General features: G+C 56.5%; 1 long non-coding RNA gene across 3 annotated transcripts; it reads left to right on the top strand.

Moving 5' to 3' along the window:
• The first annotated feature begins 58,921 nt into the window (after nt 1–58,921).
• On the top strand, nt 58,922–61,241 carry LOC149123319 (uncharacterized). Of its 3 annotated transcripts, none has more exons than XR_016217087.1 (4): nt 58,922–59,817; nt 60,417–60,684; nt 60,859–60,982; nt 61,068–61,241. It is a non-coding gene; the product is annotated as an uncharacterized LOC149123319 (long non-coding RNA). The 3 variants fall into 3 exon arrangements; XR_016217086.1 differs by having other exon boundaries at nt 60,854–60,982; XR_016217088.1 differs by lacking the exon at nt 60,859–60,982 and having other exon boundaries at nt 58,924–59,817.
• The last annotated feature ends 8,402 nt before the right edge of the window (nt 61,242–69,643 follow it).

Genomic DNA, 69,643 nt, shown 5'->3' with positions numbered 1-69,643 from the left:
AAAAATTGGGGCCAGTGCTGTGGTGTAGCGGGTAAAGCCACCGCCTGCAGTGCCAGCATCCCATGTGGGCACCGGTTCAAGTCCTGACTGCTCCACTTCCCATCCAGCTCTCTGCTGTGGCCTGGGAAAGCAGTGGAAGATGGCCCAAGTCCTTGGGCCCCTGCACCCGCGTGGGAGACCCAGAAGAAGCTCCTGGCTTTGGATCAGCATAGCTCCCTCCCTGGCAGCCAAGTGGGGAGTGAACCAGCGCATGAAAGACCTCTCCCCCACCCCCGCCTCTGCCTCTCCCTCCCCCTCCCCCTCTACCTCTCTCTGCCTCTGCCTCTCTGTAACTCTGTCTTTCAGATAAATAAGTACATCTTTAAAAAAAAGAAAAATTATTTGGAATAACTTCCTAATTTTTTCTGTTTTCTTTTTTTAAATAGCAGCCTGATTGAAATTTCCTTGACACACATGAAATGCACCCTTTGAAGTGTGTGATTCCATTTTCAGAACCTTCGCCGAGTGGTGCGTGTACTAAAATCCTACTCAGACCCCTGGCCAATTCTGGAACATTTTCACCGTCCCCAGGGCAAACCCAGGTGCCCCTGTTCTCCGCACACCAACTCTGTGAAACGGGGCGTGGCTGTTGGCTGCCACGGCTCCGCCCTTGGTGCGAGTCCTGGCTCAGGTACAGCGCTCTGCTTGAGCTCACTGACGACTCCAAGCAGGACCCTAGAACCCCTCACCCCCACCCCGCGCTCTGTGCCGGGGAGCTGATGACCTCCGGGGCCACAGGCTGCCCTCCTCTGCTTCTCTTGGCTCCATCCCCTCCCCCCTTCATGGGGTTTGGGGGCATGGATGGCGCTGCTGCCTCGGTGCCTGGGATCTAAGACAGGGCCGCCTCCCCGCTTCCTCCCCTGCCTCCTCCCTGCTGCCCCCACCACTGAGCAGAATCTGCATTTGGGGGTGTGCATGAAGGAGCTGCCGGGGACAGGGACTCAGAAGTCAGGCTGTGTGTGACCATCAGGACGGGGCTTTGTGTGTTAATTGCAGCCTGATCCAGGTATGGTCTGAACAGACTTTTGCATGTGTCGCTGACATGTGGCAGGGCCATTTTTAGCTCATGGCCCCCTCCTGCTACACCTCTCACCATCCTCCCTGGCTCCTGTCATTTCCTGGGGTGGGGGGGGGGGCTGTTCAATATGTGAATCACACTCACCCGCACCTTCCAGACACTGGGGAGAGGGGTGAAGGCAAACTCAGTGTTTCGGCAGAACATTTCTCTGCAATTGTTTCTTGAGGCCTGATGCTCTTTTTCTTTCTTTCTTTCTTTTTTTTTTAAGATTTATTTAACATTTGAAAGGCAGAGTTAACAGAGAGGCAGAGGCAGAGAGAGAGAAACAGAGAGAGAGAGATCTTCCATCTGCTGGTTCACTCTCCAAATGGCTGAAACAACTGGAGCTGTGCCTATCTGAAGCCAGGAGCCAGGAGCTTCTTCTGGGTCTCCCACATGTGTGCAGGGGCCCAAGCACTTGGGCCATCTTCCACTGCTTTCCCAGGCCACAGCAGAGAGCTGGATTGGAAGTGGAGCAGCTGGGACTTGAACCAGTGCCCACATGGGATGCTGGCACTGCAGGTGGCGGCTTAACCCGCTACACCGCAGCGCTAGTTCTTGGATGTGTAAGCAGTGCCGTGTGGGTGGCTTTGCACTTCCTGGATGATTTTCTTTCTTGCAATGGTTCCTTTTGGCGTTGGGAAGGAGGAACTGTAACGACATTGCTGAGCCTTGTCCCTGAGGCTTGTGAGTGTTCTGGCCAGGGAGTGCATTCACTTACAGGCCACCGTGTCATGTTGGCCCCCCAACAGGACACGGCACTTCTTGTGGACCCCAGGCCTTTCCAGTGGGAGAGAGTCAGCAAACTCCATTTTTTTTTAAAGATTTATTTGTTTGTTTGAGAGAGTTACAGGAAGAGAGAGAGAGAGAGATCTTCCCCCTGCTGGTTCACTCCCCAGTTGGCCGCAACAGCCAGAGCTGGGCCACGCCAGAGCCAGGAGCCTCTTCTGAGTCACCCACATGGGTGCAGGAGCCCAAGCACTTGGGTCATCTTCTGCTGCTTTCCCAGGTGCGTTAGCAGGGAGCTGGATGGGAAGTGGAGCAGCTGGGACTCGAACCAGCGCCTACCTGGGATGCCAGCACTGCAGGTGGTGGTTTTCCCTGCTGCGCCACAGTGTAGCCTCCATGAACTCACTACTGGAATAAACTTCAGAGCCCAAACTCGCAAGGGCTCCGTGCACTTTCTCTTCTTCCTGTGAATAACTCGGGCTTCCTAACTGCAGTAATGCGCCAACAGCCGTGAAGATCTGCAGGCAGGGGCTGTGCAGCGCTGCCCGAGGATGGGGTCTCTCAGCTCCCGCACAGCTGCTACTGGCGGCCGCAGAGTCTCGGCTGCGCAGGGCTGCCCTGGAATCCTGGCGTTGAGCTGCGTCCTGGCCCCGACTCAGCACCCGCTACCTGTCTCTTCTTTGGACGTTTCCAGATGTGCTCTGGAGGAGATCAGCCCTGGCTGAGAGCCACTGGAGGGGCTTTTAAAAAAGAGAAAGCAGGAGAGAGGAGAGAGAGAGAGAGAGAGGAGGGAGAGAGAGAGAGAGAGGAGGGAGGGAGAGAGGAGAGAGGAGAGAGAGAGAGAGAGAGGTCTTCTACTGGGGCACTCTTCAAATGCCTGCAACAGCCAGGGCCGGGCCAGGCCAAAGCCAGGAGCCAGGAGCCTCTGTCCTGGTGTCCCACATGGGCGTCAGGGACTCAAGTACTTGGGCCATCATCTGCTGCCTCCCAATACGTCCTGGGAAGGGAGCTGGATCAGACGTGGAGCAGCCAGGCCTCAGACTGGCATCACTCGGATGTGGGACACAGGTGTCCCGAGGGGCAGCTTAACCTGCTCTCCCCAAACGCCCTCCCCTCCGATAAACTTCGAGTCGGATTGAGTGCTTCTGTCAGCGCCAGCAGCACCTGCAGGAGGAGGCGGCCTCTGAGTCCACGTGCACTCTGGGAGAAGCTGCCGTCACGCTGCTCTTCTGAATGTAAGCCCGCTCGCATGAGGTGTGGGCAGCGGGGCCAGTGGGGACAGTTTTGTGACAGAGAAAGCAGGCTTGGATTTCCAGGTCTGGAAGGCTCTGGGTCACCCCCCGCCTCCCTTTTTTCTTCAGCAGAATTCAGTGGCAGGGCCTTCTCACGTAGTTTGGGAAACACAGCATTGAACTTTTTTTTTTTTTTTTTTTTTTTTTTTTTTTTAACAGGCAGAGTGGACAGAGAGAGAGAGAGAGAAAGGTCTTCCTTTGCCGTTGGTTCACCCTCCAATGGCTGCCGCGGCCGGCGCACTGCAGCCAGTGCACTGTGCCGATCTGATGGCAGGAGCCAGGTACTTCTCCTGGTCTCCCATGGGGTGCAGGGCCCAAGGACTTGGCCCATCCTCCACTGCACTCCCTGGCCACAGCAGAGAGCTGGCCTGGAAGAGGGGCAACCGGGACAGAATCCGGCTCCCCGACCGGGACTAGAACCCGGTGTGCCAGTGCCGCAAGGCAGAGGATTAGCCTAGTGAGCCGTGGCTCTGGCAACATTGAACATTATACCATCTGCTGGTTCACTCCCCAGATGGCCACAACAGCCAGGCCTGGGCCAGGCTGAAGCCAGGGGCCCGGAACCCTATCCAAGTCTCCCTCATGGGTGGCAGGGACCCAAGCACTTGGGCCATCATTCACCTGTTTCCCAGGCCCACAAGCAGGGAGCTGGATTGGGAGCAGAGCAGCCGAGGTTTGAACTGGCTCTCCCGTGTGAGATGCCAGCGTCCCGAGGGGTGGACAGGCCACAACTCTGCCCTCCCCCCTCACCCAAGGTTCAGCTTTGTCCCTCCTGCAAACCCGCTCAGTCTCCTTTCTCCAGCCCAGGCTAGAGCGTGCAGAGCAGGGCTGCAGGCATGTGCACACACGGGGAGAGCTCCAGGCACCGACATTCCGAAACAGCCGGGACTCGGTGCACATCGGGGGTGAGGGAACCCGCGGCGCCACAGCCTCAGTGTTCTGCGCTCCCTGCCTTCACGTGGCAACCGGCCGGGGGTGAGCCACGATGGGGAGAGCTGGGGCTTGACGGTCCGCAGCGTCGCTCGAGCACTGAGTCTCGCTGGCCCTGCCCTCCTGCTCGGTACAAGTTGGGACGCCGCTCCGCCGGGCCCCAGGGCCCTTCCTTCTCCAGGAGCATCCTTGCTCTGACATTTCCCCACCTCCTCTGTCCCACTCCACCTTCCTGGTTGCCAAGGAAACAGTTTCCTGGGCAACCTGTTGACTTATTTGGCTGCCAAGTTTGCATTATCTAGAGTGGGGAGCTGTAGTGCAGGGTTGAAAAAAAATGTCACCAAGGTAACCGCCGGCAGTCGCTTAATTATAGTTTTAGGTAACGATGAATTCTCTTTTGCAAATGTTAGAGTATTTTTGGCTTGAGGGAGGGGGAGCCAGCCAGAGATGAACATTCTCTAATTACAGAGTTGTAGTTGTGGACGCTCCTGCTTCATTGGCAAGTCAGCTTGGTTTCATTCAGCACTGATACTTCTCCGCTAACAAAACAAGGGAAGCAAAATAATGCAACCAACGTGGGACAAGCATCGGTTTGCTCGGAAGCAGGCGATGAGGGCGGCAGGGGGAGGCGTCCTTGTGAGGCTCCGGTGGCTGCTTCCTGTGGGCCTGGAGCCGTGTGGTGAGGTGGCTGCGCACCTAGACTCTAGACTCCTGCAGTCCTTAGCTGTGTGACCTTTCACCTTGGGCAAGTGACCTAACCTGGCTGTGCTCCCTCAGCTCCTGCAGGTGCAGAATGGGGGAGGGGAGGAAAGAGAGGGACGCCTCCTTGCGGGGTGCTGCGAGGTGAGGATCTCCCTCTGAGGCCTTGGGAGAACGCGCAGGGGGCAGAGTTACTCTAGGTGCACAGCCAGGAGCTATGGCTCCACGTCTGCCTTCCCGGCCGCACCTGGCGATGCCGATGTGGGGAGGCGCTCCAGCCACACCCAGCACTCACCGGAGAGATGCACTGCCCTCAGCGCCTCCTGGTCTTTACTTCCTACCCACCCGAGAGGTGAGGACGGTCGTGGTCACCATTAGACTGGGGGGGACACTGACAGGGAACACAGGAAGTTTCCTGCTTTGCTTTTTAAAGATTTATTTATTTGAAAGAGTTAGAGAGGGAGAGACAAAGATTTTCCATCCACTGGTTCACTTCCCAGATGACCATAACAGCTGGGGCTGGGCCAGGCTGAAGCCAGGAGCCAGGAGCCAGGAGCTTCTTCCGGGTCTCCCACGTGGGTGCAGGGCCCAAGGACTTGGGCCATCCTCCAGTGCTTTCCCCAGGCCATTAGCAGAAGCTGGATCAGAAGTGGAGCAGCTGGGTCTTGAACCAGCGCCCTTATGGCATGCTGGCACTGCAGGCAGCGGCCTTACCAGCTACGTCACCGGCTGTGTCACAACACATCAGCTCCAGGAAGTTTCTTTTTTTAAGTTAAAAGATCAAACTTCGAAGAAGTTTCCCAGTAGCGTCGGCTGAGCTGTGTGGACTTTGTTGCAGGTTTCTAAGCTTGGCTTCTTTTTGATCAAACTGAGAATCAAACAGGAGCATCTGGAGGGGGCACGGGGTGGGCAGGGGGTGTGGGGATGGGTGAGTGCAGGAAGTCCTCCCGCACCTCTACCCCCTTCCCAGCTGTGAGGAGCAGGTTGCCCTGGGGTGGGGGTGGGGGTCCCCACTGGCCACACCGCAGACAGGCCAGCTGGAGTTGGTGGTGGCTCAGTCCAGAGCAGGACAACAAAGATGCAGCCGTGTGAGCCCAGGCAGGGGCTGCCCTTGTGCTCCCAGGCTTCTGCGCTACCCACGGAATGGAGGAGCTGAAATAGACCTGAGTTCTTCAAGCTTGGTCCCTTGTTTGTGGTTATTCTAGGGAGGCACACAGAGAAAGAGACAGATGAGAGAGTCCACTTCCGTTGGTTCTCTCCGCAGGTGGCTGCAGTGGCCAGAACGGGACTGGGCAGAAGCCTGGATTCAGGAGCGCCGTCCAGGCTGCCCCTGTGGGTGGCAGGGACCTGAGCTGTCACTCGCTGCCTCCCGGGGTCTGCATTAGCCGGAAGCCGGAGCCGGGACTCGGACCCAGGCACTCTCCCCAGGGACCCAGTGTCTTAACGCTAGGGCGATGCCTGCCCCTCTTCGGGCTGTGACCCCAGAGCCGCCAGGGACGCGGGTCAGCCAGGGTCCACCCGGCTGTTGCTGAGCCCGGGCGCCCGCAGCCGAGCCCTGGGTCAGGACGCGCTGCTCTCTACTCGGAGGCTGGGGCAAGGAGCGTGTTCTCTGCCTCCCTTCCTCGTCCGTCCGCAGGGACAGGGACAGTGCCCGCCTCTCGGGGTCGCTGCGGACTTGTGAGGAGCTCGGAGCCCGAGCCGGGCGTTCTTCCGGCCTGTCACGGTGACTCTGTGATAGGACGACATCAATGTCTCTCACCTAAACTGGCCGGGCGGCCCAGCCCGGGGATGCCGGTGAGGCGGTGGCCGCGGAGCCGGGCGCCCTGTGGGCTTCCTCACCTCGCCCTCCCCGCGGGTACCCCGCTGCTGCCCGGGGCGCGCCCAGCCCCTCGCCCCGGCGCCCTCGCTGCGTCTTCACACATCTCCCTCCGCGGCCCTTTCTCTCAAACCTCCTTCAATTGAGGTTCAGCTCCGCCGGGCGGGCGCCCCTGGGGAACCTTGGCGTTGTGTGCTTTCCTCCCTCCCGCGGATTTTGCAAACTTTCATCATTTTTGAGTAAAGACCTGAATAGCAATGAACGTTGCAGCTGAGAGTAGCGGCCCAGTGGGAGCTTGGCCTCGGGGCCCTGTTCTCATCGGGGTGGAGCAAGGAAGGGACCCCAGGGCGGCTGCCCAGCGGGGCCAGCGGCTCCAGGGGTGGCCACGAGCAAGCAGCAGCCCCGTTGTGCCCCTCGCCTCGCTCGGAGTTCTCCATTCGTTCCAGTCTTGCACCATAACCACGACCTCCATCTCCGCGCGCTCGCTGTCCTGGGACTCCGTGTCACCCATTTGCCACCCGGTTATAAAAAGACTCGGGGTTAGATGGAAAAACACAGGCTGTGCCAGGATGATTGAAGGAAGGTAATTATGGATTATTAAAAGCCAAAAAAAAAAAAGAAGAAAGAAAAATTACTCTTTGCATCACCCCCGGGGCTTGGCTGGACGCTTGTGCTCTTGACTGGAGGTCACTGTGGGGGGACTGAGCTCAGCCTGAGTGGTGACGGCGGCAGCAAGGGGGCAGTGCGTGGGACGCGGACTGCAGAGGGGGCGGAGGTGGAACACACAGAGGAGCCGCCCTTGCTCCGTTCCCCGGCCTCTGAGGCTTGCTGTCACGTGCACTGCCTGCATCGGGTGATGGGGACAATGACACTGGAACACCAGACTCACACCCCACGTGCTCCAGCATCTTCTAAGTCACAAAGTCCCGTTGGTGCAGCGTGGAAACGAACTCGGGCCGCAGGACCAGACTGGCGTGGGATCTTCACACTGCCGTTCATCAGCTGTGTGACCTTGGGCAAATCACCTAACCTCTCTGTGCCTCCATTTGTCCATCTGCGAGACGGGGTGATGGTAACACACACTGACCTCCGCGTTGTTGCAAAACGTGTTAGAATGTGGAAGGCAGTTGGGACAGTGCCCTGCGCACTCTCGAACGTGTTGGTTTTGGTGATTGTCTCTCTTCTCATCCTCGGTGTCCAGACACTGAAACTGGCTAAGTCTTGTTACAGAACCACTGAGTGGAAAAACCCAGGATTTAAACCCGGCCTTCGGTCTCCAAATCCTGTTGCATTTTCTTTATGCCGCTCGCACAGCCCCGTGAGATCTGCAGCGGCGTTGAGCTTGCTCCCTGCGTTACACAAACGTCCCTGGCAGCTGCCAGCTTCCGCCTACCCAGCAGCCTGCTCTTCTCCCTGCAAATGTGCGAGCTGACCCTGCTGGAGCAGTGTGGCAGCAGCGCCGTGGGAAGCAAGACCACAAGGCCGAGTTGCAGGAAGGGCAGAACCAACCGGGCCGTGGGGCCCTGGCCCTGGGCGGCCAGGGGTCTCCCGGCGGGCAGGGCCCACCCGAGCTGCTTCTGGTGGGAGGGCAGGCTGGGGCAGGTCGGCCTCACCTGGGGCTTTCTCCTCCTTTTTGTCCCGGGCGAAGGGAGCTGGTGCAAGGCTTGCCACAAAGGTGCTTCCTCTCCCAGGCTCAGTTCGCTCCTGGGGCCGACTGATGGCTACCTGCGCGTGCAGCTCCAGGAAGGCGGCTGCCTCTGCTTGGAACAGCCCTGAGCAGGGCCCAGAGTCTCAGGCTGGAGTTAGGGAGGCGGGAAGCTGGGCAGGTTGGGAAGCCTGAGCTACCAAGAAGGGGAGGCCAGCTAGCCCCTCCCCTGGGACTCCCCGCTTCGGCTGCAGAACCCCAGGGAGTTAGCGATTGCCTGGGGCAGACTCTGTCCCTGCGGCTCTGCTTGTCCCCAAGGCCAAGTCCTCAGGGAAACCTGGACATGGCAGCTCCACTCAGCTGTGCGGGGCTGTGTGAGGCTGTGTGAGGCTGTGTGAGGCTGTGGGGGGCTGTGCGGAGCTGTGCGGGGCTGTGTGAGGCTGTGGGGGGCTGTGTGAGGCTGTGGGGGGTTGTGTGGGTTGTGGGGGGCTGTGCGGGGCTGTGTGAGGCTGTGGGGGGTTGTGGGGGGCTGTGCGGGGCTGTGTGAGGCTGTGGGGGGTTGTGTGGGGTTGTGGGGGCTGTGTGAGGCTGTGGGGGGTTGTGTGGGGTTGTGGGGGGCTGTGCGGAGCTGTGTGGGGCTGTGCGGGGCTGTGGGGGGCTGTGCGGGGCTGTGCGGGGCTGTGCGGGGCTGTGCAGGGCTGTGTGGGCCATGGTTGGGGTTCCAGTGATGGGAGTGGAAGGCGACCTGTGCTCTGCGCTGCCAGCGCATATTCATGAGCTGCTGCAGATGGAGTTGGCTCCCTTGGCTGAGAGTTCACCCGTTTTAGCACTTCCTGCTCAGAGCCGTGGCGTGGTCCTGCTCAGGGTGTGGCGTGGGTCCTACTCAGGGCTGTGGTGTGGGTCCTGCTCAGGGCTGTGGCGTGGGTCCTTCCCAGGGTGTGGAGTGGGTCCTGCCCAGAGCCGTGGCATGGGTCCTGCTCAGAGCTGTGGTGTGGGTCCTGCTCAGGGTGTGGCGTGGGTCCTACTCAGGGCTGTGGTGTGGGTCCTGCCCAGGGTGTGGAGTGGGTCCTGCTCAGGGTGTGGCGTGGGTCCTGCTCAGAGCTGTGGCGTGGGTCCTGCTCAGGGTGTGGCGTGGGTCCTACTCAGGGCTGTGGTGTGGGTCCTGCCCAGGGTGTGGCGTGGGTCCTACTCAGGGCTGTGGTGTGGGTCCTGCCCAGGGTGTGGCGTGGGTCCTGCTCAGGGTGTGGCGTGGGTCCTGCTCAGGGTGTGGCGTGGGTCCTGCCCAGAGCCGTGGCGTAGGTCCTGCCCAGAGCCGTGGCGTGTGGCCGGAAGGCCGCTCTTTGCTCCCCATACTCATCCTTTTTCTTGCTGAATGGACTTGATTTTATGCTGGTGGCAGCGTGCTCAGCTCTGGGAGAATCATGACTGGCTTGCGACCGTCGTAACAATCCTGTTCCCACGTTGCCGTCTTCCTTTGTAGCTGTGGATGGCTGTGAGGCCCATGCTAGACCCGTGTGGCCGTGGATGGCTGTGAGGCCCGTGCTAGACACGTGTGGCCGTGGATGGCTGTGAGGCCCGTGCTAGACACGTGTGGCCGTGGATGGCTGTGAGGCCCGTGCTAGACCCGTGTGGCCGTGGATGGCTGTGAGGCCCGTGCTAGACCCGTGTAGCCGTGAGGATGTCTGCTCAGGTAGCTCATGAGATAAAAGAAGCAGATATGAGTGACGTAGTCCTCGATTGTGACCCTTTGTGTCTTGCCTGCCATTGGGATGGCTGGAGAGGGGCAGCTGTTTTGTAGCCATGAGGGAAAGGCCAATGTCTTGTTCCAAATATGGTCTGAGAGCCAGACTGTTAGACGTGTGGACCCCGCTCCAGACCTGAAGCAAAGCCTGGATGCTAACAGGATCTCCAGGTGACTGCGCCCGTCCGAGTTTGAGAACTGCAAAGGCCTCTGCCTCTGCATCGTTGAGCTGCTGCTTCTGGGATCTTTGTCGAGGTGCTCTGTTACTGCAGCCCAGAGCAGTCTTAACGGAGCGTTTACCACTGAACAAGCCGGGGGGCCCATCTCCCCCTCCTCCCAGGGCCTCTGTGAAGCCAGGGCCATCGTGGTCACTTTGCAGCTCAGAGAGTCGGCACTGCCTCTCGGCGTGAGACTGCGGACGCTCACCTGGCCGCTGGGGCAAGATGCTGCTCCGCCTTCCGGCAGCCGCCCTGCTGGGGCCACCCCCGCCGCTCACGCAGGCTGCTCCATCCTCCGCTTAGCCACGGTGTCCTGCTGGACCCCCGCTTCTCTCTCCTGATGCTTTCCTTCAGCCTGGCCGCCCCAGGGGTTTCAGAGCTCGGAGGGAGTGTGGCCCGCTCCGGTCCTCGCGCACGAGGCCTCGGCTTTTCTAAATTAGCACGGCCGGGTGCTCAGGCTGGAGACCACGCCTGCAAATAAAGTGCAGAAGGGTCACCTGGCGGGAAGGCGGACACACTAAAAATCCCGATTCCAGGGCTCGATGCCCACTGAGGTGCTGGAGCAGGTCTGGGGAGGGGGTGGCAGCAGCTCCCAGGAGCACACCTGGCCGTGTACACTTGGCAGCACACACCTGGCCATGCACTCCTGGCCATGCACACCTGGCCATGCACACCTGGCCATGCCCTCCTGGGGGAGCCCTCATCGCAGTCTGAGAAGGCGTGGCTGGGAGATGGGGTCATCCCCCCTTCACTCTCACAATGCGCACTGGATTTGCAGAATTGCAGCCCAACTGATGCTGGCTGTGCAGTGAGTGAGTGGTGGAGACTCCTGGGTAGAAAGCCATCAAACCCCGCCTTGCAGCCCAGTACAGCTGGCTGGAGTGGGCAGGTGTGGCCCAGCCTTGGAGATGGCCACAGCTGGGGCTCGGAGGCCCATTCTACTGGGGGCTGTGTGGTGATGGTGAGCTGAGGGCAGGCACTTTTGTTTTTTAAAAATTTATTTTTCATTTATTTCAAAGGCAGAGTTACACAGAGAGAGGGAGAGACAGAAAGAGATCTTCCATCTGCTGATTCGCTCCTCAAATGGCCACAGTGACCAGGGCTGGACCAGGTTGAAGCCAGGAACCAGGAGCTTCTTCCAGGTCTCCCACGTGGGTGGCAGGGGCCCAAGCACTTGGACCATCTTCTGCTGCTTTCCCAAGCATATTAGCAGGGAGCTGGATTGGAAATGGAGCAGCAAGGACTTGAACTGGTGCCCATAAGGGATGCCAGCATTGTAGTCCTTGGCTTAACCCACTACGGCCACAATGCTTTTGAAATTAGAAGGAAGAAGTCTTGGGGCCTCCAGAATGACCCCACACGGGTGTCCATGCCCTACTCCATGGGGTCCGTCAGTGTGTCTGTTCCGTGGCAAACAGGAATGCACAGATGTCGTTGAAGTCAGGGGCCTGGAGCCACCATGGTGGGCGGGGCACTGCCTGTGATGTCAGCATCCCTTATGGGCACCAGTTTGAGTCCCAGCGACTCTACTTCCGATCCCTGCTCCCTGCTAATGTGCCTGGGGCAGCAGCAGAAGGTGGCCCAAGTGCACAGGCCCCTGCCGCTGACATGGGAAATCCGGAAGGAGTTCCCAGCTTCTGGTTCTGGCCTGGCCCAGCCCTGGCTGTCGAGGCCTTTTGGGGAGTGAGCCAGGGGATAGAAGACCTCTCCCTCGCTCTGTCTCTTCCTCTGTCTTTGTAGCTCTTCACTTCAAGTACATAAATAAATCTTTTTTTTTTTTAATAAAGGTATGGACTTTATCACAGCGAGATTATTCTAGATTAACTGGGTTGACCTAGCCTAATCACATGAGCCCATAAAAGCAGAACATTTTCTCCAGCAAGAGGTGGGGGCGCGGCAGAGGTGAGGTGGCAGGGAGGGTCCCAAGTGTAAGAGGGTCTCGGGCTGCCATTGCTGGGTGTCTCTAGAGAAGGAGTGCAGGAGGCAGCCCCCGGGAGGGGCAGTCAGCCAGCGGTGTGGGAGCCTTGAGCAGTTGCGGCCTGCTGGCGCCCTGGTGTTGCCCCGTGGGAGCCGCCGCAGAGGACCCGGCCTGGCCCAGCTGCACCTGCGGCCCTGCACAAACGCTGAGAACATCCCTGTGTGGTGTCGCCAGCCGCTGTGTTCGTGAGGCTGCGTTACAGCCGCTGTGGACAACTCCTCCACAACCCTGTCCAGAACCCGGGAGAGGACCTTCGTCCTCCTCTGACTTCTGGTCTTGGCTGCCCAGGGGCTCTCCCGGAGCGCTGGGCCGCCGCGCAGTCTCCGTGGCTGGTCAGGAAAGCAGCTCGCTGGCCTTGTCACCCCCTCTGCTCCCCTGCGTCACCCAACGCTTCAGTCAGTTCCCTCCTCTTCTTCTTCTTCTTCTTTTTTTTTAGTTTTAAATGTTTTATTCAGTGAAAGAAATGCACAGGAAAGTGAGGGCTTTATTTAGGGGAGGAAGAAGTTCAGAAACTAAGTTGGGCCCATACCAGGCAGAGAGCAGGCTGGGAGCCCCGTGGAACAAGCATGCGGGGCCCTCTGGGGTTTTTAAAGATGCATTTTATTCACAGAGTTGAGAAGGGTAAAACCTACACACTTGCATGCTGCGTTGCCCACTGACAGTACATTTCTATTTACTTATTTTCATCTCATGTGAAAGGCAGACACACACACACACACACACAGAGTGAGCGAGCAAGCTTCCATCATCCGGTTCACTCCCCACGTGGCCACCATGGCCAGGGTGACACAGCTGAAGCTGGGAGCCGGGAACTCTGTCCTGGTCCCCACAGGGGTGGCAGGGATCCAAGCACCCGGCCAGCCTCCGCTGCTTCCCAGCGTGTAGGAGAGCGCTGGAGTAGAAGCGGAGCAGCTGGGACCTCCAGTGTTGGAAGCAGGTGTCCTATGCCCCAGCTTAACCTGCTGCACCACAAGGCCTACCCAGGAAGCAGAAATTTGTTGAGGATTTTCCAAACCAGACAGTGTTCTAGGGGCTTATTTTTATTTATTTTTTTATTTGACAGAGTTAGACAGTGAAAGAGAGAGAAAGGTCTTCCTTCCGTTGGTTTACCCCCAAAATGGCCGCTATGGCCGGAGCTACCCTGATCCAAAGCCAGGAGCCAGGTGGTTCTCCTGGTCTCCCATGGGGTGCAGGGCCCAAGCACTTGGGCCATCCTCCACTGCACTCCCGGGCCACCACAGAGAGCTGGCCTGGAAGAGGAGCAACCAGGACTAGTACCCAGCACCTATATGGGATGCTGGCGCTGCAGGTAGAGGATTAACCAAGTAAGCCATGGCGCCAGCCCCTAGGAGCTTATTTTTAAAATTAAATATCCTCTCTAAATAAGTAATAGGCCCATGAAACAAAACTCATTACCTAATGTAAACACACACAGCACAGGGTCCCTCCTGGGTGGGTGTCCTGCTGCTGGGTTACCCTCGGCTGTGGGTTAAGTGCCAGGATTTGAGCCCAGCAAGGCCTGAGCTCATATGACTCCCCCTCCCCCAGAGAATTTCCCACCAGACCCCCCAGCTACCAAGAATGGGGGAGGTCACCATGGTCCAGTGTGGACGTTTACCTGACAGGGCCTGGGCTCAGGTCCCGGATGCACCTGTTTGGGCTTCTGGTCTCTGGCAGGTCACTTGTCTCCCCCGGCTCTGTTATCAGCTGTTAGAGTGAGAGAGTGACAGCGTCTCAGCCACCCCACTGGACTCCTCGTGGCAGCGCCAGCCGCTCAGACGCGAGTGACCCACATCCCACAAAGCGGGGGCCGAGTGTTGTGCTCAGTGCTTTTGGGGAGGACAGGGCCTGTGTTGATCCAAGTCCCAACAGTTTCGCTGCAAATATTGTGACGGGGAAGGAAGCAGCAGTCTTTATCCAATTATCTCCCTTAGAAGATGTGCTGGAGAGCCACTCCTTCTCCATCTCTCCCATAACAGCCTCTGCACTTGTGGTAAAAATAGGCCTTTCTTCCCCAGGCCTCCACTCTTACATCCTAGACGCTGCTTCCCGTCTGTAATATGCTAATACACGGGTAATTAAAAGCTTGGGGATTCCCTTTAATGACTGTCTGGTTTGTTGGAGATAATTGCATCTCCTACCACCGTCCTGGAATTTCTGGGGAGAATCTAGGAGCTAAGTGGGCACAAGAGGGAGAGGGTGCTTCCCCTCCCTGGGGTGGCCCCTTCTAGATTAATCTCTAGACTTGGGGGCTAAGCTCAGGAGCTTTCCCCTTCTCTCTGGAAAGGGGGGGTATTCTTGTGACGTGAGTGTTGGCTGTGGTCCCGTGCCCTCAGACCCCCCGGCCCAAGCTGCAGGCTCCCCGGGGAGGCAGGTGTAGAACTGTGCTCACGGGACGACCACTGACCTGGTGTCACAAGAACAGACACGGCTGAAAAGTCTGTTCTGAGAGGCTGCGTCCAACCAAGCGCGCACGTCTTTGTCTCCAGCAGACGGGAGGAGGAAGTCGGCTCTGGGCAGGCAGAGACGGGACAGCGTCCAGGAGACACTCCCTGCCCGGGGCGGGATACGCGCACACGGGAAGCAGCTGCTGTTTGCCACCTTTGCGTTAAGTGTACACACGTGGATGGGGTTCAGGTAGGACGAAGGGACTGTGGCGGTCGCCGGCTCCTAGTGGGTGTTGGTGTTTGCTGGTGCGGCCGCAGGCTGGGAGGCCCATCCACGACAGTAAAGCTCTTCCCACAGTTGGGCAGCCTGGGAAGCACGGATGAAGGCACCGGTGGCTCCGGGTCTGCCGGGGGCCGCGGTCCTGATTCACAGACAGGCTGTCTTTTCGGATGGGAGGAGGGGGCTCTCTGAGGCCGCCTTTCTCAGGGCACTGTGCCCTTCGTGAGGGCGCTGCCTCGTGACCTCATCCCGCCAAACCCACCTCCCGATGTCAACCGCAGCTCAGAACAGGTGCGTCCAGGACCCGAACCCAGGCCCCATCAGGAAAATGTCCACACTGGACCATGGCGATTGCCTCCCTAGGTGGGGGTGTGGTGTTCACTGGGGGAGTGGGTGCCACGTGTGCTGAGGAAACCCTCGTGGCCCAGGAGAGCTGGGTTCACATCCTGGCTCTGTCACTGTGTTGTGTGACTTTGGGCGAGTGGAATGATGTTCCGGAACTTCAGGTCCCTCGAATCCTGGTGCAGCATTGTGGTTCCTGCTTCCTGGATGGAAAGAAACAAAGCATTGGGCCTCTGAGCTCTGCTGGGCAGCAGGCCTCTGTGGTCACTCCTGGCCCCTGGAGCTTCTGTCCTCATGCTGTCTGGACCCACAGCAGCTAAGGAGCATGGCCTCAGTAGTAGCTCGGCATGGTGGCCCCTGGGACCCCGATGGGGCTCAGTCCTTGGCTGTCTCCACCGTACGCACAGCCTGTGCCTCCTCAGGATTAGCACACATGGCCAAGGTCACTGGACTGAGGCAGGGTCAAGTTCTAGGCTCCACTCCATGGAGAAATGCCCTCTCCCTCCCAGGCTCACTCAGAGCCGAGCCATAGGTCTCTCCCGCAGACACGCCCTCCCCTGAGCTGATACTGGCTGCCCAGGACTGTTCCCGCTACCCTGAGCTTTACTTGGGAGAATTAGCAGCTCTCTGCTCTCAGGCCCTGTGGTTCAAGAGCGGCTGACTCCAGACCCTCGGTGACAAGAGTGGGCACGATGTACAGCGACCCCCACACCAGTTGCAAGAGTTGCAATCAAATGCCCCAGACTAGATCCATTTGCCCAAGGCACAGGAGCCGATTGCTGACACGGCCAGTGGAAGAAAGGAGGTATTTATTGTGTTGCACAGATTGAGGATCTGGGCAGCTATCCCCTAATTCCCGGGCTCCCCGAAGGCTCAGGGGGGAGGGTTCTTGGGGGTTGAAGTTGGAATGAGAGGCACGTGTGCAGCACGAGTCCGGGTTCCGGGTTGGTTGGTGGTGCTGGTGGGTTTGCTTTGATTGGTTGGCTGTACTGGTGGGTTTGCTTTGATTGGTTGGCTGCATTGGTGGGTTTGCTTTGATTGGTTGGCCATACTGTGGTGTTTAGCGAATTTTCGGGATGGACAGGAGGGCTTCAGTGAGTCGGGGAACACGAGGGGTGGTCACTCTGCTCTGGACCTGGGACTCCCCTGGGAAGAAATCCCTGGAGACAATACCGACCATCACCGTGTCACCTGGTGGAGAAGTAGCATCAGGGTCCGGGGATCGGAGCCTTGGAGGCCCGCGCGCACACCCCCAGTTCCAGGAGTTGATTTTAGTAAGTGGTTGATTTGCTATTGAGAAGTCGGGGCAAGGGCACTTTAAGTTCAACGAGAGAGGCTGGGATCCGGGGCCGGATGGTGTCTGGGTCTGCCTTCAAGGCGCTGTACGGGGCTCGGTTTCAGACCATGGCTAGGCCTGACTACCTTACTCCTGCTGCCGCAGGGTCTGGCTGAGGGCCTGGCACGTGGCCCAGGTCAGGTCACTTATGGCCAACCTCAGGCCCTCTGGGGAGCCATTGGGAGGGGGTGATGTCTGCTGTGGTTGCTCAGCTCAGCGCACGCATAAGTGATGGCAGAGGCCATTTTGCCAGGACCTGAGGGTGCCTCCCGAGGGTGACGCCGAGGCAGGGGGAGGCGGAGTGAGGGGCGCTCAGAAGTTCTCCACCCCGTCGGGAGCACTTGGGGCCGTCCACGCCCGAAGGCTGGCAGTTGGAGTTGTTTCTGTCATTTGCAGCAAGTGAGCCCCATGGCCGTCTCGGGCAGGTCAGCTGCTGTCGCCACCAGCAGCACCGAGCCCCACTGACAGGCTGTGTCACAGTCTCCTCCCGGCAGGCAGTCCTGGGAGACAGAGCCTTCAGGAGTGGGAGGGGGAGTGAAGAGCGGGGAAAAGGGCCCCCTCTGGTCCCCCCAGCCCTGCTGAGGCCCCATCTCCCAATGTCTTAGGCTCTGCTCCCCGTTTGTTTCCAAGCCCATCTTTGACACTGGCCATTTTCAAGAGGAAATGACATGGATTATTTTTTCATGATGGCTGCTTTTGGTGACTTGGCAGATGTTTAATTAAAGATCTTATTACCTCCTGAAGTTAACTTGGAAATTCAGCATCGTGGCAGCGTGAAGACCCGGATTTGAAGCTGCCTTTTCCTGCCCAGCTGAGAAGCTAAGCAGCAGCCGGGGCCCAGCAGCCCTGTGTAAGGTGCAGGTGCCCCTTTTATAGCCCTCCCCTTAATAGGGACCCCGTGTCCCCTCCCCTGGGAAGCCTCTGGCTGGCCCAGGCCGATCTCCGTTCTCACTTCCTCCTCTGCCGGCACTAGGACTTGCTTGCCTGTCTCCCTTGCTCAGCCCCTTGAGGACACGGCTCTCTCTGCTTTCTGTCAGAGTGGAGCAGTCTTTGGGGCTACTTTTTACGCATGGGCATGTTTCTCATAGCTTTGAACAGTGCCCCTGCACATAGTAGGTGCTCAGTAAACACTCAGGAAATGCATTTCTGCATCCCACCCCCTTGCAGAACGCTTAGCACAGCATGGGAACCCGGGGCCTGCGAGAAGGAAGGGAGGGCGGAAGCTGGCCCACTGGCGCCCCAGGGTCTCGGTTCTCCAAGGCTCGGCCGTGGGTCCCTTCCTGCTCCTTTCGTCCGGTCAGACACCAGCTGCCTTCCTCTGAATCCATTCATTTCCCGAACGTTGCTGCAGCCACTGCTCCCCACGCTGCCCCGAGGAAGGCGGTGCCCTTTGCAGGTCAGAGCCGAAGCCTCCGCGTGGGAAGAGTGGGTGTGACCCGGGCTGGGGTGAGGCCTGGGTGAACCATGGTTGCTTTGCCCCGTGCGTCTTCTCTTTCGGCCACGACAGAGTCCCTGGAAGAGCAGGATTGCCATCTTAGAGTTCGAGGGCTGCCCCTCCAGTCACCAGACAACTGTGGTCACGTCGCTTGCGTCGTTCTGCCCCTCCTCCCGGCCACCTCACCTTCCCTGGGGCGCGAGCCCTCCATGTTTCCTCACTGGTGCACTTCTGAACTCTGACCCGTGGCTCTTTCCCACTTAGGGGTGCGCAGGGTAGCGTCTGCCAGAGCCGGGGAGCTTGCTGCACCCCGAAGAGGAGAGGTCAGGGCGGAAGGGCGAGTCGAGACTGCAAACACACGAGGGTGCTGGCCGGTGCCGAACAGTGCTGAGAGGGAGCGCCACAGGTCTCCATGCCTCCGCCGGCTCTGGAGAGAGGCGCGGGAGGCTGGGGGCCCGCACACTGGAACCTCTTCCCAATGTGTTTCATTGCTCTTGATTTAGGGGCGTGGCCAGCTCAGACTGGCTTTTGTTACCGTTTTAAAGAGCAAAGGAAAGAAAACGATTTCCCCAGACATCTGTGCTGAGTAGAGAGCAGCAGGTGGCCGTTGTGTGACACATCTGAGAGCAGTTGAAGTCATTCTCTGCCATCTGTTCAGGCCAACTTGCGGACTTGGGAGCCGAGGGTGTCTTAGCAGGTGCAGCGCGCTGGCATGAAGCTCAGGACCTGTGCGCTACCCGCTCAGCTGCGCCACGCTGGGCAGGTGGTGAAACTCCTGCGCCTTGGTCCCCTCATCTGCATATCGGAGTCGGTCAGAGCCCCTACCTCGCGCCATTGTCATGAGGCCCTGGACCGGAAACTGGATCCACTGCAAGCTGTAAATCAAACCTCTCACCTTAGTAATGAGGTCGTGAGGCTCAGAGAGGCAGGTGCTAAGCCCAGAGCCACACAGCCAGGACTAGCGGGACAGGGGGCAGAGGTCAAGTGCTCTACTTCCCATCTCGGCTAACTTGAGGCAGATGGCAGTGACAGAAGGCAGATGAGTGAGACATTTCTGACAATATTCCAGCTTTTAAACATCTAGAATGAGCTTAAAATACTGCAGTACAGGCTGAAATACAGGCCGCCAAGTCTGTGCTCTCCTGGGTCCTGTGTTTCTTACTGATCACGTAAGATGACTTAATTTACTGAGCGTGTATGGGGATTTTACCTTCCGGGTGTGCATGGCGACTTTCCTGCTGCGGACGTGTGACGCTGGTTACTGCGCACGTGGAATGGTTGCGTTTGCCGAGGGCGGGTTCTGCTGTTCAGTGAGTTCGTACTGCGCCTCCTGTGTGACCCACGCTGTGCCCAACGCACAGCAGTGCTTCTGAGGGAGCCTGCTGGCCACAGGCCCTGGGCTCCCCTCCTGGGGATTCTAGTTGGTGAGGCAGGGAGGCCCAGGAAGTTACATTCTAAGCCAACACATCCAGGGATTCTGATGTGCACACAGCTGGAGGGGTGCTGATGTCTGGGGTGGGGCTGCCTGTCGCGTAGCTGGCCAGTGGCGCTGATGTCTGGAGTGGGGCTGCCTGTCGCGTAGCTGGCCAGTGGCTCTGATGTCTGGAGTGGGGCTGCCTGTCGCGTAGCTGGCCAGTGGGGGAGAACGAGCTTCCGGCCGCCCGCTGCACGCTGTGCAGGTGCAGCCGAAGCAGCACACGGGTTTGCTGGGAGGCTCCGGCATCCGCATCATGCGCTTTATGAACGATGCAGTAAACAGGACAATCAGGGGAGGAAAAGGCGCCGTGAACTTGGCCCGTGGGTGAGAGGATTTGGGGGAACAATGTAGCTGGGACACAAAGTTGGCCTTCTGGGGTCTACCAAAGGTTGGGGAGGAATGCTCAGAAGGTGCAGCCAAGCTCCCCGAAACCCAAGGGCTGAGGCAGGGGTCCCTCCTTTCCCTCTGCTGTGCTGGGGGCAGGCCGCCCTCAAGCCTTAGGTGCCCCCGCCCTGCTGCCCCCCAGCTGTATCCATGGGGTGGGGACGACAGCGCCCTCCAGGGGTGATGGAGCGCTAGAGCTGGCGCAGCTCAGGGCTTCACTGTCACAGACTCCACCCCAGAGGGAGGGATGGGGGGTTCTGGATCCTTCCACCGACCTGCCCTCTGTGGTCCCTACTTTGCTCGGAGAGAGCAACAGGGCCAGTAGGGCTCATGGTGCTGAGCCTGGGGCTCCTCCTGCCCCTTCCTGTCCCTTCGACTCAGCAAACATCCTGCTTCCCACCTTAGCTCTCACTCTTCTCGCTCCTGCCTGGAAGGCTCCTCCCTCCCTCCTCCTGTTGGCCACCAGGCTCCCTCTCTGGGCCTCCTGGACACCGCCAGCTGGGGTCCCTGGCACTGGATGACTTTCTGCAGAGCACTTTTCCCTGGCCAGAGCAGGGGTCTGCTGCACGTCTGTCTCCTGCCAGCAGGTGCGCTTCCTGGGCAGGGCCAGGCAGCCAAGGACTTTCGGGGCCCAGACAAAATGAGGTCAGGGCCCTGGTCTAAGAATGGGTGAGGAGGACAGGGACAGCAGAGCACGGAGAGCTCTGTGCCTGGCCCACTCTGCTGAAGGCCTCCTGTCCTTGCAGCCAGCCCTGTCCTGCCCGCCACTGTCCCTCCATGGCCTGGAACGAAGCGTGACACACAGTAGGCCTTCAGGGCATGTTTGTTAATGGGCGAATGAGCTGTGTGTCTTCAGGACCAATGGCTTTTGCTGCCTCTACAAACCAGAAGTGTGGTCCCTGCAGAAACCGCTGATTGCAGAGATCAAGTCCACCATTCAGACTGAAGGGTGGCGTCAGCCCAACAGAGTCCTGGGGTGGGGGCACAGGAGGGAGGGTCTTCTAAGAGCAAGCCCAAGAGCCGCTGGGGGCTGGGGCAGGGCCACCACAAGTTGGAGGTTCACTGAGAAACATCAGCAGGTGGCTCGCATACGGCCCCACGGGCAGGAGGGGCAGGGAGGGAAGCAGAAACCTGAGCAAGGGACCTCCTGTGGGCCCTGAAAACACGGGAGGAGGAGGAAGCAAGAGAGGTCGGCCGTTCCCGCCCTGCTGGGTGGACGGCGCTGAAGGTGTGTAGATGGAACGGGTGCCATTGAAAGGCCCTGCGACTTCACGGGCCACCGGGTCTCTGTCCCGGCTTTGCCACCCATAGGCACCTGCCCCGTCCCAGCCCTCCGCAGTCCTGCAGGATGGAGGAGATGGTTTATGCCGCGAGCATTGCACACCCCATAAAAGTGAAGTGTATTTATACACAATGGGCAGCCTGGCGAGCCCGCAGAGGGCGGTGCCGGGAAGAAATGCAGCCTGTGGAAGAAGCCGGGGGAGGTGGCCCCTGGGTGGACCCTGGCAAGTTAGCATTCCCGAGGCATTACCTGCAAGCTGGCCGTGGTTCCAGGCCCTGCTGGGAGGGGCAGTGGACCTGGGTGGGGGAGGGGAGCTCTGCAGAACAGGGAAGAAAGCAACACTGACAACAGGAAGCGCCTCCGTGGCAAGTGCATGTGCTGGGCGCTGGGCCGAGGCGTTTCCGCGTCATTCACTCCATTCTGTCCTCAGCGCTGTGAGGTGGGTTCTGATGTTATCTCCATTTTATGGATGGGAAAACTGAGGACCCGCATCACGAGCCAGAAGGTGACATAGCTGGGGTTTGAGTTCCACCATCTGGCTCCAGGACTGTATTCTCAACCATCACACAAGTGCTACTGTCTGGTGTTCTGACCGCCGTGGCTACATGAAGCTGCCCTTCTGGCCAGAACGCATGGAGGCCTCCCTGTCCTCTGGGACTGACACCCAGAGCCTTCCTGGTAGCAGGGAAACTGACGCAAGCGGCCACATCTGGCGCTTGTGCCGATGGTTTGCAGCAAGGGCTGGAATTGCTCCCATTTCACAGATGAAGAAACAGAGGCCCGGAGGGGTCACGACCTCTGTGCAAAGCCCACAACCATTAGGCTACAGAACCAGGCCAGACCATAGCCCTTGCAGCTCCCTTCCGCCTGCCACTGGGCCTCCTCCATGTCTTGCAGGCGCTGGGCCTCTTTGTCTCTTGGATGGGCTCCATGGCCCGGGGAAATTAAGCACTCTGCCTGGGCCACACAGCGGGTGAATGCAGAGTCGGGCGTCAAACCCAGGCTGGCCCCAGCCTAGTGCTCTGCTCTCTTCCCTCCCACCCATCATTTCCAGACACTTCAGGCTGGACCCTGGCTGGAGCGGACAGGGTGGCTTTCCTGGTGAAGTTCCCGTGGGAGGGGTTGCTGACGCTCTGCAGCTGGGCCCAGGCATTGGACTGGGACGTGAGGGTGGCCTGGACCAGCAGGTGCCCACAGCTGGCCATCTCCTCTGGGAGCCTCGGGGGTGGCAGGAAGAAGAGAGACCGTAACTGGATGACTGGGAGCACGCAGATGCCCCAGTGGCGGGGACAGGCGTCCGTGCGCTCCTGTCATCAACTCCCTGATGCCTCCTAGCCCCCTCTGGGGGGACAGGAAGGAGCCGGAGGAGGGAGGGAGGGGGAGGAAGGCTGTGTATAAGTCAGGGCTGTGATGTGGTCGCATCCGTCTCCAGGGGACCCCTGTGAGCAGGAAGGCAGAGCACCCTGGGAAGCGGCGCCGTTCTGCAGGTGGAGGACCGCGTTCCTGGTGAGCGAGCGGAGGCCCAGCCGGCACGAAGTGCTCACTCAGTAGATTGCTTTGCCTTTGTGGATTTTTTTAGTTGTTTATTTTATTTGAAAGGCAGAGAGACAGAGAGATGTCTTCTATTCACTGCTTCACTCCCCAGATGCCCTCAACAATGAGGGCTTGACCGGCCGGAAGCCAGGAACCCAGCACTCAGTCCGGGTCTGCCATGTAGGTGGCAGGGACCCAAGTCCTTGAGCCACCACCTGCTGCCTCCCTGTCGGCAAGAAGCTGGATTGGAAGCAGAGGTCAGGACTCGGAGCCCACGATCTGATGTGGGATGCGGGTGTCCCAAGCAGCAGCTTAACCACTTGGTCAACACCTGCCCTTGTCTCCGACCTCCACGCCCAGTACCTGCCCCCTCTGACCACTGAGCCCAGCACCTGCCCCTGACGCTGACATCTGTGCCTAGTACCTGCCCCTGTCTCCAACCACCTCGCCTAGCACCTGCTGCTCTCTCTGACCACTGCGCCCAGCACCTGCCCCTGTCTCTGACCACTGTGTCCAGCACCTGCCCCTCTCTCTGTGATCTTTTCCTTTCCACCATAGAAATATCAGAACTTGAACATAGCAAAGTGCAGGACAAACTCTAAAGAGGGGGGTGGTGCCCTGCAGGCATCCTCCCGGTGACCAGGCCCCCCAGGACTGTCTGCCAGGAGCGGAGTGGCACATACAGTGCAGAGCTGTCAGCACCGCCATAGCTAACTGCCCCCTCCCCCAGACCTGGGCTTGGGGCACGCAGCACTCGGCTCCAGGGGCTGCCTCTGCAGACTGCGTGTTTTGTCTCAGAAACACGAGGTGAGAAGGTCGGCCTGGGTGTGAACACGGAGCCTAGGATGTCACAAGGGCATTCTTGCCCAGGACAGGGCACCTGTCTGCTAACGTCTGGCTGCGGGATCTTTATTAAGTCTAGCTTTGCCTTCTAGCACCTTAAGATCTAGTGAGGAGCCCATGATTCTATGTTTATTTGAAAGGCAGTGACAGAGAGAGAGAGGGAGAGACAGACAGAGGGAGAGACAGAGAAAGGGAGAGAGGGAGGGAGGAAAGAGAGAGAGAGAGAGCACTTCCTGGCACACAGCCAGGGCTGGGCCGGCCAAAACCAGGAGCCAGCAACTCCGTCTGTCTCCCACATGAGTGGCAGGAATCCAAGAACTTGGGCCATCATCTGCTGTCTCCAAGGAGCATTAGCAGAGAGCTGGGTCAGAGACAGAGTAACCGGAACTTGAACCAGCACTCCAATGTGGGATACAGGCACCCCAAGTAGTAGTTGAACCTGATGTACCCTGATGCCTGCCTTTGTACTGTTTGGCTTTTTTTTTTTTTTTTTAAAGATTTATTTATTTATTTGAAAGGCAGAGTTGCGGAGAGGCAGAAGCAGAGGCAGAGAGAGAGAGGTCTTCCATCCGCTGGTTCACTCCCCAAATGGTCGCAACGGCCAGAACTGGGCCGAACTGAAGCCAGGAGCCAGGAGCTTCTTCTGGGTCTCCCACTTCAGTGCAGGGGCCCAAGCATTTGGGCCATCTTCTACTGCTTTCCCAGGCCAGAGAGCTGGACCAGAAGTGGAACAGCCGGGACTCAAACCAATGCCCATATGGGATGCCGGCACTGTAAGCAGTGGCTTTACCCACTATGCCACAGCACCAGCCCCACTATTTGGCTTTAATGCCGGCTGTTAAAGTATTGGCAGCAGATGGTTTCATGCCAGCCCCTGGGAGGCACCCTGCTAACCCTGGTGCTGTCCCCACGGCCCCCTAGCAAGGAGGGGTCGAGGCCTGGCCTAGCAGAGGAGGCTGCCAGGAACTGGACTTTCTGTCTGACCCGAGTGGTCAGGTACCCACCGTTAAATACAGAACTTGGAGTGTTTTTCTGAAAGCAGTGTGTGCTGTAGTGGCCAGCCACGGCAGAATTGTCTTAAGGGCCAGAGCAGTGACTCCCTGCCACTGGGCCGGGCACCTGGCAGTTTGTTCTTGGGGTGTGACTGTTCCCGTCCTCAGCCACCTCCATGCTGCCCCAGGCCCCTTCCCAGTCTTGTCTGTGTCGCTCCCAGGCCTCCCTGCCCGCACCCTTACCCCGCGGCCAGTCCACCCTCCACACTGCAGCCCGCTGCTTCGGAGCACCCACAGGCCCCTTGTGCTCAGCCTCTGCCGTTTGGACAGCAGCTGCCCTTTGCAGTGTTACCTATGTTTATTTCTGGTCTCCCCTCAAAACTGCAAGCTCCACCCAGACCCCCCAACATCTACATCACAGTGTCTAGCACAGTGCCTGCACACAGTCGGCGCTCAATAGATGTTTGCTTGAGAAGAGAAAGGACAAACACATGGAAGGAGGTGCGTTTGCCAGGAAGCCCTTTTTCCCCCGGCAGCTTGTGGTTTGCAGAGGCAGAGAAAAGACTGGGATTCCAGGCTGGGGACCAGCCAAGGGCAGAGGCTGTGGACGAATTCGCCCGCCCCAGAGGGAGGCCCTTCCGCAGGGGGACAGCATGAGGAAGGGGCAGACTGCCGGGGGCACTGGGGTCGGGAGCGCGGGTTCAAGTCCCGGCTTGCCCGTTGCTAGCGGGTGACCTTGGGAAAGACGTCACTTTCTCTGCCCCGGTGCTCTTGCCTTTCAGAAGGAGACAAGGATGCCGTCTACCTCGTGCCTAGAGGATTAAGTGAGATAACGCAGGTCTGGCTGAAAAAGAAAGGCTCAGAGAGTGCCAGCAGGGCACTGGGCTTTGGGAAGACAGCGCTCGCGGAGCCTTCTGGGAGAGCCGCTCTGAGCCGCTCGCGCTTGATCCCTCCAGCAGTCCTGCAAGCTTGGCCCGGTCTTGCAGTTTGATGGGGGAGGGTGACATCTTGCTGCCAGGGGTGTCCCCAGCCTCACTGTGCTGCAGACGGTGCAGCCCAGCGATGTTTAACCCTCACTTGGGCCTCCCAGTTCCCCGGGAGCATTTGTAGGCAACCAACCCTCGCCCCAGCCCTGCCCCAGGCATCAGCGCTCTGTTAAACTCCCTAATGAGCAACCCTAATGGGTGGCCAGGCCTCAGCCTGGTGTAAGTGGAGAGACCCCATGGCTGTCACCGAGAGCCCAGGGCCTAGGCTGTGGGCGTGGGAGCAGGGGATGAGTCCCGTCTGACCCCAGCGACTGAGCACAAAGCCAGACAAGCAGCCCCACAGGGGCGACTCAGGGATCCCAAGACGCGCAGTGTGGGCACGCCCCCAGGTGGCCTCCAGGCACTCGGCAGTAGTGGCTTGGTTGGGAGGGGCCGGTGTTGTGGCAGGTAAAGTTGCCGCCTGTGACGCTGGCATCCCATTTGGACACCAGTTTGAGTCCTGGCTACACCACTTCCAATCCAGCTCCCTGCTAATGGCCTGGGGGAAGCAGCGGAAGATGGCCCAATTGCTTGGACCAAACTTGCCACGCATGTGAGACCCAGATGAAGCTCCTGGCTCCTGGCTTCATCCTGGCCCAGCCCTGGCTGCTGCGGCCATTTGGGGAGTGAACCTGCAGATGGAAGATATCTCTATTTCTCTGTAACTCTGCTTTTTAAATAAATCTTTAAAAAATTGTGGCTTTATGGGGTCAGCGTTGTGGGCTGTCTTCTCCAGGCAGCCTTATCCATCAGGGAGCCTCCTTCTCTTCTGACTCCCGGTGGAACACCAGGGAGCCCAAGACCTGGAGGTTTCCCGAGGGCCCGTGGGGGACTGAGTCTTCCTGGATCTCCTAGGACGCGCTCTGGGGCCCGAGCCTGACTTTCTCCGGGACCCCGGGCTGTTGCACGTGTCCAAGCCTCTCCCAAAGGGGGGTCATTTCCCTAAGAGAAGCAAATAAGCGGACGCCCAGTTAAATGAGCGGCTCGGGTGAATGGTACTGCCTGGGGCATTCTTAGGCTAAACAGATTCTTGGCTGCGTCTCTGAAATTCGCCTTTACCTGGAGTCCTGTCGTTTACGTGGCGTTCTGAGTCTCCCTTGATGTCAGTAGCACGGACATTGGCGCCAGCTATTCCCTTGTCAGAGTTCAGCTCCCTTAGGGCTATCAGAGCTGTGGGCAAGACATTGAACTCCTGCGGTGCAAACGCAGAGCGTCATAGCATCTCTGTCCCCGGGTGGCTGTAACAATGATCCGTCTGCAGCACGTATGCTAAGCTGTCGGTAAACGGTAGTGGGTGTTATATTGTATGACAAGACATCAGCAACTTATTTTTGACTCATAAAATTACAAATTCCGTTTTTCTGTTTATGAGAAGCATACATATACACAATGGAAACTTAGAAAATGCAGACAGGTGGAAAAGCGCATACAACCTGCCATACTTCACCATTCGGGATAATCCCTTTGACCGTTTCGTGTGTCGTGCTTGGTTTTAACATTTACTAATTATTCTCCCAGCTCTTTTCTTTTTTTCTGCAAGTGTTTATCCACATGTGCACAGAAAAACCAATTTTGTGCTGTGCGTTTTGCCTTTCTCCTCTCACTTTACACTGCCATCAGCACTCTCTCGGGTCGTTCCTTGTTCTTTGAAGATCTCGTGCTCACAGCATGGATACGTGCACAGGTGTTCAGCCCGGCACCTGTTGATGAGCCGGGGTGTCGTGGCTGCCACAGCAGTGCCGCATGAGCCTGGTGCAGATTTCTGAGCCTGACCCAGTCGGCCTCCTCCTGGCCCTGTCTGTGATTTGCTGGCCGTTGCTTCTGCCAAAGCAACTTTGCCAAAACCCAAGACAAATGAGCTTCAGCCCGCATGGCTGAACTCGGGCTGCTTAGAGGCCTGATCTGTCACTGCCTCTTGGAAGGGGAGCTGCTCTCTGCTGAAACCTACAGACCCGTGATCCCTTTGATCCTTCTGATCAGGAGGGGTCCTTTTCTGCCTCCAGCCTGGGTCTGCTCTGGTCCTGGTGGCATGTGTGGCAGCTCCATTTATTGCCCTTGTGTTTTTCTGTTTTATGGATCGAGGCAGAAGAAAAAAAAAATCTTCTAAGGCCCTGAAGTCTTCACACCTGTAAAATTCCACCAGGGAACCTTGAGTGCACCCTGCAGAGCCTGCCTCCCAGCCCTGTTCTGGCTTAGAATCTGCGTGGACAGAGTGTCTGGTCTTAAGCCGCCAGCTCACGGCTCCCTTGGTCCCTCTGATGGGCTGGCGGGATGTGATGCACGCATTCACCTGCTGCCGGCCTCTCTCTGGTCCAGCGGCATTAGCAACTTTTAAGAACCTGGGAGCCTGGCTGTTTTTCTGTGGGGAGGTGGGAATACACCCTGAGGCCAGTCTCACTGGGAATATGAGTTCCCTGTAACACAGCTGCGGTGGAGGAATCAGCGGAGAGGAGCTGAGTCTGAGAGATGCACCTCACGGGCACCCGGGGGAGGCAGTCCAGCCCCGGCTTTTTTTTTTCTCTACAATGTTTTGACATTTTAAGTTCAGAGAATGTAGCTTGGTTTTATAAAGTAGATGCAGGCCAGAGGGCAGAGCACATAAAACTGTCCAAGCAAGTCCTTATGGATGGAGGCCAGCACGAAGGGCTCTTCACCTGCCCTTGTGCTTGCCCCGGAATATTCTAGAACATAATTCTCAGAGCAGTTTTGTCACAGTGAATTTGTGAGCTTCCAGCACGCTCGTCTTCAGGCACTGATTTTCTTTTTCCAAGCCGGATGAGTTTTAGAATGTAATCATTACGTCCGCATGCCCACAGCCTGGTTCCTGCTGGAGAAGATGTGTGATTGGCACGTGTTATTTGGCTACAGGACCTGCTGGAGCAGCGCAGCTCTTGCATTTATTTTTTTTAAAGATTTATTTATTTTACTTGAAAGTCAGAGTTACATAGAGGAGAGGCAGAGAGAGAGAGAGAGAGAGAGAGAGAGAGAGAGAGAGGTCTTCCATCCAATGATTCACTCCCCAGTTGGCTGCAATGGCTGGAGCTGCACCTATCCAAAGCCAGGAGCCAGGAGCTTCTTCCGGGTCTCCCATGTGGGTGCAGGGGCCCAAGGACTTGGGCCATCTTCCACTGCTTTCCCAGGTCATAGCAGAGAGCTGAATTGGAAGTGGAGCAGCCGGGTCTCGAGCCGGCGCCCATGTGGGATGCAGGCACTGCAGACAGGGGCTTCACCGGCTGCACCACAGCGCCGGCCCAACTCTTGCATTTCTGAAATGTTGCTCAGTGTCTTGTTCCAGGTGTCTGGCCCCGGAGAGCAGCCAGGGTAGTTCAGGTCTTGCTAACTCCCAAGTGAACGACAGTGAGGTGGGGGTGGCAGGTGCCTGTTGGCTCCAGTTTGAATCCCAGCTCCAGCACATGCCAGATCTGAGACTTTGGCAAGTTACTTCACCTTTGTGTGCCTCACTTTTCTCATCTGTAAAATGGGTATTTAAGCAATTCCTACCTCATAGGGCTATATGAACTCATAAATGAATTACTATGCATTTTAGCACTTCCAGTGCTGCCTGGTTTACTGTTTGCTGTTACTTATTATGCTCCAAGTGTTTTTTATTATTATTTAAATGAGAATCATGGTAGGAAATGTTTCTCAGAGTTTACTGTGCAGACAAAGCACCTGGAGACCGGGTTTCAGTGCAAATTCTGGTTTAAGAAGTAGAGGGTGGAAAGTCTGGGTCAGCAACAGGAGGAGAAACATCAGCACACACTCCCAGGGTTGCCTCTAAGGCTCCTCCCGTGGCCTGCACCCAGAATTCACTATTGTAGCAAAGCCGCTGGACGAAAAGATCCAATGTGGCTGCAGCTGCGTCGCCACACTGGCCTACAGCCTATTATAATATATTAATATTAATATCATTATACAAAATTACCCTGGCTCCCTCCCACCCCTATCATGCACCTGATGCAAGCCATTGCCAAGACTTCCAGAAAGGCTGATAAATGGCCAGTCACCAAATTCCTAGAAATCCCTGCATTTTTCTGGAACGCTCTGCCCAACGCAGCACCCGTTGATCCCCCAAACTCACGGGGTGCAGCCCGTCCTCCTCTCAAGTGTGTGCTCTCGCTTTGCTGACTGATATTATTCCTCTGCTAACATTTGTCTACGTCCTGTCCTCAAATTCCCTCCTGGGCCCAAGAGAAGAACCAGGGGGTAGCCACCTCCCAACACAAGGGTCTTGGGGACCTGGATGGAAATTGTGGCTGCTGAGGTTGCCGGACGTCGTGGGGGCGGGGAGCTCAGGGTCACTGTGCCCACTGTGGATGGTGTGGCCGGAAGTCTGGCTGGCTGGAGTGAGTTAATTTTACTGGAAGGAAGATGTGTCTTGCGCATGGATTTCTAGCGAGGCTGAATCCCATTTTTAAAGCCCCTGGCTGAAAATAGTCACTGGGGAGGGAGCCCCAAGTCCTGGGGAGACGGGGCGGGAGTTTCTCCACTGTTCTGGGCCAGCGGAGGAAGGAGGGGAGGCAGAGCCCGCCCCGAGCAGACCTGACAGCCACACGGCTCAGCCCGGCGGGGCTGGCACACCCGGGAGGACCCCCGAGGGCCGCGCAGGGCTGTGAGGCTGCGTGGGCTTTCTGCCAGGTGGTCCTGCTACGCCTGAGGACCTTTTAGCCCCAGTTCAACCCATGCTGCTCAGAGCTGCACGGGGGTGTTCTGTGCCCTCGGGGACACCGTAGCAGTGTGAGGATGCCCAGATGCACCGGGAAGCTCCACCTCACAGTCGCGAAAGTGCTGCACGCTGAAGCAAGTGGTGGTTTTTAGTTCCCCTCTGTTCTGCAAGGTTGGTCCCATGTAAAATGATAGCCCCAGGGTGGGCATTTAGCCACCAGTTCAGAGGCCTGCATCCAGCACCAGACTGTCTGGGTTTGTGTCCCAGGTCCACTCCTGATTCCAGCTTCCTGTTAATGTGCACTGTGGGAGGTGCATGGCTCAAAGGGTTGGGTCCCTGCCACCACGCGGGAGCCCAGGATTGTACTAGGATTGTACTCCCAGCTCCCGACTGTAGCCCTGGCTGATGCGAGTGTTTGGGGAGTGAACCCACAGATGGGATCTCTGTATTTGCCTCTCAGATAAACAACAACGATGATAAAAGACAGCACCCCGGGGCCGGCGCTGCGGCTCACTAGGCTAATCCTCCGCCTTGCGGCGCCGGCACACCAAGTTCTAGTCCCGGTCGGGGAGCCGGATTCTGTCCCGGTTGCCCCTCTTCCAGGCCAGCTCTCTGCTGTGGCCCGGGAGTGCAGTGGAGGATGGCCCAAGTGCTTGGGCCCTGCACCCCATGGGAGACCAGGAGAAGCACCTGGCTCCTGCCTTTGGATCAGTGCGGTGCGGCGGCCATTGGAGGGTGAACCAACGGCAAAAGGAAGACCTTTCTCTCTGTCTCTCTCTCTCTCACTGTCCACTCTGCCTGTCAAAAAATAAAAAAAAAATTTAAAAAAAGAGAAAAAAAAGACAGCACCCCATGTGGGGTGGGGTGGGGACAAGCCCTTTCTTACAGAAGGGTCGGGCTTCTGTAGCAATGCCTTATAGGAGGGCATAACTACACACAGTAACCTCACAGAGACGTGTGCACCAAGATATATGTGCAAGGAGATGTGTTGGAGGGTTTATATTTGGAGAAAATTAAATGTGCAGTAAGAGGTGACGAGCTCAATCCATTTTGGTTTATTCCCTAGGCTGAAATCCCAGGCTGTCATAAAATGACGGTGCATAGCTTCTGTGAGTTGCTACGCAGAGACCTTCCAGATATATCGTTGGGTAGGAAATATAGGCTACAAAATTGCATGCATAGTATGAGCTCATTTTTGTACAAAAGAAAACTGTCTTTCTCTCTTTCTGTAAATGAAGTTGTACGGAAGTATTAACGGGAGTTCTCTCTGGGTGACGGGATTATGAGTGAATCCTGCACTTTCCAAAATTTTTTAGAGGGAAAGAGGTGACTTGAATAACACAAATGGATGTCTGTAGAGGTAGAGGGCCAGGCTGGTCAGTTCTGCAAGGGAAGAGGGCAACCTGGGGGCTGGGAGCTGGGGAGCTGGGGTCATCTGGCCTGGCTGTGACTCCTGCTCAGGCAGCTGTGATCTGTGGGCCTGGGGCAGGTGACACCAGCCCTCTGCCTCTCTGGGTTCTCACCTGCAGAAGGGGCTCTGATGGTACCCATCTCGTGGTGGTGGTGGTGGGGATTGAGTGGGATAATGCCTGTGACGGGCCTGGCACATAGTAAGTGCTTAATAGATCTTAACAACAGGGGATTGTGCTATCGATATAGAGCAACAGCGTGCGCTCGCTCGCCTTCAACTCCAGAGGGCAGAGCCCGTGGGCAGTCATGGCGAGATACATTGCAGCTCCACATGAAAAATGTTCCCGTTACCCAAGGGTGAAGCGGAAGTCCCATCCTGGAGGTGTCCCAGTGGGTTCTGGGCAAGCAGATGGCAGAGTTATGGGAGTGACGGAGCCATCCAAGTCCCTTCTGGTCCCCATATCGAAGCCACTGGCTAGCGACGGGCAAGCTGGGGCTGCATCCCCGCACTGCCCCTTCCTGCCGGTGAGGGGCACTGGGGGTTGTCTCTCCTCCCCACACCTCTGGGTTCACACGGGCAAAGTCGTCTCTTCTGTGCATTATTGTAAGAAGTAGAAGAATCTACCTTTGACTCCTATCATTGTTTTTGTTCTGAAGACAGTGGAGCTGGGAGCTGAGCAAATCCATCCTCCCTCTCTCCCTCCCTCCCTTCCGCCTGCATTCCTGCATTCGGCAAATGACCCAGCCAGGCGGCCACCGTGTACAGACACACTGCTCCCCTGGTGAGGCGTTCTCGCGCCTGCACAGGCACCGCGCAGTGCTCTGGGCTGGTGAAGCCGGGCACCGCGCAGTGCTCTGGGCTGGTGAAGCCGGGCTCCTGGCCAGGCAGGCACAGCAGGGGGTTGTGTGGCTTCCTGGAGCGTGGGAGGGGAGGGGAGGCAAAGAGCAGATTCCTGGAGCAGGATCCAGGCCTGGGAGTGGGCAGCTCAGACGCGCCCCAAGCCCCCCTCCCCTCCCCTCTACTTGCTCTTCCCCACAGTGCTGGGGCCGGAGAGCTGAGGGCCCTGGGGGACCCTGCACCGGGGCATCCTTGCTCTGGGCTGTCTGCCTCCTTGTCGGCCTTCCTCCGTCTCAGCTACAGCTCAGCTCTCTCTCCAGGATGTCCCCAGTGTCCCTGCCAGCAGACGCAGTGGCACACCCGCCAGGGGCTAAGCCCTGCACAGTGAGCACGTGCGAGCATGCCCTCTGCAAGACGCAGGGACTCTCCCAGCAGGCTGCGTGGGAAGGGGCCGCAGGGTGATGGGGACACCTCAGAATTTCGATTTCTTTCCGCGTTTTGTAATCGCACAATATAATGTAGAGGTGGCATCCATGTGCAACTTATAAACAAGCAAATGTATAATAATTCAGATATACAAAGGGTAACTAGCAATAAATATATAGCATTGATTGTAGTAGCATAGATTTTATTATATTCTGTCATTATAATTGTATTTGTAATCGCAGCTCTAATAATATAACAACAGTAACGTGTCTCTTAGAGGCAAGTGCCTGGCAGTTTGTGACCTCAGAGGTGCACGAGCAGAAAGCGCCCAGTGCCGACCACCCCAGGCCAGGGGCAGCTCGGGAGCAGCAATCACGGACTCCTTGGGACGTCCTGCCTATAGCCTGCTCCCAGTTAGGGCTCTTCAGTGTTTGGTCAATGAACAAACTAAGGAGGAACGAGACCCAGCCATCCAGTCTGACTCGCGACCCTCGGGAGGCTGGAAGGTACTGGAATAGTCTTCCCTATGTCCACTGAAAAGCCAGTTACCAAGGGCCCACATCCCATGCCTGCGCACCTGGCGCTGTGGCCTGGCTCTGGCTCATGACTCCAGCTTCCTGCCCTCCCTCAGAGGCAGCAGGGTCCTGACACCCATGTGGGAGATCAGGATCGAGTTCCCAAGTGCCTGGTTCTGGCCCTGGCCTGAGGCGTTGCAGGCCTAGCAGACGGGAGCTCTCTGCCTGTCTGTTTCTCTGACCATTGGAATGGATAAATAAACATTACCACCACTAAAGCCCCAGATGTTAGCGGCTGTGGCGTCTCTGTCTGCAGCCACACGGGAGGCTCAGGGCTCAGGGAGGGTGTGTCTGCACTCACACGGGGCCAGCTCGAGAGCTGCGCCCAGGCCTCCACCAGCCAGAGCTCACAGGCTGGGGAGCACGCTCCTGTTCTCAGATACGAAGTCTGCCTTGCCATAAGGATTTACTGCTCTACTTTGTACAGAGAAGATAAGGGAGCGAGTGTTTCCCAAACTCCAGTCATCCGAGTCCCATTTGTGATTTTTGCCATGTTTACAGAAAACCATGTGCATTCAAAGGAAATTTCCCTTAAGCTGATTTTTTTACCTAAATAAATGTAGTAAAGAGGAAACCATCTTTATCATAATTGGAAAAATCAGTATCCTTTGCCCTCAAGGCAACTATAAAAGTTAACCCAATAAAAGTTAACCCAGTAGCAAGAGCTAGTAGATAGATACATATTTTAAAAGGATTTATTTATTTGAAAGGCAGAGAGAGAGGAAGAGAAATAAATATATGGGGGGGTGGCACTGTGCCACAGTGGGTTAAAACCCTGGCCTGAAGCGCTGGCATCCCATATGGGTGCCGGTTTGAGACCTGGCTGCCCCATTTCCGATCCAGTTCTCTGCTATGGCCTGAGAAAGCAGTGGGCCCTGCACCCATGTGGGAGACCTGGAAGAAGCTCCTGGCTCCTGGCTTTGGATGGGTGCAGCTCTGGCCATTGCAACCATCTGAGGAGTGAACCATCGGATGGAAGACCTCTCTCTGCCTCCCTTCTGTGTAACTCTGACTTTCAAATAAATAAGTTAAAAAAAAAAGAAAAATATATTTAGAGAGAGATCTTCTGTATACTCGTTCTCAATAGCCAAGGCTGGACCAGGCTGAAGTCAGGAGCCGGAAGTCCATCTGGGTCTCCCATGTGGGTGGCAGGGACCCGAGTACTTGGGCCATGACCCACTGCCTCCCTGGCGCATTAGCAAGAAGCTGGATATGAAGTGTGGGGTAGCCGGAACTTGAACAAGGCTCTCTGACATGGAGTGGTGGCTTAACCCACTGTGCACCACACCCACCCCACAGAGCTGATGTTGATTTGACATTTTGCCACGTGATGCTCTGAGCACTTCACGTGGATCAGCCGCGTAATCCTCCCAGCATCCTGCTGAGCAGGCACTTTTCCTGCTCCCGTTCTGCAGAGGTTTAAAGAAGCAAATTCTGACCACAGACACCATCAGGCAAGGACTGGGGTTTCAAGGCAAGGGGTCCAACTGCAGAGCCCACGCTGGTGCCCGCCACCCTGCCCCGCAACAGACCACACCCGCGGCCACCGCCAGCCCACTGCCCGCTGTTGTGTGAGAGGCGCATGGACAATGTGTGTCGTGAAAAAAACATGCGGACATTCCAAAGCATTTTGCACCAGAATAAACTTATCCTTTAATTTCACTTTTCCATGGAATTTTTGAAGTACCCTCATACTATCCCTAAGCTAAGAATGATTTTTGCATTTTTAAACAGTTGCAAAAATAGCAAAGACAGTAACATTTCATGATCAGTGCAGCATAACTCAAAGCTGGTGTTCCATACATAAAATTTTATTACAGCATAGCCATGTTCAGTCATTTACTAACCATTTCCTGTAGAGACGGGGACCACATGGCCTACAAAATTTCCAGTGTTGCTTCTCTGGCTTAAGAAATTGTTTGCCGGCCGCGCCAGGGCTCACTAGGCTAATCCTTTGCAAAGGGAGCCCCTTTCTGAACAGGTGCATCCCGAATACATTGTTATTTATTGCTGGGCTTCTGCTCTCTGCAAGGCAGCTCCTGGCTCTGCTGTCGGGAATGTTTGGTGCCCAGATGTCTAAAGACAAGGGCAGCTCCCAAGGCTGTGCTCCTGGTGGTTTTTGGCCTTCCCACAGAGGGTGGGAGGGCATGAAGTGCTTCCAGGTCTGGCCAGCCCCGTCTCCACCCTGCCTAGCGCTGTGGGTCTCTTTCCTTCCTTGGGCCCATTTAAACTCCGAGCTTCAGGTCTCAGTCTTCAGTGTGGCCAGGAAAGAGTGCCTTTGGCCCAACAACTTGGACATGGCCAGCTGTGACACATGTTGAAATACATCCCATGACTGAAAATCTAATTTTGTTTCTGCAACTCTTTGCTGGAAATATTGAACTGGAACAGAGAATTAAATTTGCTCAAGTTCAAATGCGGTTTGCTGTCATCCAAGCAGAATGGGTTTCTCTGTTAGTCTCTTCTGAATGCCTACGGCCGTCTGTTGGTCACCGGGGTGGACTCTCCCGAATAAAGTGACCATTTGCTCACTTCAAACGGCCCCCATCTGCTTGCCACTTGAGCAGGTGGCAGTGAATTTATTTATGTGCAAGAGTAAAGGTGAAATCATGGGCTCTGTTCTTAGACCCAGCTGTTCTGTAGGAAGAGGACAGAGCAGGAGCTGTGTGGGTTTTTCCTCCCTGTTGTTTCAAGTAAGTGCAGAACACGTTCGGCATCTCCCCTACCTTTCCTCCACGTGCGGCCCCTGCGGCCCTCGAATGCTGACCTGCCCCCCCTCTAGCCACAGAGAAGCTGAGCTGCTTCCCTAAGGCCACCCGGCGAGCCGCCTGGGGAGCTGAGATTCGAATAGAGGGGTCTCTGAGTCTGCACTGTCTTAATATCAGAGCAACTGATAGGAGCCTGGACGGAGTCGTGGAAAGCGGAATTGGAAGTGTGCGTGTGTTAGTGCCAAAGGCTTGGTGCAAGAACATTTTTTGCATAATAGATGGGTAATACATATCATGGACTTAAATTTTTAATTGTTATTTATTTTATCTACCTGCAAGGCCGAGAGAGACAGAGAGAGAGACAGAGAGAGGGAGAGAGAGAGAGAGGGAGAGAGAGACAGAGAGAGAGAGAGGGAGAGAGAGAGAGAGGGAGAGAGAGACAGAGAGAGAGAGAGGGAGAGAGAGAGACAGAGAGAGAGAGAGAGACAGAGAGAGAGAGAGAGAGGGAGGAAAAGGGGTTACGCTTCCCATCCACAGCTTCACTCACCAAGTGCCCTCTCAGGCGGGGCTGGGCAAGGCTTGGGGGTGGGCGCTCCGTCAGGGTCTCCCATGTGGGTGGCAGGAACCTGACTCTCGGAGCCATCACCGCTGCCTCTCTGGTGCACACTATTAGCAGGGAGCTGGGAGTTGAGTGGAGCCGGTCTGGATCCCAGGCCCTCCGACAGGGTAAAGTGGAATCACGGGGACGCAGCTCCGAGCGGCATCGGAGCAGCTGTGTTAAGTGCTTGCCCCTTCACTTTTCTTTTCTTCTTCCTCTTCTTCTTCTTTTTTATTTTGCTACAGAGGCCAAGTGATTCCCTCCCTCAGCTCTCCCCCTCCCGTGGCTCCTGTTGCTTTCTGGGTAAAGTCTAAAGTGGGCACAGCTTGGCACGATGTCCTCCAGAGGTCTCGCTCACTGCCCCGCCTCCGCAGGGACCTGCACACTCGCTCAGAAAGCGACCGCATCAGGCCCTGCCAGGCACAGGCGCGCCCGGCTGCAGGCCCTCAGCTCTGCTCGGCGGCAGGGCCGCAGCCACGGGCAACGATGGGCACGGCTGAGGCCCCCAGAAGCCGTGTTTCTGAAAACAAGCACCAGCCAGACACGGCTCAGAGGCTGACCCTGACGGGGTGACTGGGGCTCCAGGCACAGTGTATCGTGGGATGTTGCTATGGTGATTATAAATCCGTATCGCCGACCAGAGGGACCCTGCAGCAGCCGGGGGAATGGCAGGAGCCCACCTGCCTGCGGATTCTGCAGCCCACACGCCGAAGAGACGGCGCTGTGCCTCCTGACTATCGTATTTTCCTTCTGCAAGTCTCAGAGCTGCATTTATACTGGAGGAAATTTAATTAAAACCACAGAGAGATCTGTGCTCATACAACTAACTGCCTGGTTTAGCACACAGTTAATTGAAGTCATTGGAGAATCGTTTAAAAGTGGATTTTGTTCTCCAACCTGGGGCCCAGGACCCTGTTATGGCTGCCGTGATGGCGTCCCCGGGGCATTCTGGGACTTTGCAGCACATCTGTCGGGGCGGGGCGGGTGTTTCACTCCACTTGCCCTTTGCGTGGCTTCCCTGATAGGCAGGTGCCAGCTCCTCCATCACCGAGGGACGCCCTGCCATCCCGAAAGCCTCTCAGCTTTCTTGGTCATCAGGATCCCAGATAGGCACATGAGCTCTCACTTTATTCTTTGTCTTTAGCATCTGTTCCAAAATGATATTCTGTTTTCTAGAACGGGTTTGGAATCGGACAGATCCAGGTTTGATTTCAAGTTTAGTTATTTACTGATTCTTTGGGTGACTCAGGAAAATCCAGTTTAACCTTTCAAAGTTCCTCACCTACAAGACCAGGGCACCAACTCCACCCTCCTCTCACTTCATGCCCACAACCCATGGCCACACAGGTGAATGAGAACGATGCAGTCGTTGTTTTATTTTATTTATTTATTTATTTATTATTTTGACAGGTATTTATTTATTATTATCATTTTTGACAGGTAGAGTGGACAGTGAGAGAGAGAGACAGAGAGAAAGGTTTTCCTTTTCCATTGGTTCATCCCCCAATGGCCGCTGTGGCTGGCGCACCGCCAGGTGCTTCTCCTGGTCTCCCATGGGGTGCAGGGCCCAAGCACTTGGGCCATCCTCCACTGCACTCCCGGGCCACAGCAGAGAGCTGGCCTGGAAGAGGGGCAACAGGGACAGAATCTGGCGCCCCGGCCGGGACTAGAACCCAGGGTGCTGGCGCCGCAGGCGGAGGATTAGCCTATTGAGCCGTGGCGCCAGCCTTATTTGTTTTTTGAAAAAGGTTTATTCATTTATTTGAGAGGCAGATTTACAGACAGAAGGAGGGAGAGGTCGTCCATCCACTGGTTCACTCCCCAAATGGCTGCAATGGCCTGAGCTGGGCTGATCTGAAGCCAGGAGCCAGGAGCTTCTTCCAGGTCCCCCATGTGGGTGCAGGGGCCCAAATATTTGGGCCATCTTCTACTGCTTTCCCAGGCCTCTAACAGGGAGTTGGGTCAGAAGTGGAGCAGCCAGGACTTGCACTGGCACCACAGGCAGAGGCTTCGCCTACTAAGCCACAGTACCAGCCCTACAATCATTGTTTATTAAGCCATCACCGTCACCCTGTGAGGTTGGAATTGGCATCTATGTCCTAAAGATGGGGATCGAGGGCACGGGCCCTGACGACGCTGTGCGCCGGGCGGACGTGGGGGGCCTGTGAGTGGGGCGGGGCTTGTCCTTAGTCTGCGGTTCTAGTATTTTAGTATCTAGAATTCTAGTATTTTTTTAAAAAACTTTATTTTTGTTTCTATTTTTTGAAAGGCAGAGAGAGAAGAGATTGAGATTTTCCACTCACTGGATCACTGCCCAAATGACCACGACAGCCAGGCTGGGCCATGCCCGAGCCGGGAGCCTGAAACGCAACCTGGGCCTCCCACGGGGCTGGCGTGACGCAAGTGCAAGTACGTGGGCGCATGCGCAGGAAGGTGGCGTCAGGTGCAGGGCCGGCGCCTGCGCTCCGAACAGCTGTGCCGCACACCTGGTTTTAAGACCATCGCTAGTGGCGCGAATCAAGGTGAGTCCGTCACTTTACGGGGAACACAGATGGGGGACGTGGGACACGGGCCGGGAAAGCTGGGTGATGGCGCCCCCAGGGTTGCCCTCTTGCCGTCCCTGTGGTCAGACCTTCTTTTCCAGGAGAAGGAGACAGTTGGTTTTCAGTCCCGTCTCCCGCAGTGTGACGGGTGCGGGGCTGTCACTCCGCCACCTCCCGGCTGCTTCCAGATCCTACGTTTGGGCGGCCACTTTGCCCCTCCCAGTCGGTGGCCTTCGTTTCAGGAAACCGCAGGGGCCTAGAGGGGTGGGAGTGGGTGTCTGTGTTCACGGCCGGTACCAGGGAGCACTCTAGGAAGGGGAGTGAACCAGCGGATGGAAGACCTCTCTCTCTGGCTCTACCTCTCTCTGTAACTCTGTCTTTTAAATAAGTAAAAATAAAATCTTTTTTTTTTAAAAGATTCCAGTCCTGCTCATGTGCACCTCGTGGGGCAGAGGGTGAGGGCTCAGGTAGTGGCCACCATGAGGGAGACTTGGTTTTCAGGTTCCTGCCTTTGGCCTGGCTCAGCTCTGGCTGCTATTTGGAGTAGGGGTGGTGGGAGGAGGGGATGGTGTGTAAACCAGCAGATGGAAGATCTCTCTATCTCTCTCTGTGTGCCTTTCAAATAAATAAAAATTTTTTAAAAGCAAGCTGTGGAAAACTGCCAAGATTTGAGGGGCCAAGACCTCAGCCAGGGGCGACGCCCCGGGAGCCCAGCCGGACGCTGCCGCCACTTTTCTCCTTGAGCAGCTGCTGATTGGACAGCAGAGGTGAGGCGAACAGGCCAAGAAAACTTGGGGAGATCTGCAGACCTGGGGCAGCAAGCACTGCCCTGGGGATCACCCAGGATCTGAGCTGGGGCCCTGGAGAGCTGCTGCCCAGGAGGGTGGGGGAGGGAGCGGGGGACTGAGGCTCAGCTCTGAGTCACCCCAGTCCCGATCGGGGTGGATCCATCTTTTCTTAACGCACCTGGCTGGGAGACGCAGAAGCAAAGCTTTGGAGAGGAGCTGGAAGGCTTATTTGTCTCCTCACATCGCACTGCCCGAGTCGTGTTCCAGCCTCTCTCGCTACAGCTAACTCTGCGCCGCCGTCAGCCACACCTGCTGGGCCTCCCCAGGCCCTGGCTTCCTGTGCCTGGGGCTGTCTGACACCTTGGCCAGGGATCTCTCAGTCAGGCACCTGCCCTTCTGGAAGCAAGAGGGAGATAAGTGCCCTTGAGCAGTGAAGCATGGGAGTTGGGGAAGAAATGCTTCGTTCATTGTTTTGGGCAGAGAAGAATTAAAATGGAGCTACAGTTAAATGTCTTTAGACATCTGAGCTGGATCCCCCACAGCCATGACCAAGTCAAGCACACACTCGTGATGGGTTTCCTCTCGTAATGGGTTTCCTCTCGTGATGGGTTTCCTCTCGTGATGGGTTTCCTCTCGTGATGGGTTTCCTCTCGTGATGGGTTTCCTCTCGTTCTCTCTTACAGTCTGCTCAGAACCCTGCTCTTGAGTCCTTGGATTACTACTCAAAGAAAGACTCCCAGGATACAAATCAAGTGTCAGGTTCTACTTTCTGGAAGGATCCAGGCTGGGGCAAATGGAATACAGAGGTTCAACAGTCTCCATTGTTCACCTTCGTGTCTGTCATACACAAAGCAAAACCCAGGAACAACAAAGACAAGAGTGCAGCAAAAACAAAACAGGACAACTACGGCCAACAGAAACGGAACTACAGGAAATACAGATACTGCTCTAAGAGGGCCTGTAAAGAATAATTATTAAAATGCCCAAAGCACTAAGTATCAGGATGAAGAATTTTGGCAGAGAGCAGCAAACTATAAAAGAGAATCAAGAGAAATTTCTACAACCGAGAAATAAGATGCTTAAAGGTTGAGAGCTCAGTGGGTTTGTCTGATAGCAGATTAGATGCAGCTGAAGAGAAAATTAGTCAGCTGAAAATAGATAAGAAAATAGATTAGAGGCCGACACCGCAGCTCACTAGGCTAATCCTCCGCCTTGTGGTGCTGGCACACTGGGTTCTAGTCCCGGCCGGGGCGCCAGATTCTGTCCCGGTTGCCCCTCTTCCAGGCCAGCTCTCTGCTGTGGCCCGGGAGTGCAGTGGAGGATGGCCCAAGTGCTTGGGCCCTGCACCCCATGGGAGACCAGGAGAAGCACCTGGCTCCTGCCATCGGATCAGCGTGGTGCGCCGGCCGCAGCAGCCATTGGAGGGTGAACCAACGGCAAAAGGAAGACCTTTCTCTCCGTCTCTCTCTCTCTCTCTCACTGTCCACTCTGCCTGTCAAAAAAAAAAAAAATAGATTAGAGCACAGAGACACGTTGTGGAAATAAACATATAAAATAAATAAAAAACATAAACATGCAATAAAATGTGATATTCTAGTGCATGGCATTCCAGGAGAAGAGAGACTATGAAAGAAATACCATTTGAAGCCAAAATTGCTGATAATTCTTCAAAACTGCTATGTTGAAGAATCTACGAGAATGTCAGGTGCCGCATATAAAGAAAGTCGTCTCTAGGAACACCATAGTCAAACTGCTTTAGACTGAAGACAGTGAGAGAAATTTATAAAGCATAAGAAAAAGGGATGCTACCAACCAAGCAGCAGCTAAAAGGTGATGAACTGACAGCCTCCAAGTGCAGAAGGAAACGTAGCCCCCGCTGGGGCAGGCACGTGGTGCAGTGGCCGAGGTGCTGCCTGGGATGCCCCTTCCCAGCTCAGAGGGCTGAGTGTGGATCCTGCCTCTGCCTCTGATTCCAGCCTCCCGCACATCCACACTGTGAAGCAGCAGGGGACGGCGCAGGTGTTGGGGTCCCTGCACCTGTTTGGGAGTCCTGGGTGGAGCTGCAGGCTCTGGGCTTCAGAGCTGACCTGGTCCCAGCTGTTGCTGGGAAGGGAACCAGCAGAGGAGAGGTCTCTGACTGTTTCTTTGTCTTTCCAAAAGTGAAAATTAAAAAAAAACCAAATATACCAATCTAAACCTCTATGCATAGAAAACTTGTTTTAAAAATTAAGGGAAAATGCTGGCGCCACGGCTCAATAGGCTAATCCTCTGCTTGCGGCGCCGGCATACCGGGTTCTAGTCCCGGTCGGGGTGCCGGATTCTGTCCCGGTTGCCCCTCTTCCAGGCCAGCTCTCTGCTGTGGCCCGGGAGTGCAGTGGAGGATGGCCCAAGTGCTTGGGCCCTGCACCCCATGGGAGACCAGGAGAAGCACCTGGCTCCTGCCTTCGGATCAGCGCGGTGTGCCAGCTGCAGCGGCCACTGGGGGGTGAACCAACGGCACAGGAAGACCTTTCTCTCTGTCTCTCTCTCTCACTGTCCACTCTACCTGTCAAAAAAAAAAAAAAAAATCAAGGGAAAATGAAGGCATCTTCTAGCAAAAGCTGAGACCTTTTCGCCAGCAGACTGGCACTACAGAAAATAATGAATCGTATTCTCCAGGCAGGCAGGAAGGGGGTGGCCCCCAGTGGGCACTCAGGGGCTCTCTGGAGGGTGAATGTGCGGTCAGATCTCAGTGAGCACTGGCTGCGAACGCATGCTTACCTGTCCTGTTTGTATGATAGACTTGGAAGCATTGTGGAGATGTAGTGTCATAACATGTTGTAATGCTTGGAAATTGACAGTGTACACGGAACTAAAACACATGACAAAAGTGGTACCTAGCAACAGGACTCAGTGGGGGAGTTAAAGTACTCGAAGGGACTTTGATTTTCTCAGAAATGGTAAAAGCACAGATTTGTAGTTTTTGACACTTGGGAGATGTGCCTTGTGATATCCAGGCAAACGCTACAAGAACAGCACAAGAAGGTAGAGATGACAGGGCTGTTGGTGCGTGGTATGGAATGATAAAAATGGAGTGTTTATTAAAAAGGCCAAGTGGAGCGGCGAGGGCCTCGCCTGGTTTGGGGGTGTGCCCCCGGCATCAGGGGCTGGCGGCGGGAGGCCCGGTGCAGCGGTGGGAAGTGATGAGCTCATGGGGGCACCGCCCTGGGGAGCCTGGTTTCGTGGGGAGAGCTGGGTCTTGTGAGAGTCGTGACTGCAAAGTGAGGCCACGCCATGCGCTTGCCTTTTGCCTGCAGTTTTCCTTCCCGATTCTCCGCGTTTGGGGACAGCCACGGGGGCCTCCCCAGAGCCCATCAGGGGCCACCTCCTGATTTTGGCCTTGCAGCCTCCAAAGCCTAGAACGGGTGAGACAGAAGACAGTCCACAACGATGGATTTAAAGCCGCAGGAGGAGCTCTTCCTGGGTGACGGTGACCATGAGACCCGGGAGGAAAAGGGAAGCCAGCAGCAGGTTGCTGCTCAGGCTGCCCGAGCGTGAGCACAGCCCGAAAGCACGCGGATGGAAAACACGTCTGAGAGGAGGCTGGAACAGCCCTGCCCCGAGCGGACGGGGACACTTCACAGTACAAATACCACTGGAGCTGGAGGGGACATCCCATAATGACAAGGAAGCACAGCTCGTCCTAGGGAACAGATGGCGGTCTTAGATTCACTTGCATCTAATACCCTGATGTAAAAGTCAACAGAAAAAAAGGGCTATAGCGCAGTCTCCCCTCAAATGAAGGAATTTCAATACGCATCTATCAGGTGAAGACCGGAATGGACTGAGAATGCTTGATAAATGATTAATACATTGTTCTAGTTGGCATAACCCAAAAAATTACAGGCACCAACTAAAGGACACACATTTTTGTGAAGAGCTCCGGAACAAAACAGACCATATGCTCGGCCAAGGCCAGTCAACAAATTCCAAAGGGCTGAAGTCACGGAGGATGTGTCCCCTGCCTGCAGGAAGCTAGACGTTAACCCAGAGATAGCCAGAAACCCCGCATGCTTGGAGAATAAGCCACAGGCTGTACGTACCTGGGAGTGGAAGACAGTCACTACGGACTCAGACAAGATCCCTCCTGCATGAGAAGGAGCAGATCACCGGTCAGAAGTGGGGGAGTTTTTACTCTGTCCAGGAAGAAGTAGCAAGGGCTGGGCTTACCTTCTTTAAACTACTAAAAAATTGGGGGGAATTATGAAATGACAGATTATATGTGATCATATATAAATGGTAGCATTTCTGCAGCTGAGGAATAACATCTTGTAGCTTAGAATTCAGTAGGTTTGTGTGACAGCAGATGAGACACAGCTACAGGGGAATTGCTTCCCTTTCTAGGGGTCCTGTGCTCATTTGGGGGAGGGGCTAGAACTCCTCCGTATCTCAGCAGGGCTGCTGGTTGCACCTGTATGCATGTGCCCAAACGCGTGGCGCCGTGCTCTAAAAAGTGTGATTATCACTGTGTTTAATTTGCACCTTAAAAAGCATGGAAAAAATGTGGGAGATAGGTAAAACTGTACTTACAAGGAAATGTGTAACCTTAAACATATATATATTATATATATATTAGGAAAAGAGTTGAAATCTTATCTAAGCATCTGTTTTAATAAGTTTGACAATGAGTAACATGTTAAACACAAAATGAAGGAAAGAGTAAAGATAGAAATAGAAAACAATGAAGTTGAGAACATACCAGGGTAAGGTTCACAAAGCCAACATCTTGTTGAAAAGATTAGTGATGAATAACTAATGACCAATCCTCAGCAAAACTCACCGGGAAAGACGGAGAAGGCGTAAAATTGCCAGTCTTGGGGACAGCGTTCAGGCATCCCCAGGGGCCCGGTGGGCGTTAAAGACAGTAAGAGGACAGTGTCTCAGGTGAAATGGACAGATTCCTAGAAAAACATAAAAATCTAGCACAAGAGAAGAATAAAGAATCCTTTGCCTCTTGGGAAACAATGTAACTGAGGACCTTTCAGGAAGAAAACCTCCTGGGCGAGGTGGTGTGCTGGGGGACATCTTCCAGGTGTCTCAGGAAGAAACACTGCAAATGCCCTGCAAATTCTAGCAGAGGAAGCAAACACAAGGCCGGACAGAACCATTGCCAGACAGGAAAGTCACAGGCCAGTCTCCTGTGCAAACGTTCGCGCCCCAAATCTGATGGCAGATCGCGAGAGAGCTCTGCCCTGACCAGCCGCACACACAGCGGTCAGGAAATGCAAGGCTGGTTTAACACTTAAAATGAATCTCCGCGATGCCCCACGGGAGCAGAATAAAAGCGCACACACATCTCAGCCGAAGCAGAAAAACTTCTGCCGAATCCCAGCATCGATTCTTCCAAAACTGGGTAGCAGGTAAAGAATCCCGACGTGCTTTTGACTGACTGCCCGAGAGCAGGGTCCTAGGAGCGCCTGCAGAGGGACACCAGTGTCGCTGCCAGCGATGGCTTCTCATGGGAGAACTGAGGGCTGATGGGATGCAGCAGCTAATGGGCAAGGGACAGCACGCGCAGAGGCCACACAGCAGTGAGAGAACAGAGCGCTGAAGGGACCCAAAGAAATTGATTGTGAGAGAGAGAGGAAGGTAGAGCAGTGGGTAGGCCCGCATCACACAGCTGCCTCGGGTTTTACGCTGGGGGCCAGAGGGAGCCACGGAAGACGCGAACACACCGGCGAGAGGTGCAGATAGTGCCGTCGGCTGCATCCTTGGAGAGTCGGTGCTGGCCTCTGGATGGCCAGGGCGGGGCAGGCACAGAGACCACAGGGGTGGCAGGTGCAGTCGGTGGAGGCGTGGGGCAGGTGCAGAGACGGAGGGTGGGAAAAAGTGGGCGTTTGAGGAGGACTTAGGAGGGAGAGTGGAGTTGGTGGGGGGGGGGGGTTGACCGGCAACACTGGGGCGGCTGTGACCATCGCTTCCGGCGAGACCTGAGGGGCGTGGGCAGGTGCCGGGGTGGCCCCGCTGCAGCCTCCAGTGAACAGCATCTCCCGCACTGCAGCTGGGGCACCGCACCCTGCAAACCCGCAGGCCAGCCTTCTGCTTCCCCTAAACCCGGGGAGGCCGCTGGGGCAGGCCCCCTCTGCCAGCCTGGCCACGGTGCAGGTGAGACAGGAGGAGTCGCGGATGGGACCTGACTGTTGTTCCAGGCCTCTTTGAGGGTCCCTGAACCGCTGTGAGACCCACACCTCCCACTTGTGGGGATTGAGCATGAGTGGTCTGGGAGTTGGGGGCTCGCCGGGAAACCCGGGGCCTGGCGTGTGGCCGCTGGGCTCTGGGCTGCTTGAGCGGCCTGGTGTACCCTCCGTCCTCTGGGGGGTAGGATCTCCCGATCCCTCAGGGATCCTCCCCGACCCTCACCCCCTGCTGCCCCCAGAGGGCAGGCGGAAAGAGGCCTCTTGTCAGATGGTCCCTGGATGGATTCGGTTGCTCCTCGGGACCAGGGGCCACCCCTGCCGCTCCACCTGACTGGACTTGGGTCATGGGCCCCCTCATTGCAGGAGGGGATGCTGAGTCACTCAGTGGCCCACAGCCTCAGATGTGGGCTCCTGACAGAAATCAGGGGGTGGGGGACAGCGACCTCCCTCCCTGCTCCGCCCACGCCTCCAGCTTCACTCCCCACCCCCGCCCGGGTATTTTTGTCTTCCCAGCCTGTCTCCTCCCTTTTGGATTTTTCCCCCTCTCTCCCCTGCGCAGCTGGGCAGGATGAAGACTCTTGATGACAAATGGCCAAGCTGCTTCAGGGAGGGGTGAGGCCTGGCCCTGCCCGGGCCCCTGCACCCCGGCCTCCAAGCCCAATTCCCTGCACCCCGGCCCCCAAGCCCCGGCTCCTCAGCTTCTCTTTCATCTGTGGGCCAAGCCACATTCCTTTCAGAGAAAAATTCTTAGCAGCTTAATCGTCCTTTTTAAAGCAATTGAGATAGAATTCACACGAGTCACCGCGAACCACACGAGCCATGCGCAGCTCGGTGGCATCAGTGGGCGCGTGGTGTGGGTCAGCCCAGCCTCTCTCTGCTTCCGAAACATGGCCATCACCCCGACAGGAAACCCAGCCCCCACCGGTGGTCTCCCCCTCCTCCCGCCTGCCCCGGGGGAGCAGGTATTGGGTCGCTCACAAGGCCACGTGCCCTGAGGCTCCCTGCCCCTTTGGTCTGAATACTCTCACACTGCCTTGGTCCCTGTCACCACTCTGTGCCTGATGGACATTTGGGACGTGTCCACTTTGGGGCTGTTGTGACTTTGCTGTCCCACTCACATTCTTCAGCATGTTTTTATCTTTTTCCCGTGTTTGTCGCCATTGGTTTCTGCTGACTGCCCCAATGGCTGCTGGGAACTCCCTGCTGATGCCGTGGCTGGGGCCTTCCCCAGGGGCTGCTCCCGGCTGAGCTGGGGGTGAGAGCAGTGGGGGGCTGAGCTGGGGGTGAGAGCAGTGGGGGGCTGAGCTGGGGGTGAGAGCAGTGAGGAGTGAGCGAGCCACAGGCCCTTCTGGGAGGATGGTAGCTGGGCGAGTGACCCCCGCCCTCACCCCAGACTCAGCCCTTCCCCCAGCTGCCCAGACGACAAGAGAGGGACAAGTATTGAGAGGACAGAGGCTTTCAGGTGGAGACTGTGGCCTGGATGACAACCAGGGAGAAGACCAGGCACCTGTAGAGGCTGAGCGCACACGGAGCTCTGAGCCAATCCTCTGCACTCCAGGTTTGTGTAACCCTGGAAGCAGCCCTGGAGGGAGGCTCCGGGCCCAGTCAGGAGCCCCAGGTCTCAGCACGGGAAGAGGAGGCTGTGAGACGGTGCCCAGCGTCCAGCTCCCTGCTTCACCCAGGTCACCGACTGTCCGGGCAGGACTCCTCTCCAGGGGAGGAGTGGGGCTCAGTGAGTGTGAGCAGGCTCCTGGGTCCAGTCCAGTACTGAAGAGGCAGACGGAGCACCAATTTTGGAGTCACTTCTGGCTGTGCAGATGGGGAAGTGACTCAGACTTCCTGAACCTCAGTTTCCCTCCTCTGTGTAAGGGGGCAATAGCGGGCTCCTCCTCACAGGGTTACTGCGAGGGTTAAGTGTGTGCAGGTTTGCAGTCGCAAAGTGATAGGGCAGGGTGGGAGGAGGGGGAAGGAGAGGGAATGAATATATCTTCTATCTGCTGGTTCATTCCCCAAATGCCTGCAATAGCTAAGCCTGGGCCAGGCTGAAGCTGGGAGCGTGGAACTCCATCCAGATTTCCCAGTGGACAGCAGGGACCCCAAGGACTTGGGTATATCAGCAGGAAGTGGGGATTGAAAGCAGAGCCGCGACTTGAACCCCGGGCACTCCAGTATAGGATGTTAGTGTCCCAAGTGGTGTCTTGACTGCTGTGCCAAATGCCTGGAGCTCACAGAAGTGTGGAGCCAATTGTGGGGCAGGGACAGAGTCCCACAGGCGGGTGCGCTGGGAGGAGCTCTCGTCAGGGTGGGCTCAGCAGCTGTGCTGCTTGCCCAGTGATCGGGCCTCCGGCTTGCTAGCTGGAAAGAGGGAACCAGTGCTAGGAATTGCACCTTGGCCTGAGGTCAAGGTCAGGAGGATTAACTGAGCACCGGAGTGCTCAGAGCGGAGCAGTGCCAGGTGTCCCTGCACCGTCAGAAAGGTTTGGCGTTCTTTTTACTAGGAGCTTCCCAGGAGGAGGTCAGGGAAAGCGGAGATCTGGAGACTGAGCTGGGAGAAGGGAGGGCTGAGCCCCGAGGTAGGTGATGGTGGAGAAGGGAAGAAGCTCAGTGTGACCCCAGCAGGATCACAAGGGAGGGGCTGCCAGCAACGAGGCTGGGCATAGCTGGGGCCATCCGACCAAGTCCTGGCTACGTCCAGGCCCTGTGGGCCCAGTAGAACACCGACTAGCTGGAGTCCAGGGTCATGGGGAGCCACAGCAGGAAATGATGCAGGAGGAGGGAGTGGGAAAAATGTGCCTTATGGAAAGATGTGGAGAGGCCATGCTCCTTGCATGGAGCCAAACGTCCTGGAGCAGGCGGGCGGCATCTGGGGGAGCAGGCACTTTAGGGTTCCGTGAGCTCAGCTTCAGCCTGCAGCGGGCAGAGCTGACACGGGAGCCCTTCCCTGTGCTCAGGCAAGGCTAGGGAGACAGAGGAGCGTGGCCCAGCCCCCTGGGCCTCCTCTCTTGATTCTTCCCTCTTTGCCCATGCACCGGGTCTTTAGCCCCTGCCTGGGAGGATTAAGCAGGGCAGCTTCCTGCAGTCACTGAGCTGGTTCGTGCTCAGATGCCCCCGGGGGCCTGGGAGACGGAGCCAGGGAGACGAGGCGGCTCCTTGCTCTCTGGTCAGCTGCCTGCGAGTTCACCTGTCTCCCAGGCACACTCTGCAACAAAGGCTCCCATGGCGTGGGTCTTTGCCCCATGGCTGTCGTGCAGCCGAGAGGTGGGGTTGGTTGTCCAAAATGGGAGCCAAGCACCTTTGGTTGGAGTCTCAGGTTTATCACAGTCAGCTAAAAGGAAGACTGACAGCTCTTAGGACATCGCGTGCACTGGGGAAACAGACTTGCAGTTCAAGTGCCCTGGCTCAGGGCAGCCCGAGTCGTGACCCGTGAGGCAGGTGCAAGAGAGGTTTGTTAAGGAATTCCACAAACAGTTGTTGGTAGGGGTCGGCCCATTGGCTGCACAGAAATCCCAAGTGCCAGACCCCTCCTAATTACTTACTCAGTGTGCTCCCAGGAGAGAGGTGCGGAAGGCCAGCAAGTGCTTGCCTTCAGGTGCATGTGTGAGTCTTCCAGAACATTCTGTGGTTGACCTTGAGCAGGTGTGAGTGCTGAGTTTCCGCACTCTCCTGACCCCACTGGAGAAAGCCTTGGCCGCATCACTTCGCTGTGCTCCATGGCACCTGCTACCAGCACAGCCCAGGGCAAGCTCCTCTCCCTCCCCAAGGTTTGGTGGCGGATCTCACGGGCTGGTGGGGAGCTGAAATGAGCCCATGCACATCTCACACACAGCTCCACGGGGCCGGGCAGGTCCTGTCCGCATTCCCAGGGAGGAGCCAGGGCTTGGAGGAGCGAAGTCCCTGGCCCTGGTGCCGAGATCCGTCTTCCCCAAGTGTCACATCAGGGGATGAACTGGTGGGAGGGGTCTCCAACTCAGAGCCTCAGTTTCCCCCTCAGTAAAATGAAGCAAAGGTAGTACCCACCTCTTAGGGTAGTTGGATACAGAACTCCCCTGCTGTGGCTGTACTAATAAATATTATTACGTCTGCCCAGTCCAGTGTTGCCAAGGAAGCCATCTCACCTTGACAAGCCATCCGAGTGATGCGGCAGGTGAGTGCCCACAGCTCTGCCTTTGTCTAGAGCCCCAGCATAGCTGCTGTCCCTATTGCTCTTCAGCTGAGACACTGGCATCCACACCCCAGGGACATCTTTAAAAACTCTGCTGGGGGGAGCAGACATTTTGCCTGGTGGCTAGGATGCCCACGTCCTACCTTGGGGGTCCTGGGCTCAGCTCCCAGCTCTGGCTCCTGATGCCAGCTTCCTGCCAATGCAGACTCCGAGGGGCAGAGGTGATGGCGCAAGTGGATGGGTGTCAGTCACCCTTGTGGGAGACCAGGATCGCAGGCCTGGCTCCTGGCTGCTGGCTCCTGGCTCCAGCCTGGCTATTACATTTGGATAATGAACCAGCAAACAGGTGCCCTGTCTATATTTGTGTCTTCTGAAATTTTTTTGTAAAAATCCACTGTGTTGTCCTGGGAATTCCCAAGTGTTTGTAAAAGGTTCTCTCTCTCTCTCTCTCTCTCTCTCTCTGTATACACGTAATGTAAAGGTTACCATTTTGACCATCTTAAGTGTAATGCATTGAGTACATTCACGCTGTTGTGCACCCCCCCCCCCAACATCCATCTCGAGAACTTCTCCATCATCCCAAACTGGCACCGTCCCCAGGAGACGCTTGCTCCCCACCCTGGCTGCCCCCAGCCCCTGGCTGCCCCCAGCCCCTGGCTGCCTCCCTCCACTGCCCGTGAATTCTGCTGGCCTCCAGATCCCGGGCCAGTGGCTCGCACAGCACCGATCCTCCTCGTCTGGCTTATTTCACTCAATGTAGTGTCCTTGAGGTTTATCCATGTTGTAGCAGCTGTCAGCATGTCCACCGTTAAGCCGAATACTATTTCCCTGTGTGACTGTGTGTGCGCACCACGTTTTGTCTGCCCAACCATCCACGGGTGGCCTTGGTTTGCTCCTACCTTCGGCGGTTGTGAACACTGGTCTGCGGGGTCCCTGCCTTCTTTTGTGGGTGCACCCGGGATCAGAGGTGCGGGTCCTGTGATGATTCTGTGTGGTGGCTGCATCCTTCTGTGTTACCAGCTTCGATCACAAGGGTCCTGACTTCCCCTGTCCCTCGATAAACCCAAATGCGGAAGCTCAGCTGCCCGTGGACACCTGCCCTGTGCAAATGTCCGGGGGTGAGGGTCCTTTTCTAGCGGGCCTCAGGTGTCTCGAAGAGCTGCTGCCCCTTTGGACATCGCCACAGAGGCGTCTGACAGGCGGGGCTGAGATGACTGTTTTCTCTGCTTTCCCTTTGAGAGCAGGAGAGGCTGAAGATGCAGCCCAGCGAGTGTGGAAGCTTCCAGACTAGAACAACTTGGGCCTTTCCTCCAGCAGAGTGGGGAACCAGTGTTCCTGCCAGGGGCCACTTGGCTGTTGATAACTTCACTCGCGGGCCATCCACACTGATCCACTTCAGCATTCACTGACTGTCAGGGCCCACCCGTGGCCGCCTTGGCAGGCCCGGGCCCAAGGGCTTCGCAGGCCTCACATGGCCCTCGGGAAGACGTTCCCCATCCCTGCCGGAGCGAGCCGTCTGCCTCCGCAAGGTTCCCTGCTCCTTTCTGCTGTCTTGGGCTCCGGAGCCTTTCATACGGAAGCAGAGGAGTCGGGGAGGTTCTTGAATCAGCCATGCAGGCTGGTCTTCAGCACGGCCCAGGTTACGGAACCCCGGCTCCCACGCAGGGATCAGACAGCGAAGGGAAAGAGGACGCCCCTTGCAGAGCCCTGCCCTGTCCTGGGGCCAGCCCCAGCCCTCACACCTGGCAGGCAGGTGTTGGGGGCTGTCCCTGGTAGCTTTGGGATCTGCAAGGAGGGAAGGCCTATACTTCTGGGAATGGAGAGTCCCTACCTGTACTTCCGGGGAATAAAAGTCCTTGTCAAGGTCCCCGTGGGTGCCTAAAGGTCAACCAATGAGGATCAGACCCGCCTCAACCTGTAACCCCCATGCCCTGTATCTGTAAAAGGAGCCCTCCCAACCTCTGATGCACGACATCCCTGGCCCGCTCTGTTGGGACCGGGGAACCTCGCCCGGGAGCGGAATCCCAATAAAAGCCTGTGAATTAATTGATTCATTTGCCTGGGAAGATTTGTTACGCGCCGGACACCTTGCAGTCCCATCTCTGCTGTTCACCTGAGAGACAAGATTCCCACCCCAGCTCCTTTCGTCCGGTTTCCCTTTCACAGATTCTGCGCGGTGGTGCCAGCGGGGCGTGAGCTGCACACACGCCATATTTGGGGTTCCTCGCTCCTGGCTGTAGCTCTGAGTTATTACTGGTATTAGCCTGTTTTCATTGCTATCCGAAATATCCGAGGCTGGGGAATATATGAAGAATTGAAGTTTATTTTGCTCACCGTTTTGGAGATTAGCGTCCGCGATCTGGCAGCCCCATCTATTCAGCCTCTGGTGAGGATCTCATGGCGATGACATCACCAGGGGGACCACGTGCAGAAGAGGTCATAGGGCCGCAGAGAAGGCAGCAAAGACTAGGGGGCCAGCTCGCCCTCCCGGCGCTCACCGCCCCCCACCCTGTATGGTTAGCACTGATCCCGCCCAAGGGCAGCGCCCCCAGCGACCTCATTACCGCCACCAACCTCACCTCTCTTCTTAATATTTGATGGTTTATGAAAACACTTATTTAATTTTTTATTTATTTGAAAGGAAGGGGGAGTGAGGGAGAGAGAGAGAGATCTTCCATCTGCTAGTTCACCTTTCAAACGCATGCATGCAGCAGCCAGGGCCGGACCACACTGAAGCCAGGAGCCCAGAACTCCATCCACATCTCCCATGTGGGTGGCAGTGGCTCAAGTCCTTCAGCCGTCACCTGCTGCCCCCTGAGTGCCCACCAGCAGGAAGCTGGACTCAGAAGCAGAGCGGAGTCGGGAGCCCAGGAACTGTGTTTGATGTGGGTGTCAGTGTCCTAAGTGGCATTTTAACTGCTGTGTCAAACACCTGGGCCAGGGCCCAACTCATAAAATTCCACTGTCTTGAGCCTCACACACTGAGGACCAAGCTTCAGTGCCTGGATCTCTGGGGGACACACTCAGACCGTCCCCAAACCCCAGCATCACCACTGTTGTCGTTTCTTTTCATCCCCAAAAGCCTTCTGTGAAAGTTATTTTTCTAGATTTATTTCATTTGAAAGACACAGTGACACACACACAGAGAGAGGGGGAGACTCTGCTGGTTCACTCCCTAAATGGCCACAATGGCCAGTGCTGGGCCAGGCCAATGCCAGGAGGCTGGAATTCTACCAGGGTCTCCCAGGAAGGTGGCTTCTGCTGCCTTCCCAAGCACATTAGCAGGGAGCTGGATTAGAAGCAGAGCAGCTGGGACAAGAACTGGTGCTCTAGAGCAGAGTGCTGGCGTCACAGGTGGCAGCTTACCCTGTGCCACGACACTCACCCCCATAGCAGTTCCTTCGCTCCAAGTTGACTGTTGATGAGTGCTGTCAGCATTCACGAGAAATGTCTTTATTTTGCTTTCACTGTTGAACGACAGCTTAACTTGATAAAGGGTTACGCATTGACGGGGTTTTCTTCAAATATCATGAAGATGTTCCTCATTCTCCTCTGGCTTCATTGGTTCCAACGAGAAGTCAACTGTGATTCTTATCATTATTTTCCTATGGTAATGTGCTGTGTTCTCCAGTGCTTTCACGGTTTTCTCTCTCTATGGGGATTTCAGGAAATTGACTGGGGTGTGTCTGTGCAGGTTTCATCCTGGTTGCCTTATTTGTGAGTTGCTGTCTCTCACCACATTTGGGGAGACTTCAGCCAAGACTTCTTCAGTGTTTTTCCTGCTCTTACCCCTTCCTGGTCTTCTTGGAGCCTGGTTATGTGAACATTAGGTCACGTGCTGCTGTATTACAGGTCTCTAACTCACTTAAACGTTCTTTGGCCTCTGTATTCGAGTATTCTCAGTTGATTGGTCTAAAATTCAGCGAGTCCTTTGCCTCTAAGCCGATGCTACACCCATCTCGTAAGATGTTCATCTCGGTTATTGTACTTTTCAGCTCTAGACACTATATTTGGTTGGTTTCTTTGTTCAGTTTCTTGGTTTCCCCTGAGACCCTCCAGTTGTTCATTATTTACTCGCCTGCTGCCCTAGATGTCTCATCTGGAAATCACTGTAGCAGCTGAGGCTACCTGCTGGTAGCTTTCCCTCCTGTTGATGGGTCCTGACCACTGTGGTTCTGTGGTCAGCCAAGGCCTCGGGTGTGTAGTTGGTGGGGACACTGAGGGTCACTCCAGCAGTAGCTCCCTGGCTTCTAGAACTCACCTGTAACTTTCTTTCTTTTAAGACTTTATTTATTTATTTGAGAGGTAGAGTTACAGACAGAAAAGTCTTCTATCCGCAAATGGCCACAACAGCTGGAGCTGGGCCGATCTGAAGCCAAGAGCCAGGAGCCAGGTGCTTCTTCCAGGTCTCTGACACAGGTGCAGGGGCCCAAGCACTTGGGCTGTCTTCCACTGCTTTCCCAGGCCATAGCAGAGAGCTGAATTGGAAGACGAGCAGCTGGGATTAGAGCCAGTGCCCATATGGGGTGACAGCACCAGAGGCTTAGCCCGCTACACCACAGTGCCAGCCCCACCCCTAACTTTCTGATTGCTCTTACAGCCCTGAGCTCTGTCCTTGGACACACCGAGCCTGTTGTGCAGCCTTTTATCACTGAGTTGCTTGTGGACCAGTGAGCGCCCTCAGCCAGAAAGCTGTGCACACACAGGTACAACCCAGGGCACGCTTCTTCTCCAAGGGGAGCCCTCTGCTGTCTGCCTCTGCTCGCTCTCCAGGGCCTTCAAGTGTTGCTTTCAGCTGTGCCCTGCAGATTGCATAATCACAGGTCGGAGGCTGAGCCAGCAGAGCCACACGCCCACTCCTACAGCACCGAACAAAATCCAGCTTCAACTCCAACATAAAAACCTGGAGTATTTCATACAGACCCAGAGGCTGCGCTCCTACGGGGCAGACACTGGTGGGCGCTGAGTGTGGCCACGCCCCTGCCCCCAGCCCGGGAAGGACATGGGCTTTGCTGTTGGCTGTGTCCCTGCCACTCCGTGTCGTCTCCTAGGCTGAGGCCGACAGTCGTTTTCTGTACCATTGTCACTGTGGTCTGCCTGGCTTTGCTTCTGATCAGATCCTGTCCACACGCGGGCCCCCGGCTTCGTGCTCTGACTTCCGGGCCTGCTCTTCTCTCCCCAGAAACGCTGTCCCCAGAGCTGCTTTTCCTGCCGGCACTGCTTCAGGCCCCTGGATGTCCCGTGCCCCTCCCCCCAGCCCTCCCCCCAGCCCTCCCCATCGCCACCGTTAACTGAGCTGCTACTGTGTGCTGAGCACTGTTCCAGGAGTCAGGGATACAGCAACGAACACACACACACACACACACACACACACCCCGAAACACCCTTTGTCCTCACAGGGCTGACACGTGAAGGCAGGATTGTGTAGTGGGCAGTTCACGTCACCGTGATAGGCTCCCTGGAGAGACATACAGCTAAGAGCGAGCACAGTTATGGCACAGGCAGCCGTGTCTGTGTCTTAATCTCTCAGGCCCCTGCCGGCTGAGGGCTTGTGCGCCCCGGAAGTGCTGTCCGTGCTGGGTCAGCCCTGCCTGCAGCCACCTGTCAGCGTGGTGACTCAGGGAAGTCTCCCCAGTGCTGTGCCTCCGTTTCTTTAGTGGTGCCGTGGGGATGAGCACAGTACCTGGTTTCTGGGGCTTTTGAGGAGATTAGATAAGATAATACACACACCAGGTCGGTGTGGGTCACGGGGCCGCAGATACAAATTCCCACGACGTGTGAGAAAGAAGGCAGTCGTGGCTGGCATGGTTTTTCCAATTCTGGACACGGATGTCCAGTTGCCTGGTTTTCCCTCTGCCAGGCCGGTGGCAAAGGGCATGGGGACCGTAATCCCGACTGGCATCGGGCGGCATTGCCCGTGGCGTCGTGCCGAGGTCGCGGCTCCTGGGGAGGTCCCACCCCTCGCGTGGATGCCAGGAGTGGCGCCGTCTCTGAGGAGCCCGGGGGCTGCACCAGCGCTCTGGACCCAGGGGCCCCAGGTCGCCCCTGGAGCTGCTTCCAGAAATACCCTGCCGTCTCGGGCTGGGCATTCCTGGGCACGGGCTCATTGCCCTCCACCTCCTGATGAGATTTTGATTCCCCTCGATGACTGCTGTCTGCTATTTCCCGAATTCCCAGGCAGGCTCAGGGAAGGAGGCGTCAGAATTTTGCCAGCTGGCTGCCTTTGATCTAATATTTGTCAGTGCCTGGCACGCTGGCAGCGGCTGCTTGGATTTTGTGTGTGTGTTTTTTTTTTTTCTTTAATCCCTGGTGAGGAGTTGGCTGGTGGAAGACACAGCACTGAGAGGCGCTGTTGGGGGAAGGCTGTGCCGCGCCGGGTTGAGTGCAGATGGCAGGCAGCCCAGCCCCACCTGGGTGGGATGTGCTTACAGAGCGCCACCGGTGGGCCGGGCTCAGGCCGCGCCTCGGCTCCCGCAGCCCTGCCCCGCCCAGGTGTCCTCTGCAATGGGAACTCTGAGCTCGGCGTCTTCCTCTCCCTCTGCGTCTGTTACAGAAAGGTTGGGCTGGGAACAGCAGAGTGCCCACTGCCGGCTGACACAGAGCCACCATCCAGGCAGGAAAGGGCTGGGCGGACACTCTGCTCCATGGGCAGCTAAACCTTCCGAGCCACAACGCCAGCTCCTCAACATAATCCTGTTTCTTTTATTTTTAAAGATGTATTTATTTATTTATTTGAAAGGCAGAGTTACAGAGAGGCAGAGGCAGAGAGAGAGAGAGGTCTTCTATCCAATGGTTCACTCCCCAAATGGCCGCAATGACCAGAGCTGTGCGGATCCGAAGCCAAGAGCTTCTTCTGGGTCTCCCATGAGGGTACAGGAGCCCAAGGACTTGGGCCATCTTCTACTTCTTTCCCAGGCCATAGCAGAGAGCTGGATCAGAAGTGGAGCAGCTGGGACTCAAACCAGCGCCCATACGGGATGCCGGCACTGCAGGCAGTGGCTTTACCAGCTGCACCACAGTGCCTCAACATATTCTTAAGAGAAAAGGACAACTTGACCATAAAACTCAGGACTTTTATGGATATCACTGCTTTAGACAAAACAGAGTTTTTAAAAGTTTAGGTAAAGAAAAAGTAAGTAATTAAGTAAACCATAACGCCGGCGCCGCCGCTCACTAGGCTAATCCTCTGCCTTGCAGCACCGGCACACCGGGTTTGAGTCCCGGTCGGGGCACAGGATTCTGTCCCGGTTGCCCCTCTTCCAGGCCAGCTCTCTGCTGTGGCCAGGGAGTGCAGTGGAGGATGGCCCAAGTGCTTGGGCCCTGCACCCGCATGGGAGACCAGGAGAAGCACCTGGCTCCTGCCATCGGATCAGTGCGGTGCACCGGCCGCAGTGCGCCAGCCGCGGTGGCCATTGGAGGGTGAACCAACGGCAAAAAGGAAGACCTTTCTCTCTGTCTCTGTCTCTCACTGTCCACTCTGCCTGTAAAAAAAAAAAAATAAGTACACCAGGATTCAGGTGGTCCTCAGCCTTCACAGAACCTCAGCGGAGAAACAGCCCTGGCCGACAGCTGGATTTCAACCTGTGAGAGCTGAGCAGAGGCCCGGGGACCCTGCCCTGGCTGCCTGCCCTGTGGATTCGGCGAAGCGATTCATGTGTGCTGCTTTAAGCTGCCAATGTCATGGTAGCAGCAGGAAGCAGATGAGCAGTGTTGCACCTGTTGCAGGGTGAGACTTGACTGTGCCCTTGGGCCGTGTCGTCGGCGGACTGCTGAGGACCAGGCGAGGAGGCAAACGTGACTCCTCCATTGAGGAGGGAGATGCGGGCTTTGGCACCCAGGGCTGTGGGATTGTTCCCCGCAGGGACCACTTCTGCCCGGTTCCGTGACCCCACGATGGGCAAACCACACACATTTCTCGGACTCAGAGCCTGCCTTTGGGCTGAGCTTTCTTTATCAGCTCATTTGGTCTCCCACTCTTTGTTCCAAACACCTGAAAAGGGCCCGATTTTGGACACGGTCCTGATTAGCCACTTGAGCACAGAATACTCTGGATCACACGCTTTCTTTTTAGGGGCACATCAGAGGCCGACGCTGGGGCTGGGGCTGGGGTGGGAAGAAGGACAGTTAGGGCTGTGTCCTGCACTGGCTTCCCGATGTGACTTCTGCTGGTGACTGGGGCAGGAGGAGGGCTGTGTCAGCACTGGCACGTGACAGGAACTCACGGGCACCCAGGGCAGGCTTTCCAAAATGGCTTCTTGGAGCAGGCAGAATGGGTGCCCGGAGGTCTCAGTCCAGTTTGGGTTGGGAAGATTTCGTTGATATTCTTTTCTTTTTTAAATAAAGATTTATTTATTTATTTGAAAGTCAGAGAGAGAGAGAGAGAGGTCTTCCATCTGATGGTTCACTCCCCAATTGGCTGCAATGGCTGGAGCTGAGCCAATCCGAAGCCAGCAGCCAGGAGCTTCTTCCTGGTCCCCCACACGGGTGCAGGGGCCCAAGGACTTGGGCCATCCTCTACTGCTTTCCCAGGCCAGAGCAGAGAGCTGGATCAGAAGTGGAGCAGCCGGGACTCGAACTGGCGCCCATATGGGATATGCTGGCTCAGCAGGCCAGGGCATTAACCCACTGCTCCACAGAGCTGGCCTCTCGTTGATATTCTAAAGCAATTTTACCACAGACAGAAAAGTCAGCTGGGCCACTTATTCAGCAACAGCCCCAGATCCCCCAGTCTCACACAGACTTGGAGCCAGGGCCCCCTTGGCAGGCTCCAGCTGTCTGTATTTTACCAAATACTCCCAGCGGGGCCACACTGATGGCTGCAGGTGCAGTGGCAAATGCTGGCGGTGGCTCTGGTTTGCAGCAAGTGCAGGTTGCCCCGGTGTCAATGTCCACGCCCCGCTGAGGTCGTCACTGGTGGCAGAGCTGGGAAGAAACGGTACACAGTGCTCCCACCCCGCAGGCCGTGCAGTGGGAAGGGCCACAGGGGTAGGTGGTGTGAAAGGACCAACACGGAAGGGTTGTGAGTGTGCACCTTGCTTTTAGCGTAAGTTACTGAAGTTTAGGTGATTTGACGGCTTGATGGCTCAGCTTATCAACTGGTTCCCGAAGTTCCTGAAAACGTGCCGGGAGCCTCTGCAAGCCGGCACGGGTCGGCGCCAGCCGAGGGGCACTGGTGTGAGTCTAAGACGACTGCATGATTGCTGGGGACGGGGCTCGGGCAGCGCTTCAAGGAAAGCTGCCGCAGGTGGTTCTCATGTTTGAGATTCCTGATAAAACCCTCTGCGGTCAGTGTGGCCCGGGGGCCGGCTTCTCCGCCGCACCGGAGCCGGTTAGGAGGAGCGCCTCAGGCCTGGCCCAGACCTCAGCATCTACACCTCGTCTTGGCCGGGTCCCCAGGCGAGTCCTGCGCACACTCGACTCCAGGTGGCACGGGACCCGCCGGGAGAGTCACGGGGCTGCCTCAGAAGGTAAACTCCTGGCCTCCCTGCCACTGGGAGCCGTAGAGGTGGGGGAGGGGAACATGGTTCCGCGGAAGGTGAGGAGCCCACCTCGAGGAAGAGGAGTTTGGAAGTGTGTGTCTGCTCAGAGTCACCGGGAGCAGAAGAGGACAGGAGGCAGAGCTGGGAGCACAGGATGACGGCAGGGAGGGGCGGGCAGAGACGCACTCGGAGGCTGCCGCGTGCCTGGCCAGGGCCCATGCTCGTTCTGGGTTTGGTCCTGGCCCGGCACAGCGCGGGGCCCAGGAGCACCTCCTTCCTCCGCTCCGCGTTCCTCTGTGCCTTTGGTGCTGTGGGCTCCTCCCCTGGGGGTTGCTCTAAGAAACTGAGTGCTAGGTGTGCAGTCGGCACCAGCTGTGTGCCCGTGTGTGGTCGCGGTTACCGTGTGACAGATGAGTAGCAGGACGGTGAGATGCCCCACGAGCTGTCCCCAGAGCTTTCAGCTGAGTTCAAGGGCAAACTGGGTGCCACTGTGGGTGAATCGCCTCGGTGATTAGAGAAGGCACCTGGGGAAGTAGTGCCGCTCGGCGAGGGGGAGGTTGGAACGGCCGCCGCCCCGACTTGCAAAGCCCAGGGAGAGCACCACGCAGCGGCGCTGGCTCGGAGAACAGCAGGAGCAGAAGCACACGTCCTCCTCAGTGTCCCCGGAAGGAGGAAGACCCCCTGAGGGGCTGGGGCTGGGCGGCTTGCTTTACTCCGGCATCTGCAGCCAGGACAAGCCAGACAGAGCGGCTTGGAGCGCTCCCGGCCGCAGGATGTCATTGAAGATGCAGAACGCCACGCACGGTTGTCCCAGCCCCTCGGCGACTCGGGCGCACGCCAGCGCGCGGCTTCCAGGTGCTGCTTTTGAGAATGCACAGGACAGTCCCTGGGTCGGGGGCGCAGGCACGTGGTGGGGAACCGCGAGGCCGCCATGAGCTCCGACGGGTGTGTGGGGCAGGGCCCATGGCGGGGGCGGGGTGGGGGAGCGGAGAGGACGTGTTCTGGAGAGGACGTGTTCTTTCAGTCCAGGCCCCAAGCTGGCTGAGCAGCTGCTGTTGGCCCGTGGGGATTTGCCCAGTGGATGGAGGAAGCTCTCATTGCATAAGTTCCTGTCCCACGTGGCTTTACACAGAGCCAGGAGGGGCAGAGCCGGGTGAGCCGCGGGGCAGCTCTCGGGGACATGGCTGGGGGGCACGGGTTCGACCTGCCTGTGTTACTCCTAACCCGAGCGTCATCAGGGCTGTGCTGCAGGAGCCGCCACGGGTTCATTCCTCCCGGGAGCACCTGCCGTGTGCAGCGCAGGGCTGGCTGGCATCTGCAGCGTCTGTGGCGAGAGGAAAGTGAGGAGGCGCTACCTGGAAGGGCAGGAAAGCAGCGTCGGCGCCGAGATGAAAGTAGTTGATTCCCCACCCCCACCCCCACCCCCACCCGTGGTCTCCCTCTCCACTTTTGTCCCTGCTATCTGATGCCATCCTAAAGTAAAGGAAGAGGAAGCATTTTAAGTGAGCCTGGGTTTTCCTGTTCGTCTGTCCACGGGGCGGTGCCCGTTTAGAACATGAACACGAGAGTGGCTAACTTGGGCGTGGGACCGCTGAAGTCGCACGGCCCATCCCTGCGGCGTGTAGGTGGACGCGCGTCTCGCTCTCTCCAGGGGAGTGGGGACGTGAAGGAGTGTCTGCTTCATCTCTGGATTCGCACACACCTCCCCCCACCCTACCTCCCTGCCTTCTCTCGTCGGGGGGCCTCAGAGGGGTCGCCCCAGTTTTCCGCATAAATGTTTAACGTGGGGCTCGTCGCTCTTGGTAAGAAAAGGCAGGTTCGCGCTCCTGGGCTTTTGCTTGTGTTTCTTGGACTGACGGTAAGTGAGGCTGGTCTTGACCTTGACGGACAGCCTGTGCCCCGACCCTGGACTTGGCCTCGCTGAGCTCCCCCTGGTGGCAGGTCCCCAGGCAGCCACACCAGAGTCCACCCTCCGGTGACAGGTGACAGTCGTGGGACGCAGAGGTGAGGTGACATCTCTGAGGTCCCAGCTCCGCTCTTTGAACTGTAAGTTGCCCTTTGACAAATGGTGCCGGGACGTTTGGAATAATATCGGGCACTCTTGATACTTGAGAAAAAGTGAGGTGTCCCTCCTCCTGCCATACATGCTCTGCCAAAAATCTTAAAATCCACTGGAAACATATTAAAACACAAAACTTTGGAAAATATTCTTGTAACTCTAGGAAAAGCCACAAAAATCCAACTTCAAAATTTTCTACACAAGTTTTCTGTGTCTATGGATAGACAGGAGGATCAAGTTAGAAAAATTGCAAATCTGAGAAATATTTGCACCCTGATAGAGTCTTAGTACCCTTAAAATAGAAAACACCGTATAATTCTGTAAGGGAAGTGGGCAAAAGTCGCTCAACAACTAGGAGAGAATTGGAAATGGCCGCCGAGGCTGTCCTTTAGATGCAATTGATTTATGAGGGTGGGGTGGTGGGTGGAGCAGTGGAGAGCCTGGCTGCTTCTGGTGGGAGTGCTGTCCTGGCTGTCTGGAACATTCTGCCCCCCCCCCCCCCTGCATAGATTCCCTCTCCCTTCCTCATCTATCCACTTCACCCAAAATGATCCCCGCTCTCAGGGCGCGGGCCTGCGTCGCCTGCCCCACCTTTGTCCTGTAGCTCTTGTGCAGGCACGTGGCATGTCCTCTGTATCCCCCACCGCCCACTTTTGTCCTGTAGCTCTCGTCCCAGGACGCGGCGTGGCCTCGGTATCGCCCCCCATCTAGCACCTTCTCCAGACCACGGCTCCATGACACAGGCACTCTGTTTCACTCGTGGCTGTATCCCTGGTGCCTGGCCCATAGCAGGTGCTCAGTTAACTATCGGGTGACTGAAGGGGTGGGAAGAGGGTGCTGTGGTTTTCCTGGAGGGCGATGCATCTGTGCCATCAACTGAGAACTTAGACCAGTCACCATTCACTTCTGCTCCAAAACTTTGTCCTCCAGAAATGCTCACCACAGGTGTGTGCACACACACGTGTGTGTGTGTACACCTGCATGCACATGTGTGTATTGCCTCATGAGGAACTGACATGAGAAATGTTTCAATAAACTTGGGGTATGGTCATGCAATAAAACACTCACAAGGCTTTAGGGGCTGGAGTTGTGGTGTGGCAGGTAAAGCCACAGCTGCTCCACTTCTGATCCAGCTCCCTGCTGGGAAAGCAACGGAAGATGGCCCAAGTGTTGGAGCCCCTGCACCCATGTGGCAGACCTGAAGGAAGCTCCTGGCTCCAACCATTGTGGCCATCTGGGGAGTGAACCAGCAGCTGGAAGACCCCTCTCTCCAACTCTGGCTTTCAAATAAGTCTTTCAAATAAAATTTTTTTTTAAAGTCAGTTACACAGAGAGAAAAGGGGAGGCAGAGAGAGAGGTCTTCCATCCGCTGGTTCACTCCCCAATTGGCCGCAATGGCCAGAGCCGGGCTGATCCGAAACCAGGAGCTTTTTCTGGGTCTCCACGCAGGGTCTCCCACGCAGGTGCAGAGGCCCAAGGACTTGGGCCATCCTCCACTGCCTTCCCAGGCCACAGCAGAGAGCTGGATTTGAAGTGAAGGAGCCATATGGGATGCAGGCACTGCGAGCAGTAGCTTTACCTGCTACGCCATAGTGCCGGCCCCTCAAATAAGTCATAAAAAACGGAGGCAGCTGAAGCTCTGGCTGTAGCTATGGGCATCTACAAGAACAGATTCAGATATGGGTGTGGTACCCTCAACACACAGAAAGCTTGTGCCAGAATAGTGTGCGTAGAATGATTCCATTTTTACAAAAGGGAAATTTATATACATACAAACTGAGTGTTCTGTAGGAAAAAAAAATCCTGCAGGGAAGGACAATGAACTAAACAGGGTTTGCCTTGGAGAGATGGGTGGGGAACTTCAAATTTGCCAACTGGTTTCATCTTAACGTTTTAATTCAGTGAGCACGTACCACTTCCTAGCTTCTAATTTTGAAATGATTACAGGCTCCCAAACATGCATCACTTAGTAATTATAAAATGCAAATTGGGTTAGGGAAAATGTGGGGGAGGGAAAGGAGGGGGCCATGACTCTGTTCCCAGTAGACGAGGGAGCTTTAGAAGGAGGGGTGGTTTGGCCGGCGCTGTGGCTCACTAGGCTAATCCTCCGCCTTGCGGTGCTGGCACCCGGGGTTCTCGTCCCGGTCGGGGCACCGGATTCTGTCCCGCTTGCCTCTCTTCCAGGCCAGCTCTCTGCTGTGGCCCGGGAGTGCAGTGGAGGATGGCCCAAGTGCTTGAGCCCTGCACCCCATGGGAGACCAGGAGAAGCACCTGGCTCCTGCCTTCGGATAGGCGTGGTGCGCCGGCTGCAGTGCACTGGCCTCAGGGGCCATTGGAGGGTGAACCAACGGCAAAAGGAAGACCTTTCTGTCTCTCTCTCTCTCTCACTGTCCACTCTGCCTGTTAAAAAAAAAAAGGGGGGGGGTGGTTCTAGAAGTTCAGGCCAGGTCTGCCTGGTGCTGGACATCACCTCCCGCTTCCTCCCCCTGTGACTGCCACAGGGCAGGGCCCCCTCCTGAGGACCGAGGGTGAGGAGGATAGCGGGGACAGCCAGCCCTGGCTCACCTGCCTGTGCCTCTGTGTACCTGAGAGCCTGGCGTGCTCCTGTGCCATCCACAAGCGGTAATGGATGCTTGTCTTTGAGGTCCAGATGCGGTCCTTCTGAGCTCCGTGTTATCTATGGATGTGAGTCCGTATGTTGGCCTAGTGTGACACAGGACATCTGAATGATGGGCTGCTTGTGTGTGTGAATCGCCATGACAATACCAGGACAATCGCAGGCAAAACTTGGATTGAGAAGTCGATCTGTAGAGGCACAGTTCGGGTGCTGGACCCAGGCCAGGGCAGAGTGGAGCCGCACACTCAGCAGATGTTAATCTGCCTATCCCTGGTGGTGTTCCAAATCTTGAAAATAAAGCAGAGAACCAGGGAGAGATTTAAAACCCCTGGCCTGGAGCCAGAGCTGTGGTGTGGCAGGTACAGCCACCACCTGTGATGCCAGTATCTTGTATGGGCTGCTCCCCTTCCAATTCAGCTCCCTGCTAATGCACCTGAGAAAGCAGGAGAAAATGGTTCGAGTGCTTGGGCCCCTGCACCCACATGGGAGACCCTGAAGAGGCTCCTGGCTTCAGTCTGGCGCAGCTCCAGCCATTGCAACTATATAGGAAGTGAACCAGCGGGTGGAAGACCTGTCTGTCTCTCCCCACCCCATTCCCTCCTCACCCCCTTCTAACTCTCTAATTCTGCCTTTTAAATAAAATATATTTTTTAAACCTGGCCTCCAGAAGCTCCCATTCGAGTTGGAGCAGAGAAGGAAAACAAGTGAGAAACCTGAATTCCGAAATCCGGCCCTGCAGCCCTCCTCCTCCATCCTCATAGCTCTAAAACTGGGATGCGCTTTCAGCCCGTGCTGAGCCAGCCTGTGCTTGCTCCTGGGCTGGGGGGAGGCGTGGCACGAGAAAAGATGCTGTCGTCCTAGTCCACGCACGTGCAGACCTCAGCACGCCGTTCCCTGGTTGTGGCTCTTGCTGAGTTAGGTGCGCCGCCTGTGGAGTTGGATTTCCGTCGCCGCTACGCTTGCCTGACTAAACACTGTCACTGCAGACGCAGAGGGGCCTGGGCATAGAGCCTGGGCATTTGTTTGACGGCGGTGTGGGCTAACGTGCACCGTGAGGGTGAGCATTGGAACTTACTTCCTTGTAAAGCAGGGCCCACCTCAAAGGCCTGAACAAGGGAGATGCGACTGTTGCTTCTGGTAGTAACTGCACAGGGCCCTGCTGCCCCAGCCCCTCAGCGCTAGCAAAGACTGGGGAGGATGGCAAGTCCTTCTGGGAGGATGTGGAGGGTTGAGAGCTGGCAACATTGTTTGCACATTTCCTAACGCCTGAAATACCCGTGAGCCTCGCGGCAGAGGGCACCTGACGGGACAGATGGTGGCGTGACAGCTGGCAGGAAGTGCTTCGGGGAGCACGGCCCGGGACGAGGGGGGACGAGGGGTAAGAGGTGGGGGAATCGCAATCTCCGGAGCGTGGTGGCCGTTCTGATTGGGATGTGGCCGTCACCACACACGAAGGCAGGGGCTGTGTCGAAGCACGGCCCACCGGACAGCTGATGCTGACCTCGGAGGCCAGGGAAGGTCTCGGAGCACGGAAGGAGGCTTCCACTTGCTCTGGGACATGGACCCACGGCAGGGGCTGTTTTTGGTGCACATTTGATCGAATTGATCCAGTAACTCGGTGCAGCCCCCTGAGCATCTCGGGGAGTGTCACCTGCCGTGCAACTCTGTATCACATTGGGTTTCCTGTGTTGATTTACTTCTCATAGCTTAGTTTTATGCTCTGTAACATTTTTTGCTGTAGAATTTTTACCTTTGACCTTTACACAATCTTAGAGTGGCTCTATAGATGATAATTTAGCCTTAATCTATTTTGTTTCATTATCCTATGCCTATAAAGACTTAAATTAGGAACTAAATATATCACTTATGATAACTTTGAAATCAACATCACAGAATTGGAAACTTGGGACTTAATAGGTTACTGTTACTCGGCAGTCCCCCCCCCCCCATGCTTCAAATACCCACAAAAGTGTCATCGTGCTGTGTCACAGCTCCATCAGGAGACGTGCCAGAGCTGGTGACTCGACACTCGGAGGGTTAATGACAGCAGTGTGACAGCAGGCATTCTCTTTGTCACTTCTGTTGACGCTGTGGGCAGGCGTGGAGCCACCTGGGCTGCACTGTGCAATTAGACTGTGATTCGTGCAGCCCCTGGCCACTCCTCGCACCTCCTCGCACAGGCACAGCAAGCGGCCAACGCATCTCGCCTGGTGATTGATAGGCGCGTGAGCGAGGGCTTTGAGAATCTTAATCAAGCTGTAATCGGCTCTCCAGCACTCCTGAGGGTTCCCCTTCGTGTCCTTGCTGACAGCCAGGGCAGGGACGTGAGAACGTGCGTGCTGAGCACGTGGCCGATGCAGACGATGTGGTGTTGATGTCCCCAGGCAGATGCAGCATCCGAAGAGCCACTGACAGCCCAGGAGATTGGCGTTGTAAGGCCAGGAGATGAGCTCCTCGTGTTCTATGAGCAAAATGGGTTTCCACGTGGAGTAGGAGGGATGTGGTGGCTTCAAGCCCTGGCCCGGTCACTCCCAAGTGACACAGACATGTCACAGCTCCCCAAGCCTGTTTCACGTCTGGAGAACAAAGATAAAATTGCTCTCTGCAGAGCTGTTGCTGTCGGCATCCAGTTAACAGGGTTCCCAGCACACGGTGGGTACCCAGTCGGTGTCACTTAGTTGAAATGACATCCTAGGCCCTTGGAAATAAGCTGCAATAAGACCCATAGAGAGATGATCTAGAGGCGACACGAGGAAGTGTCCGTCGGGCTGACGGGACTGGTGGCCATCAGCGGTGTCCCCCAGGGAGGCCGTGCTGCCTGCGGAAGAACTGCTGTAAAGACCGCACTGGACAGCGTGGGAAGTCCTGGGATGCTTCGGGCGGGCCTTGGTGTCCCTGTCCCCCCAAAACCCACCCAGAGCCCCTGGAGGGGGCTGCAAGGTGGAAAAGGGATCCTGTGGGGGAGGCAGGGGCTGACGAAGTCGGGGTGGCCCTGCTCCGAACGCGCGTGGGACCCTGTTGGCTTTTCTTTGCCTTTAGCCTCAGGGCCGGGCAGTTGAGGTGGTCACGTGGCCCCCTGCGTGGCTGCTGTGTCAGTCACGTATCTCTGTGTGACAGATTGTCACAGCTCAGCGGCTTTCATCAGCGCCAACTTCCTTGGCTCGTGGTTTGGTGCAGCAGGAACCTGGCTCAGCATCTCCCAGGCCTGTGTCCCAGGTGGCAATAGGGCCGCATGCTGTCGGAGGTTGGGGTGTTCTTCCCGGGGCAGGTGGCTGCTGGGGGGAGCTGGCTCCTTGCAGGTGCAGAGCTGTGGGCCCACGCTCTTGACAGCAGGGCTCACCGCGGTTCCTGGAGGCCCCTGCAGGTCCCTGCCACGTGGCTGTTTTGTGACATGGGTCGGGGATGTCCTGATGCACCACTCCATCTTCCAAGCCAGCAGGGTCTCACTGGCGTCTGCCATGCTGGAGTCTTCTGTAACCCATGGCGATCAGGGATGGGCCATCGTGTGAGGAGACACGCTCGTGGAGGTGCCGGCCCTGCCTCTGACCTGTCCTGTGGGCTGGAATGGAGTCCCAGGGCCCGCCGCCCACTCAGGGGAGAGGTTCTGCCGTGGTGCGGCGTCTGGGCCACTCCCAAACCCAGCCAGCCCCACACGGGCCGCCGTCACACGCCAGCCAAAGCCCTTTGTTCTTGTTTGCATTCCTGCTGCTACTTCGCTCCTGGTTCTCCCATGGCCTTTGCTCACCGCCACGCCCATCACCGAGTGTGCCGGCTGCGGCTCATGTTCTTGGATGTGTGAGTGTGCAGCCCGACTCTGGTGCGAATGCGCTTTTAACTCATAGGAAGGACTTTGAGCTAGAAATCAGATTCTTCACTCGACATTGGGTCTGAAGGTTTATTTATGTTGTCATACGGAGTTCTTACACATATTTTTCCTTTTTTTTTTAGATTTTTTTTTATTTGAAAGTCAGAGTTACACAGAGAAGCAAAGACAGAGGTCTTCCATCTGCTGGTTCACTCCCCAGTTGAATGCAATGCTAGCGCTGGGCTGATCCAAAGCCAGGAGCTTCTTGGTCTCCCATGGGGATCCAGGAGCCAAAGTGCCTGGGCCATCTTTGACTGCTTTCCCAGGCCGTAGCAGAGAGCTGGATCAGAAATGGAGCAGCCAGGACTTGAACTGGTGCCCATATGGGATGCCGGCACTGCAGGTGGTGGCTTTACCCGCTACGCCACAGCACTGGCCCCTGTATATATTTTCAAAACTGAAAGTGGGCTCATACTATGCATGAGGGTACTTCACAAAGCTCATGGATAAGGAAATTTCAAGTTTATCTTAATACAAAAGGTTCCTGAAACCCATGCATAATTTTTTCTTAGACACATTTTTGGGGCCGGCACTATGGTGTAGCACCTGATTCAAGTCCTGGCTGCCCCACTTCTGACCCAGCTCTCGGCTATGGCCTGGGAAAGCAGTACCCACGTGGGAGTCCTGGAAGAGGTTCCTGGCTTTGGATTGGCCCAGCTCCAGCCAGTGCAGCTATTTGGGGAGTGAACCAGCAGATGGAAGACCTCTCTCTCTCTCTCTCTCTCTCTGCCTCTCAAATCTAAAAAAAGAGATGTTTTACAAAAACTTAAAGACCCTTTGAATGTGGGCCAATAACTTTTTACTTTTAAATGGGCCTTGGACACCTTTTCGTGTCAGTATACTGTGATTGTCCTTATCTCTCTTAACCACTACTAATGTTCCTGGCATGGGATTGATGTAACTCCCACCTTCTGACCCCTGAAGGGTGTTTGGAAGCTTGGAGGGATCTTCCATTGCACAGGGCAGGGGTCAGTCCTGGGGCTCAACAGCCCCCGCCCCAGGTCTGGAGGTCACCACAGTCTGTCGTCTTCCTCTCTGTGCAGGGTCATGTGACAGCCACCTTTGCTGCCACTGGCATGTCTGTCCCTTCTGGCTCTGTCGTCCAGCCTGAGGGACTGTTCAAGGCCGAATCCAGGCATTTCAACCCAGAGCCCGCCTGGGTCTTCCAGATGAGCAACAGATCAAGTCTGATTTGCTGGCACTGTCAGTCCAGTCAGCAGGAGCCGTGGTCCTGTTCTTTAAAAAGCCTGGAACCCTCAGTGACTGGAGCATT

The sequence above is a fragment of the Oryctolagus cuniculus genome, chromosome 11, assembly GCF_051225735.1.
Source record: "Oryctolagus cuniculus isolate XC-2025 breed Fujian yellow rabbit chromosome 11, ASM5122573v1, whole genome shotgun sequence".
Taxonomy (NCBI): Eukaryota; Metazoa; Chordata; class Mammalia; order Lagomorpha; family Leporidae; genus Oryctolagus; species Oryctolagus cuniculus.
This window is presented reverse-complemented; position numbering and strand designations above follow the sequence as displayed.